The sequence below is a fragment of the Vulpes lagopus genome, chromosome 8 (genome assembly GCF_018345385.1).
Source record: "Vulpes lagopus strain Blue_001 chromosome 8, ASM1834538v1, whole genome shotgun sequence".
Lineage (NCBI taxonomy): Eukaryota > Metazoa > Chordata > Mammalia > Carnivora > Canidae > Vulpes > Vulpes lagopus.
This window is the reverse complement of record NC_054831.1, coordinates 1413124-1483995: the sequence shown is the minus strand read 5'-3', so window position 1 is coordinate 1483995 and position 70872 is coordinate 1413124. Positions and strand designations below refer to the sequence as shown.

The 70872-nt window shown below is 57.2% G+C and overlaps 1 protein-coding gene across 1 annotated transcript; it reads right to left on the bottom strand.

Moving 5' to 3' along the window:
- Positions 1 to 17189: 17189 nt before the first annotated feature.
- Positions 17190 to 65650, bottom strand: NDUFA10 (NADH:ubiquinone oxidoreductase subunit A10). The gene is made up of 10 exons (XM_041767223.1): positions 65505 to 65650; positions 62442 to 62610; positions 61517 to 61732; positions 58432 to 58518; positions 55472 to 55593; positions 53230 to 53309; positions 48845 to 48899; positions 47081 to 47166; positions 38475 to 38583; positions 17190 to 17605 (listed from the first exon to the last, which is right to left on the bottom strand). Exons 1-10 carry the CDS (start codon positions 65559 to 65561, stop codon positions 17537 to 17539), a joined length of 1050 nt encoding a protein of 349 aa, XP_041623157.1. The 5' UTR covers positions 65562 to 65650; the 3' UTR covers positions 17190 to 17536.
- Between the last annotated feature and the right edge of the window lie 5222 nt (positions 65651 to 70872).

Here is a 70872-nt window from a genome sequence, read left to right as displayed (position 1 = left end):
TGGGCGGCTCCGAGGCGGGGCAGGAAGTCAGTCTGGTGACTCACGAGGAACTTCACGTTCCTAAGGAGTAGGGTAGGCAGGGCCCAACGACGCGGGAGACCCGGCTTGCGCGGTCCCCAGCGGGGGCTGCTCCGGGAAGGGTCTGTGTCACGCACGTTTGCACGCGCACGCAGGGCAGGGCACTCCCTCGCTCTGTAAGGCCCTTGCCTCGCAGGGTCCAGTGAGCGGCTTCCCCAACCACAAGGCCACAGGGCCCCGGCCCGAGCCGGCTGCAGCGGGGGGCGGGGGGTGCTCCCTGGATCAGCATCGGGGGAGTCAGGCCTGCGGGGGCCCTGGGGGCAAGTCCCCGGGGCGAGCAGGATTCCCATGGGGGGGCTCTGGGGTCCCCTGATGCAGGCCTGATGGGACTTTATCCCAGAGTGAGACGGCACAGCCAGCATTTGGGGTGCAGCTCCCGTCACCCAAGCCGCAGCCTTGCAGCTCACGTGCCCGTTTTGTAAGCAGGGGACCTGAGGCCCGCAGTTGAGGGGTGGGGACCCCAGGGGCGGCTAGTTGGCCGAGCCAGGCCACTCCCGGTCTCCCGGAAGCTGCGGCGAGTTGCCCTGAGCTCGGCAGCCTGCTCTCCGGGCCACGAGCCGACCTAGGTGCCTCGCCGCGTGGTTTGCACGCAGAGCAGGGGCGCACCCGTGACACTTGGCCGGAGATGGCGGGGAAGGGAGCTGCCCCTCGGCCCACACGCCCTGCGACCGTCTGTGGCTGCCCCGGCTCTGGAGCCTTCCAGATCAGGACTCCTGATTGAAGGTGCGCTGCTCCCTTAGGCCCAGAAGCACATCCTTGACGAGGCCACACGGGGTGGTGGCGGCGCTTGACACGGGAAAGCGCGGGGATCAGGGCGTGTGGGGACGGGGCTTGGGAAGCCGCCCCGGGCTCTGTTCGGTTGGCAGCTACTGGGCACGACGGGTCGTGCTGTGGAGACAGGACCCCTGGGCCAGGAGCGGGCGGCCGGCTTCTTGGCATCGCCCTTCTGGGCAGGCCAGCGTCGCCTCCGGGCACACGGGAGAGGCCCCGGGTGTGGGGGGAGGGAGGCAGGGCCCCTCCAGCAAGACGGGCAGCTGGCCCTCAGGGCCGCAGGGCGGGGGCCACGGAGGGGCCACATGGAATGTTCCGGGGCCTGTTCCTCACGTCCTTAGGGAACTGTGTTCGTGCTTGGCTACCTGGGCCTGCTTGGCACTAGGGATCCTTGCCCCCCGGGGACGCGGGGGTCCCTGGGCTGCCACAGACCGTGGGCTCCAAGGCAGAGCCGACCGCGGGGGGCTCCCCGTCACCCCGGGGTACCTCCCACCGCGGCCATGGCTGTGCGGCCGCCTCACCGAGTCCCGGTGCTGTCTCTGTGACACGCACCAGAATGCCCTGGGGTGTCCGACGGCCGGAACCCCCACCCTGACCCAGGTGACCGGGCACCCCAGGCGGGGGCGGGGCCGGCCTTGCAGGCGAGCGTGGGGACGCCAGGACGGACTGCAGCGCAGGGCACACGGGGCTGCTCGCCACCCCCACCCCCTCTTTCCCTCCCTTTCTCCCTTTTCTCCTAACTTCCCCTCGGTTATACAGTCGCCCCGGATGGAGTTCGTCAGGCCCTGGCACTCGGAGGGTCGACCCAGGGGTCTGCAGGATGCACCTGGTTGTGAGCCGCAGGCAGCTGGACACCCCCACCTCCCAGGACGGCGGCGCAGACCTTGACTCCACACCTGGACACCTTTCTTAGGGTCCACGGTCCACCTGTCAGAGGACACCCTTGGACGCCAGGGGGTGGGAGCTGCTGCGGCCCCTCTAGCTGCTGAGGACCCCTGTGAGCCATACCCTCGACCTCCGCGGACCCTGGACCCCTTGTGAGCCCTGGACCCCCCGCAGACCCCGGAACCCCCACAAATCCTGGACCCTCGTGGACCCCCGGACCTCCTGTGAGCCCCGTGAACCCCGGACCTCTGTGAACCATAGACCCCCCACAGACCCCAGACACCCCCACAAATCCTAGATCCCCCACGGACCCCAGACCCTATGTGAACCCCAGACCCCCATGAACCCAGGACCCCCCATAGACCCTGGACCCCCCCATAAACCTGAGACCACTGCAAGCCCTGCATCCCCTGCAAACCCTGGACCCCTGTGAACCCCGGACCCCCATGAACCCTGGACCCTCAGAATGACATTTGAGATCCCCACCCCGTGAGCCCCACCAGCCACACCTCCAGAGCTTTATGCCCAGTCCCTGACCCCCCTGCACCCCCGGCGCCTCCCCCAGACAACAGAGTCAGGGGCCCCACCTGCCCCTGAGCCCTAGGACCTCCCCACCATGGGGTCAGGGGCCCCTCTGGCCAGCCCAGGGACCCCAGGCACGTCCCCACGAGGACCAGGTCAGGGCCCCTTCAGCCCCTGGACCCGGGGCACCTCCCCACCTCCACGCGCTCACCGGCTGCGGGGAGCTTTGGGGCCCGGGGCCCGGGCGTGCTGCGCCCTGGGTCTCCCGCTCCTCATAACCACGGAGGGAGGTGGTGTCTGACCATCCCGTCCCTGGAGCCAGCGGCATGGGGAGCGAGCAGGAGATGGGGCTGGGGGGCTGCATGGGGGAGGGGGCTGCAGGACGGCCCGACACCAGCTCCAGAGGCAGGGGCAGGGGATGGAGACGATGAAGGATGGACGCCGGGGCGGGGCGGGGCAAAGGTGACTCGGGAGACTTGGAGCCTGAAGGAGGGCACCTGGCCAGGTGCACTGGCCCTGCCCCCCCCCCCCCAGTCCCTGCGGAAGACGCAAAGCGTGAGCACGGACCCCAGGACCACACCACTGCTTGTCCGGAAACCCCACTTAAGCGGCTGATTTCCTTCTGTTAGGAGGTGCCCCTGGCTCCGAGCATCTGACCCCGACCCGCGGCCCGCAGGGTCGCTCGCTGTCCCCACAGGTCCCTGGAGCTCTCCGTGCCTGCCCCCCACCTGCAGGGCTCCTCCCCCGCTTCTGGAAGGCTCTCCCAGCCCTCCCCCGCCCCCGCCCCATGTCCCCCAGGGCACGTAGCAGGTGCTCGGCGCACTCCGACCGCAGCCCGTGTGCCTCCTCCTCCCTTGAGCTGGGCCTCAGCAGCCCTCCACCCGCACCCACCTGGGCAGCCGCATCCTGCTTCCACCGCCTGCCGACCTCGCGGAGGCCGCCCCTCAGGGCCACTGCCTGGACCCCCCCGGGCTGGCAGGGAGGGCGGCTGTGTTGTGTTCCCCCCCCCCAGGCAATGGGCACGCCCTCGGAGCCCACACCCGTCCTCTGTAGTGACGGGGGCCATGGACACAGGGGTCCCCTCCAGGACGCGCTGGTGGCTCCGCTGTGCCCTCTGTTTTCTCTCGGGTCCCCTCTTTCCAAAGCACCCCTGGGCTCCCTCCCCACCATCCCCCAGAGGGTCCAGGGCCCGGTGGGCACTGCCCCTGCAAGGCCCTCCGTGCCACCCGGCTCCTCACGGGGGCGTCTGGCCTCCCTCACCGGCCACTTGCCAGGGCCTGGGGCTCGCCTGTGTCCCTACCCAGTGCCGGAGGGGACTCGCTGACACACCTGCCTGGGCTGAAACCACCCCGGACTCCTTCCTGCAGGAGGAGCGGAGGCCCCGGGGGCCGAGGTCATCCCACTGGGTCGCCTGCAGCCTGGCCTCCCTCAGCCATATGGGGGGCCTGGCAGGGGTGTGGGGGGGCTGCTGGTCAGAGCCTCTGCTGGGATGTTTGCAGCTCCCAGAAGCTCCCTTGCTTCCCAGGACAGGCCAGCTCCCGGCTCAGTGCCGGGGACCCCGTGCAGGAGCCGACAGGCAGCTCAAGTGCCTGCCGGTCAGGCCGCTGCACCCACAGTTCGCCACACGCTGGTCTGGAAGGTGAGGCTAGCGCCCGCCGTCAACAACCTTACAAGAGATCCTGCTCCGTAACGTGGGTGGGCCGCACCCAATCAGTGGAAGGCCTTCAGGAGAAGGTGCCGGAGGAGGGAAGGCGCCCTCAAGACTGCGGCCTGGGTCCTGCCTGGCCTCCGGCCACCGGCCTGCCTCCCGATTCAGGGGGGCCGCCCCAGCGCCTTGCGACCCAAACCTCCCTCCCAGCAAGCCACGGCGGACGCCCTCGGCCGGCGGAACGTGAGCTGCTGCGCGGCCCCGCTGGGTCCCAGGGCGGCCACCCGTGTCCCAGGAGGAGGCGGGAGCACCGAGGAGCAGGCTGTGGTGGAGGAGACAAGGGGGGGCGGGCAGAGCCCAGGGGGCAGCGGCCTGTAACTGCAGCCCCCACGGGGCCTGTGGCTGGGGGCTGACGGGTGCGTGTTCGGGGGGTGGGGCAGCCTGTGGGGTCGGGGAGCACAGGGCGCGGACCAGCTCTGCTTGGTGGCACAGGTCTCCCTGAACGTCCGCTGCGCGGCTCCGGCACAGCCTCCCCTTCCGCACAGCATCCTTCTCCTCCTCACCGGCCTGTGCCCACCGCCCCCACCCTTGGGTGCTCCCCCCAGGGGCCAAGTGCCCAGCAGGAGCCAGAGCCATGCAGGTGATGCCCCTGAAAGAGCACCGTCCCCCACGTGGGGCTAACCAGTGGCACAGTGACGGAGCTGCCCTCGTGTCTCCCGAGTCCCTGGACGCCCCCCACCGCCGGCGAGGACCCCCCAGGGGCTGCCCTGCCCTCCGTCTGTCCGCCGTGTATCACCCGACCTGCTCCCAACTCCCCACGTGTGTCTCCATCAGTCAGGGTCACAGATGATGTCGCCCAGATGTCCTGCCGGCCCTGGCGACCCCCACCCCGAGGGACCCCTGAGATTCTCGGAAATGTCCGGTGTCACCGTAACTGGAAATTGGCCCGTGATCGGGGGAGTGTCAGCACCTGCTCGCTCCGGGCTCCTAGGAGCTGACGAGGCAGTGGGCTCACGCGGTTATTAAAGTGCTGACTGCGGATCCAGCCCTCGTTCTTCGGTTTGCTCCAGAGGATTCGGGAGACCGGGAGGAGGGGGAAGGGGAGGAGCGGAGGGGGAGGAGAGGGAGGGGAAAGGAGGGGTGGGGGAGAGGAGGGGGCACAGTGGGAGCGGGAGCAGCAGGATTCTGCGCCACAAGCCGCGGGGCGGGAGGTCTGCGATCCCGGCCGCGCCCGCCGCGTCTCCCCCGCTGACCTGGCTGCTGTGAGCATGTCCCGAGGCAGAGATGCGCCTCTCGTCCGCCTCCTCCTGGAACGCGATGGTTTTCCCGGGAGCCCGAGCAGTCAGCATCCCAGGGTGCCGGGGGATGGCTCTTGGCAGGCGGGCGGGCTGTGGCCGGCACACTCCGTCACCCGAGGGCCCCTGGTGCTCCGCGCCAGCCTCCGTCCCGCCCCGGCAGGGAGGGTCTGCAGGTGTCCAGCCCAGGGGCCCACGTGACGCGTGGTGTGCGTGGACCGGCTGCGTTCGCGGAGCGCCAGGCTGCCAGGCCCGTCCACACCGCGCTCCCGTCCTCTCTGTGGCTGCGTGACAATCCCCGGGCGGCCGCGCCACGTGTCGGATATCTGTCCCCCTGAGGACGGGCATTTGGGCTGTTCCCGCTTTTGCCCACCGTGGATGGCGCCGCCGTGAGGTGTGTGCGCACCTGTGGTGTGGACACGCGCTCCCGACACGCTGGGGCAGACACCCGGGCCTAGCACACTGTCACCTGCCACCCGGACCGGCCTTCGCGAGGACGCACACTGCCTGCCTCCAGGGCAGCCGCGCTGTGTGCACACCCGCCGGCAGTGCAGGGGGCCCGGCGTGTCCCCGCACACCCCGACACCTGGTCACCTGGTCCGAGTCATTCTGGTTTAAGCCCCTTCATGGTGACATAAGCACCGGGCTGTGACATGGCCGGAAGCCGCTCCCTGCAGCCGAGCGCCCACGGCCCCCTGAGCTGCCCCCGCAGCCTGGTCACCGCCCCACGTGCTCCCTGGGTCACTCCCTCCTTCACAGGGACGGGGACAGCGCAGAGCACCCACGTGTGCCCAGGTGCCCGCGGCCAGCAGCTCCCACCTTTGCTCGTGGGCCTGACCTTCCTCATCTAGAAAGTGGGCACAGAAACGGCTCAGCCCTCGAAGGCGGGTGTGCAGCGCACTGAGGGTGGGCCGGGTGGGCCGGGCGCCTGAGCCGGTGTGGCTGTCGCGGCCAAGAAGCACCTGTTCACCCAGGCGGCACCCAGCACCTGCTGCCCTTCGGCCGCCGAGGTGTCAGCACGCGGGGCTGTCGGGTCTCCAGGACCTGCTCCCCAGCTACGGCTTCCCGGCGGGTCAGAGGCCACGCGAGCAGCCGGGCGAGCATCCCCACATTCCCAGGACACGCGCCCGCCGTCCCCCTGGGCACACCAGGCGCCCCGGCTCCCACATGAGCAGAGCAGGGGTGGCCGGCGAGGCGCCCAGCCTTTCAGCTTAGGCGGGCCCAGGCCCCCCCAGCCCCCAGCCCCTCACCAAGCAGGGTGGGGGAGGCCCGGGCGTGGACTTGGGGTGACGAGGCGGAGCTGCGGGTCAACGCACATCAGCGCAGAGCACCGAGGGGGCGGCGCTGCCGCGTTCAACGCCTTCCCCGTGCGGCGCTGCACCCAGTGCTCCTGCGGCGCCGGACGCGTCTGTTCTTGCCGCGCTTCTGCTTGTGTATCTGTAAGAATAAAAGCCCGACTGCAGGAGTGTTCAAGGGGTAAAGATGTACGAGTTCATCATGAGGGACTAGAGGGGGCAGAAAAAGTCAAGAAATGGTCGAAGATACGTGAGAGTCCACCACTTCCGGAAGGGACAGGGACTTCTGCACGTCGACGACACAGGGACGGGCCTCTCCGCCAGATGCGGGCAAAACACGCAGCGGTGACGTGGGGAAGGAATCCCAGGGCTGAGGGCAGGACGCGAGGCCCCGGCTGCCGCACGCACAAAGCCAGGAATGAAGCCGGGCCACGCGGTCACGCCGGGCGGTCACGGAGCTGTGCTGAGGGGGGCCGGGGCCGGCGCGGGGCCGGGCACCTCCCGAAGGCGGCAGCTCCCGCTATGGCCCGTCTCTGTGCAGGGACCCGCAGGGCTCCGCGGGGTCAGGGCGGGGGTCGTGAGCCTCTGCGGTCCAGGCGAGGCGGGAGGCCCGTGGCCACATGGCCCCTCTGGCCGGTCGTCCAAGCCGCCCTTCAGGACAAGCAGCGCAGGTGGTGCCAGGCCCTGATCTACGCCGCAGCCCGTGCCCACGTGTAGGGACGGGGGACTGTGAGGCACAGCGATCTCACCCCCGGCTCCCCCGCGGCGGCCTGGACACGCCGAGTCTCCTGCACGCACAGTGGGGGGGTCGCGGTCCTGCCGCTGGCCGGGGCCTGGAGCCGGTCCTCCGGGTCGCGGGGGGCACTGAAGGCCAGCGCGTCGTTCTCGATTAGCTGCGGGCAGCGCAAGGAGACACATGTGCCCTGAGGGAGCAGCTCACCTTCAGGAAGGAAGAGGAACCAGGCTCTCAGGACACAGGACAGGACGCGTGGGAGTGGCTGCCGTCTGCTGGCAGCGGGTCATGCCGGCATTATGACCGCTCGAGGGGTCCAAGGAACAGGCAGCCCTGACGGGTGAGGGATATTGGAGGAGCACAGCGTGGAATGGTGGCAAACTGGCCTTTCCAGCCGGGGCACAGTGGCAGTGGGGGTCCCCCCAGGGACGGTGTCAGTGGGGGCCTCCCCAGGGATGGTGTCAGTCGGATCTTCCCCAGGGACAGTGACAGTCGGATCTTCCCCCAGGGACGGTGTCAGTGGGGGTCCCCCCGGGGACAGTGACAGTCAGGTGTCTCCCCGGGGACGGTGTCAGTGGGGGTCCCCCCGGGGACAGTGACAGTCGGGTGTCCCCCCGGGGACAGTGTCAGTGGGGGTCCCCCCAGGGACGGTGACAGTCGAGTGTCCCCCCAGGGACGGTGTCAGTGGGGGTCTCCCCAGGGACGGTGACAGTCGGGTGTCTCCCTGGGGACAGTGTCAGTGGAGATCCCCCCGGGGACGGTGACAGTCGGGTGTCTCCCTGGGGACAGTGTCCAGTGTCAGTGGGGGTCCCCCCGGGGACGGTGACAGTGGGGGTCCACCAGTGACAACAGGATGGGCATGTCCGGGAGAATCCTGTCGTGCTGCTGTGGGCTCCTGAGGCCTCGCAGCCCCGTGAGAGTTCAGAACCCAGTGACTGGGGGCGTACGGTGTAGACAGCAGTGTTCGAGGAGGAAGGCCACATGGTGCCCACACGGTGAGGGGTCTGCGTGTCCACACTGCAGGAGGGTGAGGCGCACGAGGCGGGGCGTCGGACCACACGAAGCCGTTGGACACGACCAAGCAGGTGCTGGGTCGGCACCACAGGGGCAGAGGAGGAGGCGGCACGTACTGCACTAAACACGCTGCGCGCGGGACGTCGGGTGGGAGCAGAGCGTGGCCCCCGGGGTGAGCACGGAGGGGCCCTCACACTCCACACACAGGAAAGGGGCGCCCAGAGCCCCGCGACCCCGCCACCCCCTCCCCGCGGGCGCCCCCTCCCTGCACACACCCCTCCCCCCACAGCACAAGCGACTGCACCTCACCTGGTTTTTCAGGGCTGACGCGAGCGACCGTAGGCACCTCGGTGGTGCACGTCGGGGCAGCTCCCTGGGACAAGGGCCCCTGTGGACGCTACTCTGAACCACGTCCCACGTCCCTCACCGGCAGCCCTGGCCCACGTGCACACGGAAGCGAGCGCGGTTTCCGAGCCTGAACGGTTTCTGCACAGCCGTCGGCACCTTTCACCTTGAATTCCCAAGAAATGACACAGACGCGTCAACCCTGAAGGGTCGCGGCACCTACACCGTCGTACGAGCATCACACGTCACACGTGCACTCCCATCACACACACCCCACACAGGTCCTACGGACACACTCGCACACGCACACCACACATGCACGCACATAGCCACACCCCACGCGCGTCCGCACATGCCCCGTGACACGTCCCGCAGGCACAGACCTGCTCCGCCGGGAGCTCCGCCTCCCAACGCCCGGGGGCTCGCTATTGACACATATTCTTAAATTAGAATTTATGTCTTATTCCTGAGGTTCTTAGATAAAAGCCCACTTGCTGAATCGGGGTGTCCCCGTCCCCGTCCCCGGCCCTGTCGGCGGCTCTGAGCGTCCTGCCTGAGGCCGGCCCGTGGCAGGCTCGCTCGCTCGCTCCCTGCGGCGGCCCCTCTCCAGGCGGGTTTACCGAATCCGGGTGCTTCTCGCGCTCCACGGTCGGGCGGAGGTCGGGAGACTTCTGGGCGCCGCTGTCGTCCTTGCCCTGCGGTCGCGGCGACGGGCCTTGAGCAGTGAGCCCTCGCGCTCTGGGGGTGGTTTGCATCAGACCTGCCCTGCCCCGGGCCTCCTGTCCCCTGCCCCTCCCCTGCCCTCCCCTCCCCCCGCCCCTGTCCTGCCGCCTGCAGGCCGGAGCCCGTCTGTCCGGGCACCCCGAGCCCCCACGGAGCAGCAGGCCCACAGCACCCAGCAGAGCCTGCGTCCTGGACGCCCTTCCCACCCTCGCAGGTGGTGCCAGGTGCTGCTGCCCGCCCCCATACTGCAGCACGAGCGAGGGTGCCCAGTGGCGCTGGGCCGGGCGACGGGCGGGTGACTGCACCCCACTCCGCGGCAGAGTGGCCCCTTCTTGCCCTGCCCCGTCTGCACAGTTTCCCACCTCGTCCGCGTCGTGCTGGATTCTGCGTCTAACTTTCCCTAACTTCACCCTGTCCGTTCTTTCTGGGACTGGGGGTGGGACAGCCCGAGGCTCCGCTTCCCTCTGCCGTCCGTGTCCCTTCTTCCGTGTTCCGCTGGGGACGGACCTTAGTCCCACAGGAACGTACCTGCCGGGGGGTGGGGTCAGCGTGACGTCACCAGGAGGGCACAGGCAGCTCCTCTACGACCGGCGCACAAGTCAGACCAAGAAAGGAAGATTAACCCGAAGACCGTGAAGTCCGTCTTCCCTCGGGCAGGCGCCGACCGGCCCGCACTCCGGACGATGGGACGTGGGCTCCTGAGGAAGGTCGGGGTGTCCCGGGGCCAGCCTGCCCCGCCCCGGCTGCGGGGCTTTCTCGTCCCAGGTGCCAGGACCGGGAGGGTGTCCTGGTGGGCTCCCCGTGTTCCCGAGCGGCCGCCCTCAGCTCTCGGGGGGTGGTGCAAACCCAGGCCTGGGGGGAGCCAGGGCTGCCCTCGGGGCTCCTGGACGCCAGGGCCTCCTCCAGGCGGCTGCTCGGGGACTCGACAGCTCCGTCCCTGCACCCCCAAGCCCTCCAGACAGGCTGCCCCCGGAGCTGCTGACCCCAACCGGCGTCGGCCCCCGGGGACCCAGCCTGCTGGAGGGGTGCACACGGAGCCGCCCCCCCGACAGCCAGACCCCGGCTCCCGAGGAGGAGGACAGCCGGCCTGGCCCTGCGGCCCTGCTCCGAGGGTCCCAATGCTGGACGGGAAGGACCCACGAGTGCCGGGAACCAGGCCCCCTCCCTGCAGCGGGTGGAGACCCCGGCCCCGCAGGCCTGGCAGTGCCCACCTGTCCTGGCCGAGGGCCACCGTGAGTGACCGTCAGGCCCGTGCTGTCGGCGGGCACCACTTTGGTCTGGGCCTGGCCTGGCGGGGGGTGCGGCCCCCACCACACCCGTTTCTGGGGGTTTCCTCAGCACAGCTGGCTGCTGGGGTCAAGGAGGAGGATTTGCAAGCCAACAAAGGCCCGGGGCTTCTGGAAGCAAGAAGGAGCCCTGGCGGCTCCACGGCCCCTGGCAGCCCGGGGCCACCGCGCGCCCCCGGGGCAGAGCTCCGTCCGTCTGTCCGTCCGCAGGCCCTCACGCCCGCCGGCCCGCTCCCCATGCCCGGGGCCACGCTGACTTTGAGGGATGCGTCCCCAGGCTGAGCTTGGCTACAGCTACGGGCTCCAGGGGCAGAGAGAGGAAAGGCCGGGCTCTCGGAGCACCCCATTCACCCCCTGGGGGGCCCACCGGCCCTGCTGTGCGTCGTCCAGGGCCTTCCTGTGAGTGCCCCCATGAGAATGGCTCTCCAGGACCCTGGCTAGGCCCGGAGACCACCCCCCCAACCCCAGGCTCTGTCCTTCTCTTTGGAGCGTGGCCTTGAGGACAGAATTTCATGGCCACGAAATTTCGTGGCCTCCCCACAAACCTAGGAGTCCCAGACCTCATGCGTCTTTGCGGCGTCTCTGGGCCCCTCCGGGAGGGGCAGAGGAGCCCGGGACCAAGGACCCGGCACTGTCCAGGGTGGAGGGGCCGCAGCAGGAGGCCACCCCTCGGACGGCCTCTCCGTCTCCCACGAACGCAGGCCAGAGGGTTTAGGGTGGGAATGGGCCACGGCCGCCCCGGAGCCTCACCAAGGCCTCCTCCATCCTGGCCACGCGGGGGGCCGCCTGGGTCCCCGTGCCCATTTGCAGGGCCGGGTCCACGCCCCTGACAAAGCAGGCGGGAGGCCCGAGGGGAGGGATGTGGCCAGGCGACCCCGGGAGCAGCCTGCGTGCAGTGCCGGAGCCGCCGGGAGGTCTGGGGGAAGTGGGGGCCAGGGCTCTCCCCGGCCGCGTGACAGGTGCAGGCGCTCCGACCGCAGGCTGCACCAGGGCCCGCAGGCCCCGGCTGCCCCTCCGCTCCCGCCACAGGCAGGGCGCCTGCACCGCGTCCTCCCCGGGAGCCCCGGGAGCCATCCCGGGAACCACCCTGGTGACACAGTACGCGCTCCGCCCCAGGGGCTGGGCGGGCCTGACGCACACCTGCGGACCACGGGGCGGTGGACGCCTCCACGCACAGCAGAGCACGGAGCCGGCTCTCCGGGGAGCCCTCCCGGCCAGGCCCCTCGGGAGGCGAGGCGGGAGGCGAGGCGGGAGGCGGCAGGACCGCCCCGTGGTTCCCCGAGGTGTCTCGGGGTCTGCAGCAGCGTGAGGGCCCCCCAGAGGCACTGACCGCGGGGACTGGCACCTCCACGACCTTGGGCGGCCGGGGGACGTCGCAGGTGTCAGGATGTTGGGGTGGGGACGGCCCTGACGCTGTGCAGCGCCGACGTCATTGCAGGGCCCTCAGCGGACAGAGGAGGACACGTGAGGACAGATGCAGCGCTCAGCTGGGGTGGGGGGTCTGGGAGCCCAGGGCGAGGCCGGGAAGCAGCACCACCCCCCCAGCCTCCCAAGGGCCCGCCAGCAGCACCGCGCCGTCAGCTCCGGGCAGGGGGTCCCAGCCCTCGGGGGCTGCCGGGGTCAGGGGCGGTGCTCCAGGCACAGGGGTCTGCCCGGCGGGGTCACCGGCCACGCGGCCACACGGACAGCACAGGTACCCGCTGGGCGAGCAGAGACCGGGGCTCCCCGGGGCAGGTGCAGCCGCGCCCTGACCGCCCAGGCGGCCCGTGGGCCCTGACGGCCTGAGCACCGGGGCGGCGGCGGACTCCGGAAGGGCCCCGAGCGCTGCTCAAACGGCTGCTTGGCCAGCTCCGTGCGGCGGGGTTTCTGGCCGGCTGGAGCCGGGGCTGCAGCTAGACGCCTCCTCTCAGCGAGGCTGGTTCCCCTTCGCAGGAGCGGCTCGTTTTCATTTCGGCTCTGGCCGGTGTCGAGCAGGCTCCTCCTGCTTCTCGTTTCAACAGAAATGAAGTGACTACGTTTCTGCAGCGAGAGGCAAGCTTCACGTCAAGTGTACAGACGCCAGACGGTGCAGCCACGCTCACCCCCGGCGCCGGGCGGGCAGGAGCCCACGTCCTGCACAGCGTGAAGGGCAGAGGGGGCAGCGGGGTCCCGGAGCGCCCGGGTGTGCGGACCGAGCCGCGGTGCAGGCGTCCAGGCCTCGGGGTGGCAGGGGCCACGGCAACGTGACCGGGAGCTCGCTGTCCCGCGGCCGGCACTAGGACTGAGGGCCGTCCTGAACGTGGCGCCCGTCACCCTCCTCGAGGCCCAGCCCCGGGGGCCTCTCCCAAAGGTGCCTGGGGCCCAGCAGCTGTGACAGGGAGGGGAGGGGCGGCGCGAGGCTCACCAGATGCCCGACGAGGCGAGGCCACCGCGGCAGGAGCACTAGCAGGCAGGTGCGCTGGGGTCGGCGGGGGGCAGGGGGGCACGAGCGGGGCCAGGGGACTGCATTCTCGGGGAGGGCGCAGTGGAGAGCTCCGAACCAGAGGCCGACGGGCAGCAGCCTCTGGCTGTGGACTCTGCTCAGCCCTGCGGACAGCGGCGACTCCTGACGGAAGGGTCTAGGGGTGGACACTGCAGGGTCCTCTGGTGTCACCCCGTGTGCGGGGCTGGGAGGGGAGGAGGGGGGCAAGCCGCGGAGAAGCAGCCAGGTCACAGGCCGGCGTCGGCACGACCCCACGGCAGGCACGCCGGTCCCTGGCCCCCAACACCCGCCCCACCCCAGGCCCCAGCTGCTGACTCCCTGCCCACCTGTGCCCCTGGGGACCCCTGACCACGCTCACAGGCCGATCTGTCACCCGCGGCACCGAGTCCCCTTCGGCGGGAGCCCTGGGCAGCCCGTGCTCATGGGGAGCCAGGCCAAGCGCAGCCCTGAGGTGAGACTAAACCCTGGCCGGCCTGCAGTAAGGGGACCCTGCAGGGCGTCCCCCAAGCTCCCCGGGTCCCCCGGAGGAGCCTGGGTCTCGGCCCAGCACTCACGCCAGGGCCTTCCTCGGCATACAAACCCCGAGCGCGGGCCGGCGGGCTGGCAGGGGGCGCACCCCAGGGGCCAGACGTGGGCTCCAACGCGGCACCCGGCCGCCCGTCCTTACACCCGTCATCGCGGTGCAAGGGCTGGGGCCCCTGTTTGCCTCGAGCGGCTGGAATGTGAAGATTGAAATGGTCCTCGGGCCTCCAGGCTTTTACGGAGGGTTCAGGCCGAGTACACTCCACTGCGACATTCAGGGGAACGTGGGTGGCCCCTTCGGGTGGAGGGACGAGGTGTCCACAGCGGTGACCTCCCCTCCAGGAGGGCTGCCCCACAGGACGGGGCTGGCGGGCAGCGGGGAGTGCCTGGCATCCTGCGGGCGGGGACTCCTGGGGGCCTGCACGTCCTGGAGGAAGCTCCTGGGGGAGGGACCCTGTGCTGTCCCTGCCGCAGCCCGCAGGGCGTCCACCCACCCCGACACGCTCCCTGAGGCCCTGTCACCGTCGGCCCCGTCCAGATCCACCAGGAGCAGCCACACGCCGCCCGAAGCCACTGCTCTTCTGCGTCACCCCCAGGGCCGGGCCGGACCCGCTCGGCCGACATGCTCGCCTCACTGCCGGGTCCCGGGGCCTCACAGCGATTTCCACTTTTGCACACGAGGGATCCGAGCCTGCGGCTGCGTGCGGTGCCAGGGACTCAGGAGGCTCCGGGAGCACCCACTGCGGGGGGCTTGCCGTGCGCCGCTGCGTCAATATGCAGAGGAAAACGCTTCCTGGATCTTCAGCAGACTCCTCGCACGGCCTCCCTGAAAGAGGTTAATTCCCTGCAAGTACACGGCACTGAACCGGGGTGGGGGGGCTTCCAGATGCGGGCGTCCCCAGGGAGCTGCCCGGCCTTCACTTAGGAAGTGTTGCTGATGAAAAACGGGGTACTACTCTGATTAGAACAATTCTTTAAGAATTTCAAGTCAGTAGCACGGACAAATGAAACGTATTGACAGGTTTAATGAGAAAAGTCACAGCGATTGCAGCACGGCGGCACCGAGCCGCGTGGACGACCACAGGCTACACGGGGAGAACTCAGGCTCTTTTGGGGGAGGAGTTTCTTTCCGTATAAAGATTTATTTCAGAGACAGAGAGCACGCGAGTGGGGGGGGAGCAGGAGGAGAGGGAGAAACCCAAGCAGCCTCGGTGCTGAGCCTGGAGCCCGAAGTGGGGCTCGACCCCGGGACCCTGAGATCACGACCTGGGCCGAAATCAAGAGTCAGATGCTTAGCCCATGGCGGCCCCGGGGCCCCTGGGGGAGTGGTTTCTAACGGGGTTCTGCAGCCTGGGGGCATCAGGGCGGGCGGGGGGGGCCTTTCCCAGAGGCTCCCCCGTTCAGGTTGGGGACACGTCCCTCCACGGGGCCCTCTCCCCCCCCGTGAAGTCCACGACGGTATGAAACAATCCCTCCCGATGGGGGTGGCCGCAGAGTCTCCGCCTCTGAGCGCTGGCGCGTGATCTTCCCAAAGCAAAGCCTCTGGTTCCCAGCTCTTATTTCTCTCCAGATATAAAACCTAGAATTACCCGGGCACATGCTTCATTCATCGAATCCTGACCAGCCAGGGGCTGCCGCCTACTCCTCTTTCCCTCTAAAAGCCCAAATGTATGACAGTGATTGTGGCTCTCTCTCCGCCCCTACTCTGCCAAGGCCCCAGAGCCTGCAGATCTGCGCCCAGGGTGGGCATGGACTGTGCCTTCCCCCAAGAGGCAGCTGCCGGCCTGCCTTTGTTCTGACATGTGCGCGGCGCAGAACCACCAAGCCAGAAATGGGTCACTGGAAAACAGGACACAGAAGATCCCAAGCCAGATGAGCGGCCAGCAGGCGGCTGGGGAAAAAAAAAATGGGCTTTGGAGAAACAGGATGGGTCCTGGCAAGCGTCCGCGGAGGTCCAGGGCCTGCAGGCTCCCCCGCCCCAGGGCAGAGCCTCCTCGCCTGCTGCTCTGGACACAGCCACCCGCCTGCGGGAGCTGTGCTGGCGGAGCGGGGCGGCCACAGGACACGGCGACCTGCTGGCCGAGGTGGACGGAGGAACGGTCTCTAACTCCCTTCAAGGGGCTAAATGTTCCTAACCTCTCTGGGCTACAAAATTTGCCGGAACAGAAAAGCTCCTTAGGGAAAAATGAGCACTTTCTCCGTGAGACGAGCCGGTGAGCAAGCCTGCGGGCGGGAGTGCGCGGCCGCAACAGCACAGCGCCCGGTCCTTGGCGCGCTGAGACCCCAACACGGCGGGTTTCAACACGCTCGGGTCCATTCAGCTCTGGGTGTTTAGGGGTTGTCGGCATTTCTGCGAAGCCAGCTGCTCTGAAGTACGGAGACCCTGGGGGGCGCCTCCCAAACACCCAGGTCTCCCTGGAGAGACGCCCTGGTCACTGTTTATTTGCTTTTCTCTGCCCGGCACTCACAGGCCGGCAGCACCGGGAAGTGAAAGAGCCTTTCTCAGCACACAAACCACCAGCGCGCCCCCCACGGGGTTAGGTCACCCGGCGCCCCACACAGGCTGGGAGGGACGCGTCCGCGGGTGGAGGGAGCCGGCTCCCACCCCGGCGGTCCTGACCGCACAGCAGAGCCGCCCCCCAGTGGGGACGCTGCCGCAGAGAGCGAGCTCATTACGGGCCGAGACATCGGGGACAGCCAAGATAATTAAAGAGGTTTTTCTTTTCCTTCCTCTTCTCCTTAATGGTTTGTGAGGCACTTAGTCCAGAAGACGCTGCACGGCTGGCCGGGTGCCGAGCGCACCTCCACGCAGCGGTGAGAGCAGGGTTTCTCAGGGAGGCCCAGAGCTTCCACCCTGAAGTTCCAGAGCTTCTACCCTGAAGTCGGCCTCCCATGCTGCTGCTGGGAAACTTTCTTTTCAATTGTAAAACACCCTTTCCCCAAAAGGGAAGGTGGGAAGGGGAAAGGAAGAAGTGGGAGGGGAGGGCAGGGGAGGCGGAGAGGGCTGGGGAGCAGGATGGCAGAGGGGTGGTCTGTGGCCTCCCCCACCTGTCTACCAGGGGGATGGCGCGCACCCCAGTGAGCAGCCCACAGGGCGAGGAGCGGAACCCTACACTGCATGTAGCTTCTATCACCCAGGTTTAAACGGGGCGGGTGGCCAGGGGCCTGTGTGTGGGGCAGGGCCAGCCTGGCTGGGGGCTCCCGTTCCAGGGACACAGCACCCACCTCTACAAGGGCCGGTTTCCCAGGTTTCAGTAAAGAGAGGAGCCTTTCCGCCATCCGTACTCATCACTGCACTTTCTGAGCTCGTGCTCCCCTCCCGGGGGGGTTTCAAGCCCGGATGGTGATGGGCATCGTGCATGTTTTCTGACGTTTCTTTGAAATGCACCGCACACCCGTGTCCCCCCACGGCGACTTCCTCCCTGTCCTGGCCTCCCCCTCCCGCTGCAGGTGTGCCGCCCAGCCAGGTGGAGTCAGCGCTTCAGAAGCCCCGAGTCCTGGCCTCTGTCTCAGTAAACCAGACCCACGACAGCGCACGGTGCTGAAGTGTAAGCAAACACGCATGTGCACACACGTGACGAGTGCAGGTGCAGATGTAGGATGCAGGGAGACACCGTGGAAGCAGTTTTATTTCTTGAAGTCAGAGGCCACCAAGTACAAGATGTGCAGGACACAGAGCACAGCTGTAATGAAAGGAGCTTCCCCTAGTCATCTGGCCTTTCACAGCAGGGTTTTCCTGAACAAAGCTACAAGCTGTGGAGCCTCAGGAGCCTCGTAATGCCGAGGCCCTCCCCGGGCTCAGCTACTCTACAGGCAGCCTGCTCTGGCCAGGCCGCGCCCCAGTCCGTTACCTTCCCCCCGCGTGTTAAAGCTACGTGGAGTCCACAGGACGCGGCAGGTGGCAGCCTCTTCGTCGTCGCCGCGATGCAGCCCGTGGGGGGCCGGGGGTTGAAGTCCGTCACTTTAGCCAGATCCACTTGTCACCCACGTCTGCGTTGTACCCGGGGCAGTACTTGCGGCCTGGCAGCTGTGGGAGGGAAAGCCATGGTCACAACGGTTGACGAGGCACACAAGCCCCACCCGCCCCGGTGGCCTCTATCACCCCGAGCACCCTGCGGGGACGGGGCTCCGCAGGCACCCACATGTGCAGGCGCCTGGGGGGCCTCGGTGTGAAAACGCAGTCGTGCTGAAGCCCCCACTCACACCCGCAGAGGGCACTGCTCTCCAGGGTCCTGGCTGCAACAGCACACTCGGGGGGACTCCGGTGGGTTTACCACGGACCCTCCACCCTCCCGGTCTACGCAGGCAGGTCACGGAGGTGGACTGGCCCCCGGCGGGCTGTGTCGGGGCAGCAGTGGGGCTGGGAGGACAGAGGTCTCCTGCCGGCCCTCCCACGGCCTGCAGCCAAAGCCCACTCCCACGGGCAGAGGCGTCTGCGGCAACACCAGGGACCGTGGGCTCTGGGTGGCCACAGAAGGCAGCACCGGCCGCAGCGCAGGGCGTCCCACAACGGCGCTGCACACGACTCACTCACGCTGGAGGGAAGGGCTGCGTGGGGCCGGGCAAACACTCGAGCATGGAGGCTTTGCCAAGTTACTAACTGGGAGCAAGACACTGAATTTATGTTTTCATGTTTTCAAATCAATGTGGACAGATTTGTACACACTACGTTCAAAAACCTTCCACGTTTTGCCCTTAGGTACTAAAGGATTTAAAAATAAATCAGTCCTTCATGTGTGGCCACAGCAAGGGGAGTCCTGATGGAGGCTGTGAAGGCCGCCGCCAGGCCGCACAGAGCTCTGCCGACTGGCAGGCCCCGAGGCCCCGGACCCGCACTCTCTCGCCACTACCTGCCCGGTGGCCCCGTGCGGGTCACACAGGTCTGCAGGGGGATTCTGGAGCCTGGGCGTGTCCAAGCAGGGAGCTGGACGTGGGCAGAGGAGGCAAGGGCAGGCTGGCTCTGCTACTCAGGCTGGGACACCCAGTGCCAGGGCGCTCGGAACCCAAAGGGAAAACACGAGACAAGACCCAGCTCCCTAGGAGGTCAGTCTTGGGGGGAGCCGGGAAGGGAGTGGACCCCACACACACACAGCCCAGGGCAGCACCACACAGAGCGGGGGACACTCTGGGGAGAGGCAGGCGCCCCGACTGCACACGGGCCATGGGTAGTGGCAGGACGAGGCCAGTTCTTCCGCTCTCTGGCCCTGACGAGCACCAGGGCACCAGTGGCTGCTGGGCCAGGCCAGCGGCAGGCAGCGCGCCCCGTGGGGGCCGCAGGAACTAACAGCCGTGTTGGGCTCCCTTGTGCGTTAGGAGCTCAGGAAGTCCCGAGTGAAGGAGGGGAGCAGGGAGGGCAGGCGGCGGCCTGGCGTGGACACTGCGTGGGGAAGGCGAGCGGCAGCTCCAAAGGTGGTCCGAGGCTCCAGACACGGAGCTGTGCTGGGATCCACAGGTGTGCGCCACCCCAACCGCTGTGGGTGCCCAGGGAAGAGCAAGGAGATGCCGTGGGGACCCTGACCCATGGACGCAGACGGCCTGGCGAGTGGGACTGAGGCAGCCTGGGGCAGTAGCCCCGGCTCCAAGCGGAGGCCCAGGGAAACCAAGGAAAGGGCAGAGGGGGCAGCTCAGGGAAGCTGGTACTACGAGGACGAGCACGGGCGTCCATGGAGTGCCTGCGTCAAGGAGGGGGACCGTGTCAGGTGGAACAACACCCCGACCCCCAGGTCCTGGACCTGCGGGAGCTCCCACGGCACAAGGAGCTTTGCAGATTGCCCTGGACTGTCCACGTGGGCCCAGGGTCGGCATAAGGGGCCCACGAGGTCGACGAGAGGAGGCGGCCAGACCACGGAGGCGGGCAGGAAGGAACACGCGCTGAGCTCACACCCCCGACCTCAGAGCTGAGACAACACAGGCCTGCTGCTTCCACAGCTCGCGTGAGGGCGCTCGTTGCGGCAGCCCCAGGGGACACACCCGAATGCTCTGCCTACAGGACACGCGGGGCACGTCTGAACAGTGAGGCAGGGCACCCGGATGGAGGCCCCGGCTGCGGAGACAGCAAGGACGAGGAGGGAGCGCAGGCCAGGGCGCCCCGGGCTCACCCCCCCCAACTGCCGTGTAGGCACGGCAGCCTCGGCAGCAGAGGCTCCACAGGGTCCAAGAGCGGGCCCACCAGAGAGGGACCCCTGTTCAGCTCTAGGAGCACCCGCAGCACCGGGTCCAGGGGCCAGAGCGTGCACCTGTCAGGGGAAGAGCTCCGGAAGGCTCTCCAACGTCACCCGTGTCCCCAGCAAGGAGCATGCGCTCCCTGCCACCGTCCGCCGGAGTCCGCCGCTGAGGAAGGGCTGGTGTGCGGCCGTGTGGGCCCGCCTGCATCCTTGCACGGCGAATTTGAAGCCACGGAGCAAAGTAAAGCTCGCACGCCATGAGAGGCGCTGAGCCCAGCCGGAAGCTACGCACGGCCTCACCAGCAGGCTCCCTGGGCCTCTCGGGGCGGCGCCCCTGGACTTCGATTCCAGATTCCCAGGTCCCTGCCCAGCGCGAGTCGGCCAACAGAGGCCCCAGGGAGGGTTTCCGTTCAGAACACTTCACGCTGAGGGAACAAAAATTAGCTGCTTCTTCCATGTTACTTCCTATGTGCATCTGCTCGTTGAAGCAAAGCTGCGAACGACCAAACTACCCCTGGAACGGTGCGCGCAGGAGAAACTTCCCGCAGGGCTGCCTCTCCGGGGCCCAGGAGCCAAGGAAGGGCGGTTCGTGCTGAGTGCCCCCCCTTCGTACTACTTTCTACCACACGCGCTTCTTTTTCTTTCCCCCTAAAAGAAAGGCTACATAGCTTGTCCAGGTCAACGGCCAGAATGTCCACGGAACTAGAATCCAAACCCGCGTCCTCTGGCTCTGAGTCCACTCCGGCCCGCTGGGCCTCCAGCTCCTCCGGCCCCGGCACCCCCTGAGCGGCCAGGCCCTACTCTGTCGAGCTTTCCTGATGAGAAATAACCCTCCGGTGCGCCCCTCCAGATTTATGTGCTTCCGACGAACTTCTAGAAGGGGAACTGCTTACTCAAGGAAAAAGTAAACAATGAGCAGATGCTGACACAGCAATCAGGATGGGTTTCAGTTCCCATGCAGAAGACTCTGGTCCAGATGATCACGCTGCTGCTCACACTGTGGGAGTCAGAGCTTCCAGCTCCCCTGGGAATTTACACCAGGCTGTTGGCCTTTTACTGCCTGGTGCCGGGTCGGCAAAACCCGGCCTGCAGACCAAATCCGGCCTGACGACCATTTTCCGTAAAAACAAGGTTCGCTGGAGCTTGGTCATGTGGTGTGCATGCTCTCCGCCCAGCAGGGGAACCACCTGAGCAGTTGTGGCAGAGGGGGCACAAAGCTTCAATTATTTATTCTCTGACTCTTCCTAAAAACAACGACATCAAAAAACCCCCCACAAAACCATGCTGCCCACTGCCCTAAGAGGAAGGACAGGACACTGAACCTGACTCTACTACTTGGTGAACAGTTCACCTATTCAACCAACACACTAAGAGCCACACGTGCCAGGTCCCATGTTTGGCAACGGGGCCACGGAGCTCCAGGTGAGGCTTCAGAGGCGGCTGAAACGGGCACCTTCTGAATGCAAAGTGATGCCACGGAGTTTGACTGTGACACTCTATTTTAAACTCCAGGATTGTAGAAAAAGGTCCCTGCCACTCAATGCTCCGAGCCAAGTCAGTTATTTGTGCCATGAGGTGACCAATGAGGTCGGGGGTCACACATGGAGGCTTCTCCCAGCCGCTTCCCTCACGCACACAGCGGGGACGCTCTGCTCTCCACACGGCTTCGGATGCCAGCAGCTTGGACACAACCCAGCTGAGAAGAAGTCACATATATTCACTGAATCTCCTGGGAAAAAACTCTGAACTCCATCTACATGTGAAGCACACTATGCCCCGGCAGTGTTTGAGGCGTGAATCAATCCCACTTTTTCTGACCTCATGAAATACTTTCCTCAGAAAGTGGAGGTGCCTGAGGCTGGAGAAACCCGGTCTGACCTACAGGAACAGAGGCTTCAGGTACAGACAGGACGTGCAGGTCAGCAGAGAGGAGGAACGGCTTAGGGGGCAGGACGGGGAGCGAGGGCGACAAGACTGTGCAGAGCACGCCCTGTAGGAGCAGCTGCAGTGACCGCAGCCCACCTGGACCCCCATACCCTGGCCAGCGCTGCAGCTCGGGACGGGCCACATGAGGGCCACCAGACCAACCCACCACGGACTTGCCCCTCAGCCGTCCGCATCCGGACACTGGACGAACAGGTCAGGGTGGCTAGCACCCGTGGGCAGAGCTGGGGGTGGGGGATGGGGTTGGCAGAAAAGGAGCCCTGATTGGGGGGTGTGTGTGTCCCTGCACGTGTGGGGTGACACTCCCAGAGACGGGCAGCGTGACCGAGGTCCCAGCAGCCGGGCTCACCGCACACTGGGGTACCGGGTTAGCCCTTCCCTCCAAGTCCAGCTACCTAAGACTCACCAAAAAGCTAAGACATCCAACTCAAACCCTCAGAGCGGAAGCTGATCTACGCCAGGCAGAGTAAGCATCCTACCGCTCTTCAAAGGGAGGGAACACGATCCAGTACTCAAAACCAGAGAACTCACCATGGACAGCAGTCACTGGAAGGCCTCTAGCCGTGTGAGGGGGAAAAGGTGACCCGTGTCCAGGGAAGAACACATCAAGCTGACTCAGAGGTAACGAAGAGGACGGATTAGGAAACAAGACCGTTAGAAACCTATTATAAAAATATTCCATATGCTCAGGGAATTAAGTGAAAAATGAAAGTCAATGAGAAAACTGGAAAACATAAAAAGAAACAAACTCCTAGGATTAAAAAAACAGATTTCTGAAATAAAAATCCACTGGATGGGTGTGGCTGCCACAAGAATGTGCCGCTCCGAGGTGCTCACGGTGCCAGCAGCTGCCCCTGCGATCCACCACCCTGGTCCTGCTGTGCCACGACCCCCCCGGAGGCGGTCACTCAGCCAGGCTGGGAGCAGCAGAGCATCTCAGCCCGCCTGCTCCGGGGGCCGTGGGGCTCCACTGACAGGGTCCACTGGCCCTGGGCCACCCTGCACCGCTGCTACGCCACACTGTGCGCTCCTCCTCTCCTGTCGCAGACGGCACAGGGCACCAGGAACTAAAGACCCCTCTGCCCCCCACACCACACGTCTTTCCCCTTTCCCCTTCCCAGGTGTTTCCCCAAGTCTCAACATCTGATCCTATCTTGACTTCTGTTTCTCGGAGGACCCAAACCAACCCAATGGAATTAAAGCATATCACATAGACACAAGGACACAGCTGTGAACTTGGAGACGGGACAAGAGAAACTATGCACGGTGAGGCATCAGAGAAAAAGGACAACAAACGGACAGAGTCTCTGTGACCTGTGGGTCACTGTCGAGAGTCCTCAGAAGGGGTTAAGAAAGACGTCTCGGGGGGATCATGACTAAACGTGTTACAAATGACAGGGAAACGATGGACGGCTCACATCCGAGGCGCTCCGTGAGCCCCAAGCAGGATGAACCCAAAGAAAGCCACCCAGAAGCACAAGGTCGCCAGGCGGCTGGGAAGCAGTGATAAGGACATGGAGAGTCTCAGAAGCAGCCAGAGAACATGGCCCTCGGGCCCAAGGACGGCACAGGGTGGGACCTCAGACTTGTCCACGAAGCCGAGCGGCCAGAGGTCTGGGGGGATCTCAGGGTGTCGGAGGAAACGAGCGGCCAATACAGGAATCTAGCTGGGTGACGTTATATATGAAAATGAAATGGAAGCACGAGTATCTTTCTTGAGCAAGAGCTACTGGGTCATGGCTGGCAGACCCATGCGGTGGGAACGGCCACTGCAGGAGGCGACTCCGTCCGGCCGCCCGAGAGCCGCCACAAGGAGGCCGGGGCCTGCACAGACAGCGCGCAGACAGGACAGCTACGCGCCAGGGTCAAGGGCCATGGAAACATCTTCGCTCCTTATAGACGTAACTGACCGCATAAGGCTACGTGAGGTTTATCACACGTGTGAAGTAAGCTGCACGAGGACAGCCTGGCCGAGGCCAGGGGCCCGGACGGAAGCCACCCGTCGTCGTGGGCTGGCCGGATGTGGCTGGCCCTGTGAGAGCAGCCGCTGGCGAGGGGCAGACGCGCACCCTATCAGCCCAGGGCAGCCGTGAACGGTGCAACAAGAGGTGCAGCAGCGGAAATGAAACGGCAGAGGACGATAATCAACTAAGCCAAAAGAAGCCAGGAAAAGAGCAAAGTAACTCTGAACCTCACTTGCTTCAGGGCTGAAGTGTAAGAGAGCAGGTCCCCGCTGGAGGAGACCTCGCCTCTACCTGGGAAGGGCCCCTCCCAGGGCCAGAGGGTGGTGGCAGGGGCATCGCGTCACCCGCTCACACCCGGCCCCCTCGTTCTTACCCCGACGGCCGCGGCTCTCGCAGCCCTGCACACCGGCCAGCGCCGGCCTCCCACAACGTGCGGCCAAAACCGCTGCTTTGTGAGCAACCTCCCTTGGGGAAGAGCAGGCGGGGAGCCCCGGGACACGAGGCACAGGCCCCACGACACGGCCTCCAGGTTCCTGAGAGGGCCGGTGACTGGTCTTGGCCCCCTGCTCTTCTGGGGAGGTTCCTGTGGCCGGCTCCCCCATGCAGCCCAGGCGCTGACAGGGCGACCGCGTCCCTCGTCTCTCCTCCTGGTCCTCGTCTCTGAGTGACGCCCAGTGCAGTCACCTGCCTAGTTGTCGATGCGAGTCCTGCTGCCGGCACCGCCTCATGCGCTGTGACGCCACAAGGGGCAGGCGGGCACCGTCTCTCCTGGGAGAGATGTCAAGTGACCTGCCGAGCCACCTGGCTGCAGGCGGCAGGCTGGACCCTCACGTCTCAAGTCCAGGAACATCTTCTGTGACACCGTGTACGCATTAGTTGAATTAAACAGCAACTCCTCGTGTGCGCTGTTGAAGATGATGCCGTAGCTTGTCTCTCTCACCCACACGCTGCCTTCATTGAGTTTTACCGAATTCTGTTCATTCCCCTCATGTTCCCGTCACCCGCCAGTCCGTATGCATAGAGCTCTGCTGCTCCAGTTTCTGGCCGAGAGGGACCTGGGCATGTGCCGGGGCCCGGCCCTTCCTGCCCACTGGCCTGGGGATGGACTCTCATGGTCTCCCACCCCTCAGGTTCACTGCAAAGTCCCGCCAGGGAATTTCTGGCTCCTGGCAGTCGTGTCGGGGGCGCTCATGGGCGCTCACAGTTCCTTAGCTGAGTTCTCCTGGAGAACTGTATACATGTGTCAAGTCCTTTGTTGTGTGACTGTCAAAAAGTGAATTTTTAAAGAAAGATTAAATGAATCTGTCTTGGATCTGCTTCACCCCACTGGGGGCAGGATGTGGGTTCTAACAGGTACGACGGATTCTGTTCTTTCCAGATGCTCTGAGGAGCTCAAATGGCTAAGTAAGTCTGGAGTGAGGAGGATTCCAACTTTCACTCTGTTATCCATTATTACACATAGAGGCTAATGAGCTCTAAGGACGTTTCTTTGATTTTAAAGAGCACTGAAGAAATTTAGTGATGTCACTTCTTTGATATACAATTTCCCCAATTTTCCATTACCGCTAAGCATAAATCAAATTGAAAAACTCTAAAATGAACTCCCCCCCAAAATCTTATTTTATCAAAGACAACTTTCAAAAGCCATCTTTTTAAGAGTGTCTTCTATTTTTAGCACAAACACCACAACCTGCTACAAATACATCCCTACTTAGCTGCCAAACCCACTGCCATAAGCATCACAGGATCATACACTTTAAATGACTCACATCAGCTGTGAGTGGAAAAGCTCCTAACTCAAACCCTTGTTTGAATACCTGAAACCAGTATTCTTTGTAGAAATTCTGAAACAGAAGTACTGGCCGAATACACTGCAAAGTCCGGGCACCTGGGGGTTTGTCAGGTTGAGTGCAAGGATGTTACCCTGTGACTGGACCTCAGCAGAGCCACAGACACCATGGAATACCCTGCAAGGACACTCAACCCAGAGGACCTGGTGCCAAGTCTCCCCAGGGGACACGTTATCTTCCACACGTAGAAATCTAAACAACGGGGCACACGGACCGCTGATGAGCATGAGCCTCAGCCACGCGCCCTGCATGGAGCTCGGAGGTGCAGCAGCAGCGCACATCTTAGCGCGTCTTCCAGCCCTGTGAGCAAAGGACAACTGAAGACTCCACGCGCTCTTGCGCTTAAATGAACTTCTAAATGGAAAATCTATAATTTAACACAAACAACCAGGTACCAGATTAAGTTCTAACTAAGGTCTGAACGTCGAGAAGACTCCAGGAAGCTAAACGTCAGCATGTTGAGGTCAACTGACCCTGAGGCTCCCCAAGTACCGAGAGTCTGTCCTTATCCAAGTGAACACAGAGGCAAGAGCACACGGTGTCAACACACTCCAGCTATGAAGCGTCGCTATTCTAGACAATGCTAACTTGGGGCTGAGACAAAAACAACTTGAGATAGTAAAGAAATAAAAATAGCAGGAGAGAAAGCAGAAGACTCTGTCGTCCTGGCAACTGTCTCGGACACAATCAGATTCGTGGAGGGAGCACCGTATCTTAATAGCATCTGGCCTCCCTAAATTGAAAAGACACTGAATCGGTAAAGCGGAAACCAATTCACAGCTTGTCTGCCCCAAGGAAGGACTGCACAGAAATAAAAAGTGACCCAATACAGTATTTGAAAAATGACTTTAAAACATGAGCAAGCTGCTATGCACACATCAGCACTCACGTGTGCGTGCACGGGTCCGTTCCAACAGCAGAATGGGGGCCGAGTGAATGGGAAACGTATGGGTATGTATTCCCAGACTCCAGATGCCGTGTCCCTCTGCAAATGACACTTCAGAAGAACCTAAAGATTGCTCAGGCAGTCCCCTGGAGTACCACGGGCGCCTGAGAGCCCCCCGGACTCCAGCCAGACCAGCAGCAGAGCTGAACAAACAGCCAGGTCACAGGATCAAGAAAACAAAACTAGAATTTAAAATCCTATTCAGGGCAGCCCGGGTGCCTCAGTGGTTTAGCCGCACCTTTGGCCCAGGGCATGATCCCGGAGACCCAGGATCAAGCCCCATATCGGGTTCCTGCATGGAGCCTGCTTCTCTCTCTGCCTCTCTCTTCTCTCTGTATATTCTCATGAATAAATAAAATCTTTAAGAAAAAATAAAGTCCTATTCATAAAGACTCTTAGATCCTCTCTGTCCTGAGGTCACCAACACAGCTAACCAGGAAACGCTCACCCCCATGTGTCACGCAAGGACCCCGGGCCCAGCTGTGCACGGGGTCACCCCAGCAGCCCCTGGCTGGCTGCTGTGCAGAAGGAGCTGCAACGGGGTGGAGCCCCCATATCCTCCACCTCAGCCAGCCTTTTAGCGCCTGGAGGCGCATTCACCCTTGGGAAGAGTAACAGCCCAGACGCCCTGTGGCAGCAGCATGGGGCCCTGGGCCCAGACCCTGGGAATTAGCCATCCTGGGGCCCTGCTTCCCCATCAGCCCTGCCTCTCTACTCTTGCCCCTGCCCCAGGTGCCCTTGTCCCATGCACCCCACTTCCATCCTAGCCATTCCTCCAGAGACCCTCTCCTTCTTACTACCAACCAGCACGAGGGCCGCAAGGCCCTCCAAGAACCTAGCCCGGGCTGTGTACCTGCCACTAGCCAACAGAAACCACTCACTGGCCATGACAGTGTCTTCCAAACCATCGCCCCAGCTTCAGTTCTCCACATCTTCCCTTGGTAGGGTGCTACCCTGAGCTGCCCCCAAGCCTCACGGTCTCCCTATCTCTAAAATTCGCCCGAGAGGGTTTCTGGCAGTCAACGGGCAATCCCGAATAAGGCGCACAGATCATCATACAGGACTGATGAACGTCCTTTCTACGTCTTCTCCTCTTCCTTCCTTCCTCAATACCTGAGCTGGTACCCCTAAGCCTGCCGCTCTGCCTCTAGCCTTCACTAACACCCAAGACTCCCGGCCCCTCTTGCACCTGGCAAACCTTCATCCCTCAAACCTCTTGAGATTCTTGAAACCTGACACCGATGAGCCTGGGAACTACGTCATGTCCTCTGCCTGTGTGTGTGTGTGTGTGTGTGTGTGTGTGTGTGTGTGTGTGTGGTTCCCAGCAGCCAGTGAGTCTCCAGGGCATGGCACCGGGCCTGTCCCTGCGTCCTTCGCACAGGACATGGAGCATGCAGGGAATGGGCACCAGAGGAACACTGGCACCGGAGAGCTCCCAGCGACCAGCGGCAAGGCCTCTTCGTTGCTCTGCGGGGCGAGAAGTGGCGCCACCACACCAACTCCATCCTCGGTGCAGAGCCTGAATGGGGCACCGCCTGCAGGCTGGCAGAGCAGCCGGGAGAAATAGGGTCGAACCCCGCGGCCCTGGGCCACTTCATGGCCTCAGACTGCTGTGCCCAAGTACAAATGCTGTACCTCAGACTACCAGCACGAGCATAAGTAAAAATCAGAAAACCCCAAGAGGCAAAATGAGCCGGCTGGACCCTGTGACTGGGACGCTGCGCAGACTTGGGCCCGCGTCACAGAGTCTGTCCAGCCATGGGAGGAAGCGGGACTCTTCACCCCAAGGGGTGCCTCAGCTCAGGGGGGCAGCGAGGCCCAGGTTGGGGGTGGGGGACACAGGACAGGCAGCCGGACAATGCTGTGGGGGCCCTGGCTGCAGGCCGCCACACACCCGCTCTCCTTAAGGTGACCCTGTGAACACATTCTGGCAGGCCGGCTAAGGGGCAGGGGTCCAGAGTCCACCGGGGGTCACCTCCACGGCCCGCACTGTCGCCGTCTGGGTGGGCCAGCACTGCTCTGGGGCTCAGGGTGGCAGTCTTCCCATCGTCCCCACCGGCGGGCTTGCGAGAAAGCCACACAGGTGACAGGACCCACAGGGACCACTGTGCAAAGGTGACACATAAACATTCAGTAGCTGGAGAACGTCACCTTTGACAGGTGGTCAAGACGTCTTCCGGGGAAACTCTATCCCCAGACACTCACCGGCTCTACGTCACGTGCAGACACGACGCTAAACACTAAAGTGCTGGTCTTATGCAGACGTAAATGCAGGAAGTCAAGCAGCTATCATCTACCCCCCAAGCCCGGCCCTGGAAGGAGCACCAGCGACGTCAACTAGGGAACAAGAGGCTTTGGTGCCCGCAGCTCCGTGCTGGGTGGCATGCGTGCCCGGCACCGAGCTGAGCTTGCTGCACCTCCCCCCCACCCCCTGCCTCCCTCCAGGCAGGTTCTCCACACGCCGGGCCAGTGGCCGACCAGTGGGAAGCGTCTCTGGCACCACAGGGGCCTGATCCACCCTGGTCTTACTGGGCAGGGCTCCACTCTCCCTCCAGGGGGCTCCTCCCATGGGAGCCCGGCCTGCCCTGTGGGAACGCTGTGGACCCCTCTGGGGTGGCCACACCCGCCCGGTGCGCTGGGGACCCCTTCTGTGCCTCCACAATCTCTGGTCCTCCTGCACCTTCTCCCTCACCTCACACGGGCTCTTGCCCCTTTGCCCATAAACAGACTGAGAACGTCTCAGCCTTTTGAAATAAAATAGGCCGATGAAATAGGGAAAGCCTATTTCTACCACTCCACCCAAATCTCTCCAGGCCCGGCAGCCTGCACCACCCTCGACCTTCCCCAGCAGGTAAACAAGCACCGTGCGGGCGCAGCAGGGCCTGCTGGCCCTGGGAGCGGCTCTGCTCCAGCTGCCCCACCCTCCCCTGCTGCCCACGCACAGGCTAACGGGCCCACCCGCCCGGCCCCAGGCCCCAGGCCAGCACACTGCAGGGAAAGGGGATGTTCCTCTGGTGGCCAGGGCACTTCTGCTCCCCACCAACCACCCCCCACCCCGTTGCAATGGGTCAGTGGTCGCTTCAACAGCTATGCCAATGACACCTGTCACCGTAACTGCAGAATCTACTTAAGTCCTGAAAACAGAGGAGTCTGAACCTGACAAGGAGGTGGCAGGTGCAGTAGCCCAGGGTCGGGGAGAGGGGACACGCCCCGTGTTCCCAGCGGTCACCATGCTCTACAAGCCTGGGACAGGCGCTGCCGTGAGTACCACTGACAAGGAGGACGGGGCCTGCACGCAGGTTAGACCACAGCACCAGTCCAGCATGCAGACAGAGGGGACAGGCTGTCCCCTGGAAAGTTCTCTAGTTAGTCAGGCCTTCTGGGTTCATCCAAGTTCATCGGGGAATTCAGTGAACATAAAGGTAACAGGTATCCGTGATTACATTGCCTGAGGCCCAAGGGAACCCAATGTCCAAGTAAGCAGCTTCCCTCTTACAACTCCCCCTGCCCCGCCCCCGCCGACCCAACAGCCCCGCTAGGACCCTACGACCCCTCCGCTTCAGAGGACAGCTCTCAGTGTGGTCTACACTCACTCCGGGGACCATGCCCCCCGCAGGTCCAGAAGGAAAGCAGTGAGACAAACACCATGCCCAGTGCCGGCCAAGGCGCCCACCCCTACCCTGAGGCCACGTCCCTCCCTTGAGCACCCTCCTGCGCTGGAACCCCTGGACAACAGCTTACTCAGCTGCAAACCTGACACAGAAGAACAAATTCCACTAATGGGAAAGAGCAACACTGCCACTGTAGACAGGGGCTCTTGGGTAAGGGAATGCAGCTTGCCCGGATGTCAGAGCCATGTCCCCACCATCTCTCACCCGTTTCTCTGCTCCCTTCCAGCAAACCCGAATCCAACATAGCAAGCAGAGCGATTGTTCCTACACATAATTCAGATGCTGTCACTCTCAAAACACAGCACTGGCTTAGTCTCATAAAAACGACAACCCAGTCTTCACGGCATTGCCTACGGCCCCTCTGGTCATGCCCTGCTACCTTCCAACCTCACCTCCAGCTCTGCCTGCCACCCCCAGCCCCTTCCTTTCACCACGGTGGGCTCTTCTCTCCCCAGACTGTGTCCAGCCTGCCTCCACCTCCCAACCCCTGCCTGTGGGTGAGGCTGGTACCCTCACCCACAACCCTCTGCAGGTACCCTCTATCCCTCTCTGCAACACACCTCCCACCCGAGACAACTTTATTTTTGCCCTGTAACACTTTGAAGAGCTACTATATATTTATCATCTGTCCCTCCTTCCCCTAAACCAGGACATACGTTCCTTGAGAGAAAGACTTTGTTTCAGTCCCTGATGTGGCCCCAATGCCCAGAACAGTGCCTGGAACAACAAATACTTGCCAAATGATAACTGAGTAAACGTAAAATGTTGGAGGTGACAGTTTTGGGGGAGTGGCAGCGGCAGTGTCAGGCTTAGCAGCAAGTGTTAGGGGTAGACTGTGACTCCTCGAAATATCTTAGTGCTCCCACGACATCTGAATATGTCCCCTGGACAGGGTTCTCTGATGGTAACAGGAGATACAAAGTCTTTCTTCAGGGGATTTCATGAATTCTCTGTCCTGGGGGTTCACTGAGCAAACACCTACTACTGAGCCTAGAGACACAGGGCTTCCAACTCAGCTCCTCTGCAGCATGGGCACAGGACGAAACAACACCAGAACTGGCTCTCAGAGCATAAACAGAGAGGCTTTCCATTTCCAGCAAAACAACAGCCCCCATGCCCTGAAAGAGCTCTTGATATAAAACCTCGAGAAATGCTTTTAAATGCATTGCTGAGCTCTGCAAGAAATCACAAGGGGCTAAAAATGAAGAGCAGGATGATAACCAGAGCAGTGAGCTGAAGGCTCTGCGGCCCTGGGGACACGGGAAGAGCTGCCCAGAGACAGAAGGCAAAGACGCTGGTCTGAGCAAGGTGGAGCATGGGCAGGGCCTTCCCTCCAGAGCAGCGCACCCCAGGAGGACAGCACCGTCAGAGGAAGGGAAGAGAGCTCCTCTGCCCTGCCAGGGGACCTCAGCTGCCATCTCGGGACCCACGGCCACAGTCTGTCCACACGGGGGTGGGGTTCCAATCTCATCACCTCTGGGGCCCGGAGTCCCTGCTCATCGTGAGTCTCAGGCCAGCAGCAAACAGTCCTCCAGGAGCGGGGCAGCCAGAGCTGGCAAACAATGTCGGATGCCCTGGCAAATGAAACGTTTGAGGCATGCTTACACCCAAACAGCACGGTTGCTTAATCTGAATTCAAAGTGAACCTGGCATCCTGGATTTAGGAGGGGCTCTCACTAAATGCCCATGGAGAGATGCCCACAAAGCATGAACTCGGTGTCCAATGTGTCCAAAGCACAGAAGGGAAGAAGCTGCCACGGGTAAGAATCAGAGGAAATGATAAATGACAAAGTCTGATGGTTCTCCAAACCCAGCGTCACCAGATACAGAACCCAAGAAAGAGAAGCCACTGAAAATATAAGAAAAAATATCCCATCAACGAGACCCAGAAAGCGCTGGTCTAAGTAGAAAAGAAATTTAAGCCCAGACCCAAAACAGCAAAAACATAAAGAGCAGAAAGATCCTAAAAGAGAAAGGAAGACTTGTAACACTTAATTAAAAACAAAAGGTCAGCGCGCTGCTCCTGCTTCCAAGAATCAGAAGTGCTATCCAATAATTCCTAACCACAAGTACCAGCAAGTTCAGTGTCTACTATAAAATATGCATAATACGTAATGGATGTGCTACAACGTGCAGAGCACCACCTCCTCTGTCCTAAGTGTCTCTGTAAGCGCGGTGCAAATACATTTCAAGTTCCTCATGAAATTACGAGGTGTGACTTTAGTAATTTTATCACCTTTATTGCGTGAGTTAGTTTATAGAAACTTCTCATGCTGTTGGTAGTTTGGCTAAAACACATTTTCAACATTACAAAAATTTTTCTTCCTACAAAATGACAGCCAAGCAGGGCAGTGAACTTCTGAGGGTCCCTGCCATAACGGCGCCCACCAACCCACTTGTTCCAGGAAATACGTGGCCACAACATGCCCTCTGCTCCAACACTGAACAACTCCTCCTCTTGAAGGAAACAATTCTGTGAAATGTCCCCACACTGCTTGCTCACTTGCCTCCCCCACAGCAAACCAACCAGTGTGTCAGGTGTCTCAGAGGCAGACCAGCCGCACCTGCTGCTCCCTCGAGCATTTCCAGAAGGAAGCTCTGCCGCCTGGCCGGGGACCCCCCTTCTGGGAGCTACAGCTCTCCCCAGCTCTGCAGCTGCTGCATGTGAAATCAGCATAACGGCTGCATCGCTCGTCCCCATGCCCCCTTCCAGGTGCTCTCCAGAGGGACACCTGGTAATAATGGCTGTGCACACCTGTGAATGAGAGCAAATGGTCACTATTATTTATGTTCTATCTAATTGTATCATTTTTTTAAATATCAAGCAACTGGATTTCCTTTAAAAACATCAGCGTTCCTCTAAATGTTGACACAGTTCCCACTCAGTGGACACGTGTAAAGCCTACCATACGCACGCTCACTTTCTGCAAAGGGAACGCGCACTTGCATGGCTGACACCAGCGGTGACATGTGTGTGGTCCGTGATGTGATGGGAACGGCACTTCACCTATGGGGGCTCCCTCCCCAAAAACATAAACCCAGGCTAAACTTCAGAAAAATGTCAGACAAACCCTACCTGGGGGACAGTCTACAAAGTACCTGACCTGCCCTCCTTAAAACTGACATAAGGATTAAACACAAGGAAATGTGATAGTCATGGCCAAATGGAGCTTTGGGAGACATCCCAAACTCGTTGTCATGTGGTCCCTGGATGGCGTCCTGGAACACAAACAGAGCATCAGGGAAACTAAGGAAATAAAATACAGTATGGACTCTAGCAAACTGTACTGTACGGATGCTGGTTCATCCCTGCAACGACACAGCGCACAGGTGTGCGGGGCGCACAGGAACTCTCCAGCAGCTTCACAGCTTCCCTGCAAATCTAATATTATTCTAAAAATACTTTTTAAAAATGCTTAAAAATTATAAAATTAAAAATTTCAGGATTTATAAACATTTAATTAAAATCCTAAGTCCAGAGGATCCCTGGGTGGCGCAGCGGTTTGGCGCCTGCCTTTGGCCCAGGGCGCGATCCTGGAGACCCGGGATCGAATCCCACATCAGGCTCCCGGTGCATGGAGCCTGCTTCTCCCTCTGCCTGTATCTCTGCCTCTCTCTCTCTCTGTGTGTGTGTGACTATCATAAATAAAAAAAAAAAAAAAAAAAAAAAAAATTAAAAAAAAAAAATAATAAAATCCTAAGTCCAACATAGTAGATTCTCTGAATACTCACAAACTAAAGATCAGACATTAACACACAGGACACAGTAATAATGGGAAACAACTGCCAAGTCCCTCCACCATGTCCGTGGTTCAAAAGGCTAACAGATCCAGGGCTCAGTGGACTGGTGCCAATGACACTCCCCACCTGAGCCACCAGGAGAGACGGGCACTATGTGGAAAACACCTGTGCAAAGGCACCAAGGCAGGGAGCTTCCAGGTCCCAGGGAGGAAAGCAGAAAAGACGAGCTGCCTGGTCCTCCCCCTCCTACAGGGGTAGCTGGGGGCCTGAGGAGCTGCAGGGGAGGGGCACACCTAACGCTGGCCTGTGAATGGACTCTGGTGACCAGCCAGGAAACAGCACCTGTGTCCTCCTCAGGTAAGAGAATGCCATCATAGCTTCCAGCTATCTTTACAACAACTGGCACTTAAAGGAAGGAAAACAAGGACTGAATCACCAGCCATGAAAGGACTGGGGCAAGTGGTCTAGGTGGAGCAGTCACCAGATAACTTTGTGACTAGTGTGCTCAAGAAATCGATTACAAACTAATCCCCACAAATAACTTGACATTAGAAAAAATGGAAATTCTAGAATCAAACAGGACTATGATTAAAATTAAACTGGGAAACAAGGAAAGGCAGGTCTGAGAGCAGATGAGAAAGAGCTGGGACGATGAGCTCCTTGGAAGCCACATGAGAAGAACATGCTGGCTGAAGCTCAGAGAACTCAGGATGAAAAACAGAGGGAAGTGCCCAAGGGCACAGAACATGCACAACCGTCCACGTGGCTGAGGAGGGCCCAGTAAGAGGAGCACACAGAGAGGGGGGCAGGCCACACTGAAGAGGTCCTAGCCAGTCTTTTCTGAAACTGCAACGAATGTCAGCCAAAGAACATCAGGAACCCCCAAGCAAAGTCGAGACAGAAGTCCAGATGCATGTGGTGGGGGCCCCTGCAGGGGCCAGGACACAGGTGCTCACTGCGGCCGACAAGTGTGTGTGCAACGGTCACACTCCGATCAACCCAGGATGCCCGTACCCCAAGGCCGTGGGAGCCAGGCCCCTCGCAATGTGAGGAGGTGCCCGGACCCTGCTGCACTACCGAGCCTAGAGTTGCCAGCACCCAGAGGCAGAAGTAAATACAGGTGTGTGGGCGTAAGAGTCCAAATAAGCGAATCTGCAGGGAGAAGAGAAAGCACTGGCTTACACTGAACAGTAAGCAATACTGGGGGAGGGACAGAAGTGGGATGGCGACAATTTGGTGACCATCATATTAACAACGGAGCCACAACAATCAGTGGATGCTCCAGCCACTGGCAGTCCAAGGAGGAAATGGACATTGACAAAGTCTCAAAGTACTTTCCCTGAAAAGATTAATTACAAGGAGTAAGAGAGTAACTGACAACGATGACACCACCTCCGCCTGATCACCTCCATGATCAGTCAGTTTGACCCGTGAGGGCCCCACGTGATGAGCTCCGGGAGGCTCCTTGGAAAAGGCAGACGGCTGAAGCCCAGTCCTGGGCAAAGAGCAAACAGAACCAAACTGAGGGACGTTCTGACACTGCCTGTCCTGTCATCCTCAGAAGTGTCATGGAATACCTGAGGAAAAGGCGCAAATTCCTTGATACATACAACTTTCCCAAGGAAATACAGGATACTGAATATTCCATATTTAGTAAAGAAACTGAATCTACACTGTAGAATGTTCCATCCTTGCACACACTGAAGGAAGCTCCATCCTTGCACACACTGAAGGAAGACGTAATGCTCATCTTATGCAAATTCTCAGGGAGCAAAAGTGACGGTCCCACCTCAACTCAGTGTTGGGTGTCCGCGTGATGTGGACAACATGTGTTGATGACTCCTGGGAGTGTGTCACAGCAAAGGGAAATCATCATCCAGTTTCTCAAGAATATAGGTACAAAAATCCTAAATTTAATACATGAACTGGGTCAGCTACATACAAAGAGGATACACAAAGTGGGACTCCATGAAATCAAGGCTGGCCTCACAGTATAACTGACCACATGAATAGAAAAAGGAGGGCAGCCCAGGTGGCTCCGCGGTTTAGCGCCGCCTTCAGCCCAGGGTCTGATCCTGGAGTCCTGGGATCGAGTCCCACGTCGGGCTCCCTGTATGGAGCCTGCTTCTCCTTCTGCCTGTGTCTCTGTCTCTGTCTCTCTCCTGCCTGCTTCTCCTTCTGCCTGTGTCTCTGTCTGTGTCTCTCTCATGAATAAATAAATAAAATCTTTAAAAAACAAAAAGGAGAAAAAAAATCATGTAGAGCAGACAAGTGATAAAAAAAATACCCAATTTTGTGACCAAAATTCAACTACTGAAAAAATGGAACTTCCTTAAGTTCTTAAAGAATATCTACATCAACCTAGAGCAAACATAACCCTAGTGGTGAATTACTGAGAACTTCCTCCATGAGAGCAGAAAGCAGACTGGGACAGCCACCTGCACCTCCTACTCACCCGTGAACTAGAGACCCACCAAGGCAGGGGAAGAAAAGGCAGTGTACAGATTAGAGAGAAACCAGCTGTCTACTTGCTAGCACGCATTTTTCTTTCTCTTTACATGCTGGGACTTTTAAACATCCACCTTCCATACAGAGGGAATTCTAACAGTCCCCACGTGTCCCACAATTGTCATTATGATGGCCAGGGCTGGGGGTCACCTGGGAGTTGACCGGTTCTGAGCAGGGCCACCCGGAGGGCCCACCCACCTCAAGAACACCCTCCGTGCTGTGGCAGGCTGTCCACCACAGACGAGCCCCCCCCCGAGCCTGTCTATGCTGTTGCACATGCCCTACCTGTGGTCGATAGTGGAGCTCGGCCACTCAACTCATCTGAGGCCCCCTCCCCACTGGGGTCATAGCTGCAAGCCAAATTCCTTGCTTACATTTAGAAAAACTAAGTAATTTAGAGAGGAAGCTTTGTATCAGTCACACAAATGGAAAGCCAGCACCGCTCATCAAACAGAGAGCATAAGAAAAAGTTACTCATCATTACCACCTATCAGTGACTCCACAATCCGAGCTTGCAGCCTACGGTTTCCTTGTCTAAAAGTGAGGTCATCAAAAATAAGAGGTGTTAAAGATCTATTATTAGTAAGTCAACACACTGACATAATCAGATAACTTTTTTTCTTTTTTTTAATTTAAAAGGGTAAAAATTTCTCACAAGGTAATTTACTATGTATCCCCTGTGTGCACACACCTCAAAGCCCAAAGCACTAGTGCTTTGGACCAACAAGCATGGGGGAGACGGAAGTGGCTGCCTTCGAGGCTGCGGCAAGGGAGGGGGCTCCCTGGAAGCCAGGACTCCCATGTCCCAGGGCCTGGCCGGGTTCCTGGGTAGTGGGAGCCACCGCTCAGGGCCACAGGGGTGGGCCTGGCACCATAGGCTGTGCACATAAGCATGAGGCTTTGGCAAGACAGTCTCATGGTGGCTGCTGGGACCAAGGTGGGAGTCATGAGGGCTTGTGCACCAGGCTCAGCAGGACCTTGGTGAGCATCCACTGCAGACCAGGAACCACCTGCAAGCACAGGGAGAGGCCAGCCCAGCCCCCAGATACTACCGCCGCTGCCACCCACGCTTACACGCCCACATCAGTCACAAAGAAGTAGTGTGCAAACATGCTAATGTGGGTACTGCTGAGTGATAGCCTCATGGTATTATGTACTTCCCCAAATTCCAACATCGTATACACTCACTTTCAAAACAACCAGAAGAACTTCTATTAAAGAACATGCCAAGTATCTCAAGTAAGAGAGCAAGCAACGGGATATACTCGGACATCCAATCAGTGCTTCAAGCAATTTGCAAGCATCACAGAATTATAGCAATGCAAAAATATTTAAGATTTAAACTTATCTAAATGTTGGCTGCTCAGCTTGGCGATCTAATTTAAATATAATCTTTTCACACATCTGCCAATAACAACCCCCCAACCACAGCTGATGCAGAAATGGATCGTGTCCTTAGTCTTCCACTGACATCAGGATTCCTGGAGAAGTCTCTCCCTCATCTGCCGGCTTCCACAACATAACTCACGAGTATCCCCTCAGTTCATGGAATTTTGCCTAAAATGACCCTCCACAAATGATCCTGGAAACCAATAATTCACTAAAAAGGTATGGAAACCAGAGAAGACGATCAATAACACAGTCGGAGCCTCCTGAGCTCTGCCTCACCCTGGCCCAGCTGCGCGCCCCACCCCTGCACTCTCCCACCTGCTCTGCCGACCCTCTGTAGGAACGCTCGCCTTCATCCTTTATGGATGGACGTAGCGTAAGGAGTAAGGCAATACCCGAGGTACAATTTGACACTGAAGACAACTGACAAGAGCTAAAGAGCAGATGGTATGTTGTGATCAAGATAACATGCTGACGGAGAAGGCTGCCTGTGACACGCCTCCCCAGGGCAGCCCACTACATGCCACCCTGCGGAGGGAGAAGCTGTACCAGCTTTAGACATGACCGTGAGGGGAAGAAAGAATTACTTCAATGAAAAGGAATCTCCTTCACTGAAACAAACAGGCAAAAAACCACAAAAGCTACTTTTCAGAGCCGTGACCTAGGTGCCATTCACGGGGGCCCACAGCAGACAGCTTCACCTGGCTTCAGAATCCCACCTGTGTGAATTTATGGAAGATGCGGTCACTCTGGTGCGCTCCGATTGTGACTTCTGGGAGATAGATAGGAATGGTTGTGTAATTCAGCACCTCCAGCTTATTCTGAACCCTACAAAATAAGACAAATAGAGATCTCATTAAACCATCAAAATAAATATAACAAAATAAGCTGTAAGGGTAATTAGAAAAAAAAAAAATCATACATCCAACTAAATAACATTCACCCCCAGGGCAGTCCTCTAGAAGCAAACCTTCATCCCAAAGACCGTGAGGTCTGTGTGCAGCTGCTTTTCTGAAGCGACCTTCAGAACCTGAGGAGAGTTTTCCAAAAGCCTCAGCAGACAGAGAGGATCACCTTTTGGGAATGGGTGAGGTTTGGAAGAATAAAAAAGGAGCCACGCTGCGTTTTAAACACAGGAATGGCACAAATAAAACACTAAACCCAAAGCCATCCACAACAGTGTCATGCACATAGTGCGCCCTCATTACAAACATGCAAAATTTATGTATCTCCAGGGAAAGGCAGCAAGCGACTCTGGTCCCTCCAGATTTACCATGCAGCTTCTTGCTGTCCTGCCTGAAAGATTCCAGGAGGAGAAGGGCCACCGGGAAGTCAGGAGCATAGGGTGGGGCAGGCCCACACAGGACGGCCGGGCGCACCCGCGCCTGTAAAGGTCTAACTCTCTGCCTTGTTTGGCACTGACAAATACAAATCATAGGATATGCTCCTTGTTTCACCACTTTATTTTGCTCAACTCTAAAATATTTATACTGTGTTACAACTGCTTATTTCAAATTAAGTTTAGTCTGAATATGACCACTATACTTGAAGATGAAAAACATTTTTGGGGCTTTTAGAAAGAAACACTTAAAGTCTCCTTTCTTTAGGGTTCAAAACAAAGCAAATAATTATTTTAAATGACCACTTTCCCATTAATGAGTTATAATGGCAGAAGATGTTTCTGTTTACAATGGCCCAAATGGAAGTTCTTTAAAAGCATCTGGCTTTCAGCTACTTTGATGATTAAGAGTCCAAACCCACGTAAACCCCAAGCTAGTGCCCACTGGCACCCGGAGCTGACTGCCGTGGTCAGAACATCCCATCCCATCGGGGCCTGGGCTCCTGGGGCCCTCTCCTATTGAGAACCTGCGGCAGGCCCAACAGGAGCAATGGGCAGGAAAAGGTACATCCTGAGTGTCACCAGTACGAACTGTCACTCACACATGGACTAATACTTTGGTAACAAGTATCACCCAAGGAAATGCAAAGGGCTGTCTTCCCAAGTGTATCTATGTGGGCACCCAAGGGGCTACAACATATCGACTCCAAGAGGAGGACTCTTTCTCAGCCCTCCTAGTAAGTTGTTTACACTAGATCCTTGTAGGCTACTGTAGATAATGCACAAATACACATCTCTTTATTTTTAACAAATTATTCTTACTGTTTTGTAAAGATGATTTTTCAAGTGATCTCACAATAAACAATTTCCACTAAAATGAAATTAATGTATTTGAACGTTAACAAATACCAAGGTGGAGGATTCGGTTTTCTCAGTAGTGTGAAAAACCCACAGAATTCTGGAAAATCTGAAAGGCATTGTTGGCCTAGGAGCTGGTCCACAATATGCAGAGCAACAGTGCCATCTATGCCTCATCCGGCTGAAGTACGGTCTACACGAAACCTCCCCCCAAAACAGTGCATCTTTCAACAAATATGTTTCCAACTGTTTTCGAACATCAAAAAAAAATAAAAAATAAATTAAAAAAAATCTGCAACTGTCTATAACTTATTTAAACCTGGCTAAACTGTTCCGTCAATTTGTCACCATGAACTTAAGCAGTGACTATCAGGATGAGCCTACGGTGTCATGTCTCCCGTAAATCCCAAAAGTCATAACCTCCCATCAACGAGATTTACTCTAGATTGACGATAAGTAAGGAACAGAGACGATGGGAAGCACTTTATGACCCAGGGAGCAAAAAGCGGAGAAAGAAAACATTCCGTTCACAAAGCACTTAGTCTAATTGAGAAGAATTCAGAAACTGGCTGAGGATAATATATCCTCTTAACATCATAAGCCAAAGTGCCCAAAGAAGATGATGAAGAGTAGTGCAGCTTGATTTACAACACAAGGCGGTGTGCCACATATTCTAAAAGAATGAGGCAGGAAAAGACAGAAAAAATACCTAGTAAATTATGTTTTAAGGCTCACACTGGTTCCCAAGTAACAGAATGTCTATCCCTGCTCTAAACCATGTCCACAGTCTATCTGTTGGCTTGTCCTGAACTGCAAAGCTCTGTCTGAACCCTACACTCTGATGCTAGATTCATATCCCACCGGCTTGGCACTACTGGGATTTCCTACTACAAGGACCCTGTGTCCCCGAGTCACAGGAAGCAGAAGTGTCTGTGATGAAGCAAACGGGGTGAGCAGGAGGGCGGCCCAGGCTCTGGGGAAGCAGGAGGAAGGGGCTCAGAGTCCTGCACGCGTGGAGCCCTGCCTCGGGACCACAGTCCCCAACACAGGAATGGAGGTGAGCATGGCGGGCGCCAGCCAGTAAGTCATGGGGTATGCATATGGACACAAAATGCTACCAGCTTGACAAATACAGTTACTGTCTCCTAGCATAAGCGCACACACACTTAATTATACACCGGCATACGTAACTGAGATGGAACAAAAATGCGCTAAACCAGTAATTTGGTCAGGTTCTAGACAAAATGAGTATAACTAGTAAATGGGATGTTTACAGCAATTATCTTAGAAAATTGGTCATAATTTTCATGTGAGTCCCCAAATTAAGAAATGACACTCACATGAAAATAAACACAATTACCGTTCCACACTGTTATGAAATATCCGGGGGGCAGGGGAGCAAGAGATGGGGAGAAAGAGTGATAGGCCATTTATAGCAAAATAAATCAAAACAGTGAATTGGATGCTGTCATCTGTAAACTTCAAGGGAATTACTGAATCTTTCTCCAGACAAAAAAGCAACTAAGTAATTACCAAAATCATGATCTGAAGACACCATTTTGGACACAGTCTGGAATCAAATGAACACGACCCTGATATTGGTGGAATAAGTCACCAGGCCCTGGCCCAGCACCTGGCCTCAGTGGGACAGCAGGGCATGAAGCCAGCCACCTCCTCACATGCTGCCTCACGTCTGTGTCCAGCCGTCGCTGATGCCAACCAGAATTGCAGATAAAGCGGGGCGAAGTTAAGACAAGGTATTCAGGGGGGGAAAGGCTTAGATATGAACTAGGATTTTTAGGTAATTACCAGGCAGGTAGAGGAGGTAACAGATTCAAGAGGTAGAACCAGATGATCAGGATTCTGAACTACTCAGAAATGAAATTTGGATTCACGACTAAATGAAGGCAGGCCACGGAAGGATCCAGAGTGAAGGGAAAACAGGGCCACTGTGACATTTTTATGAAAATTAACCTGGTGGGTGTGTGCACACAGGACGAAAAGGAGTAAGAAATAATAGATGGCAGGAATAAAGATCAAGAATGAGGGGACCAGGGGCACGTGGGTGGCTCAGTCGGTTGGGCATCTGCCCTCTGCTCAGGTCATGATCCCCGGGTCCTGAGATCGAGCCCCACACTGGGCTCCCTGCTCAGCAGGGAGCCTGATTCTCCCTCTGCCTCTACTTGCTGCTCCCCCTGCTTGTGTGCACACATACATGCTCTGTCGAATTAAAAAAAAAAAAAAAGTTAAAAAAAAAAAAGAATGAAAGGATTAAACCCCAAGGCCAGCAAAAGTCATGAAAGAAAAGGAGAAGGTGTGAAATCACCAGGGACAAGCACACAGACCTTAGTGTGTCACTTAGGGTGTGTGGTAAGGGGGCCGTCAGGCAAAAGGAGGGTCCTGGCAGCATGACAGCTGAAGGGGGAGAGGACAACCCGCCAGGATCCTAGCCTGAGCCACCGAGAGGAGGGGAGGCGGCATGGTTTGTGCTCAGGACCGCAGGGAGGCTCATGTTGGCTGCTCCCCACCCCTGGCAGGTCCGCGCTCCTGAGCCATGGCTTCCACACCTGTAAAGTGAGGGAAGCCCCCACCAGGAAGCAGTGCTGTGGCCTCAGGAAAACGTTTCTGTAACAGCTTCTGGGTCCAGTGCTGACACCGTAACTTGATTCAGGCTAACACCTCGAGGCTTCAGACCTAGAGGAAGATGCTACACAGCAGCTAAAACAAAGGACACAGGGTTTTCAGCAAGGTTTAGAATGAGACGATGCATACTCTGTTTAGGTAAGTTCACAAAAACATTTACACATACAGGCATCTAAACAAAAAACGTTTACCAGTTTTTAAAAACAGACTTCCAGTTTCAGCTCCAACAAGAGCTTGAAGCCATCACTCCTATCCTTACAACAACAAAATATCCCTGAAAATCAATTACTTGTCCCGGAAGAAGAGCGGCGACGCATTGGCAGATGATGGCACCTGGATGGAAGGGAGGAAGCGGGAACGCTCTGCTCTGCTCACCTCGTGAGGCAGCAGGGCCATCGGAAAGCGGATGGAGACAAGCTGCAAATGTACCCCGGGGGCCCCAGAGCTACGACAACACGAGGCAGGCACCTGGTCTGCTAGGAGGGGAGAGAAAACGGAATAACACTGAATGCTCCGTTACAACAGAGAAGGCAGAAAAAAGGAGCAGGAGAAGAAAACAAAGCACAAACGCAACAAACGGAAAAGAGTGACAGACACCGTAAACGTTAACCCACATGCATCAACGTTCTTTTTAAAAGTGAACCGTCCAAACGTAGCAATTAAAAGAGAGAGGCTGTTAGAACAGATAAAAACATGAGACCCGGATCAACACTGGCTACAAGGAACCCACGGTAAACAAGACTCTGGTCGAAGGAAAGGGGTGGAGGAAGACGCCTACACCAACCAAAGCTGGAAGAGAGGCAAGTGTGCAGACACAGGGACTGCAGAATGAGAACAATCACTGGGCACGAAGCAGGGCATGCCGCAGCGAGAAAACGGTCAGTCCTCCACAACGACACAACTGCTGCAAACACCTGAGAGCAGAGCATCAAACTATAGGAGGCAAAAACAGGAGCCGGCACGCAGAGGGGCTGACGTGCTGCTGTGGCTGGAGAGCTCGCTGCCCCCTCCCCGGTGGACAGACCCCTGTGAGCAGAGAAGCCGGGGAGACACGGATGAGCTGACACCCCCATCACGCAGCCTGGTGCCCCCGACACTGACACCTCCTCGTTCCACTCAACAGCAGGACGCACGTTTTTCCTAAGTTCAACTGGATCACGAATCTGCACGGAACACACTCCCAGCCACGTAAAGCCCCCACACCAGTGCAAATGAGCAGAAATCACACGCTGCTTGTACTCAGATCACAACTGGGATTAGACTGGAGGGTGGCCGACAGCACTGGGTGCACGCATGAGGACCTGAAATTGAGCATCAAGGCCTCTACCCTAGAGAGCAAGGAAGGAAGATGAATGAAGCCTAAAGGAAGCAGGTTAGTAAAATAAGAAGAACTAGAACAGAAATCAGGTAGACTGAAAACAGAAAAATAGAGAAGTCCAATAAAACAAAAAGCTGGTTTTTAAAAAAGGTCAATAAATATAAATACAAAATTCACAAATGAAAAATAAGCAAAAAAATATAAACTGAAGTTCATGTTTATAGAATGCAAAGTAAAGCAAACACTTATCTTTTGTGTCAAAATCACAAAATTCCCATTAGCTTTTTGTTTGCACTACACAGTTGGTCTATGACATCCAAAGGATGGTCAAGCTCGCAGGCTGGTGTGCGTTTTCCGGAGAACAGTTCTCCAACACACGGAGGGCTGTACAGTGTGTTCATACGACCGCACCCAGCTCACCCCGCTTTTACTCCCAACGGGGAGCAAGACCACGTGCAATGTGCTGGAAGCACAGGTGACCAGACCTGATCCTGGACCTGTGTGAGTGGGCGTGACTCCCACCTCTCATGCACTGAGCTCAACCACCTTTTCTGTGTTCTCCACCTAGCCTCACCCACATTCAATCTCTCACCATCACACTCATTCGCTTTTGTATGGTTCTCCGCTCTCCTGCCCTCTCCTACCCGCTGATCCTCTTCAAATGCACAGCTCTGCCCACTGCCTGAGGGCACTGGGGCAGCAGAGGGCGGGAAGGGGTGCTCCCTCCACTGGACATCAGGACCACTGCCCTGCCCTGCTATCCACAGCACACTTCCAGGCTGGTCCTCCCCACGCCGAGGCCCAGACATTTCGTACCTGTCCTCCTCCAAAATGGCCTCCTCAAACCTCCAATACGCCCTTCCCCACCCCCACTGCCCCTCGTGGATCATGACCCACTTTCCATCACCATGAAGACAGAGGCGGCCATCAGAGAAGTCCCACACGCCTAAGGTATATCCCCCTCACCCAGCCCCTGGTCACACCCCTCCTCCACCCTGTCAGAAGCATGGACGGCCACGGAGCACGAGGCCACACCTTCAGAGGCCACTCACAGCCTTCCCCCAGGAACCCTCCTTCCCTTTCTGCATCAACTCCCACCCTACAACCATAGGATCCTTCCCATGAAATATCCTATTTCTTCCATCTCAAGCATAAACCAAAAACTGCTAAAAATAAGTAAAATTTTAGGTCTTACTTTTAAAAACTAAAGCAATAGGTTCAACATGAGAAATTATTCCATCTCAAGCACAGGGTATGGCTTCTACATATGCTGACATTAGGGTGCATCGAATACAGAAAAACAAGTGCAGTAGTTATCAAGAGAAAAGCTGTGAGCTAGCAAAATATCCAGTGCACAGAGGAAGGTGGCACTTGGGGCCCAGCTCTGCCAGAGATCACCCATGGGCTCGACACCCAGACTGGTGCTCCTCAAAACGGATGTGGCCCGGCCACTGTGTGCCCAGCATGGCAAGGGCAGAGGCCAATGCTGAGCCTCCAGCACAGCTTATCTTTGGAGACAAAGGGGGGAAGTCAGTACCATGGGTCCCACCCTTCATGGAGGGGCAGACACGGACCCTCACAGGATGCTTACATTTCCTGGGTCTAGATTCGCCTTCCTGCCCGAGACATTTCTGCCAGAGGCCCAGCTCACATGCACACCGAAGGCCTTTCCACTGTCCTAAACAGAGCAGGCCTGAGACCGCGGTCCCCCTGGGCTGGTGTCTACTAAACACTGCCCTAAGGCGAGGGCACTGCACACCGGGCACCAGGGTATAGTGGGATTCATGGGGGTCAGGAACGTGCGTAGCTGCTAAAGCAAAAGGTGCCAGCATGACTAGCACTCAAGAGAAACTCTGGGTGCTGAGCATCTGATGGGCTCTGTGGGCAGAAATACCGCCCATGCCCATGTGTTCAGCACTGCTTTTCTCGTGAACAAAGCAGCTCATTTGGCATGTCCCTCATGGAGGGAGGGAGCATCGTGGTCCGCGTGTGGACTGCTCCACATTTGCCGTGTCCTTCTCCTTATGGACCAGCTATGAATCCTTGCTGATCCCCTGCGCCATGAGCACAGCTATACGCTGTGATTTCCGAGTCCTTCCTGTGACTTCTCAAGTGTGGGGTTGGGTTCAGGGACCTCAAAACACGGTGTACTGAGTAGTGTCCCCCCAAAGTTCATGTGCACTTGGAACCTGTGACCGTGACCTTACTTGGAAACAGGGCCTTTGCAGAGAGAAGTTAAAATGTGATCACAGGGGACTGGCGTGAGTCCTAATCCTGTGACTACTGAATTTATAGGAAGAGAGGAATGTAGACAGAGACACAGTCACACAGGGGAGAAGGCCATGTGAGGACAGAGGCAGAGTGGGAGTGACATAGCCACGCGCCGAGGAACGCGGAGGATCACCAGCAGCCACAGGAAGCTGGAAGAGGCAGGAAGGACTCTTCCTAGAACCTGAAGAGCAGGGTGGCCCTGCCAACACCTTCATTTTGGGCTTCTGGACTCCAGAGCCAGGAGAATAAACTTCCATTGTTTTTAGCACCCCTGGTGTGTGGCTACTAGTCATGGCAGCCCGAGGGCACTCATACACACGGTCATCAGCATAGCGTGGCCCTGACCAAGGGACGCGTTTCATGGCATGGGAAGCGTCACGATGGCTCCAAGCACGTGACATTCACCGTCTTGACACAGCTGGCCCAACAGAACAGCGAATGTCCCTGGGAGGATGTCAGGCACTAGCTGGAGAGAGCACTTCGTTGTGTGCTTACGAGAGGCGGGGTGCTGTCCGACCAGCTAACCAGCAGCAGGATTTAGAGCCCTCTCTCCACCACCCTGGGCCTGGAGGCTGGTGGACAAAGTGCCCAGAGAAGAGGAAAGTGGAAGTTTTATTGGACTCTAAATCCTCTAAATCTGGAACACTGCTTGGTGTGTGGTGGACACACTTACCTGTTGAATTAATATTGGCAATCAATTAATTAGTGGTCAGACCACAGAATGCAAGAGACTGAAGGGAACAGGAGATACACCCCATTATTGGTGGCACTGTTAACATCTAACTTGAAAACGAATTCCTTCAAACTTCTGTAAGTTTCTACAGCAGGCCAGGGCCTGTGCTCAAAAACCCAGCCCCTCGTCCCATCTGCGCGGCTCCCAACAGCACGGAACTTACAGCATCCGCAGATGGTGAAAAGTCCGGTCGTCCTGATCGAGCCACGGCCCTTTGTCATACTTGAGGTATTCGATATCCTCTATTATCTAAGACAGAGACAATTCCAGTTTTAATGCAGAGTCCCACTTTGGAAATTTAAATGAGACAGCATTTTAATACATCATAAGCCACAAATATATAGCAGGAAGAATCACCGCAGAAATCAAAAAGAAAAATTAGACAGATGGGCTTCAGTGAGAAATGGGACAGAGCGCTCACTCCCTGTGGGTGCTGGGCCCCCGGTGACACCGGGGTCGGGGGGTGGCACTGATCCTCAGCTTGGGAACCCAGCTCAGGTGATCCCCGGTGTGGGTGCCAGGCCCCAGGTGACCCTGGGGTTGGGGGTGGCAATGACCCCCAGGGTGGGAGCCTGGCCCAGATGACCCCCAGTGTGGCCCAGTTAACACACAAGTGGTGCAGAAACTACACGTGAGGCTGGGAGACGCAGCGCAGGACAAAAGAAGAATCAAGAAGGGGGGCGCCAGTGTCAGTGACAAACTGCTCAATTCCTGCCCAGGGACTTCATTCTAGAACACAAGACCTAGCCACTGAAGGCAACAGAACAACAAGAAAATTGATACACTTCCTAGAGAGATCTAATAACCTGTTTCCACCCCCCCACCCCGCACCCTGCAGTCCTCCCAGAGGGGCTGCCCCCAAACATGCCAAACTCAGGATCCTCTCTTAGGTTTCAAGCATCTGATACACTCAGTTATGAACTCAAAACACAGCATGGTCTTAGAGAGGGAATGTGTTCCTCTACTCAGACGCATGGCATGTGAACAGTCTGTCCAGGTGTAAAATAGTGTAAACACACACACATTCACGTCACAGCAACAAAAGCATGTGGAATAGTGTCATCCAAGCACAACAGGCCGGGTGCGGTCCTCAGTGCTGTCCCAAAGCCGCACCGGGACACGGCCCTAAGGGAGGGCGCTACTCTGTGGAGAAGACCTTCCTCGCAACATTCACCCCTCCCGCGCCCGGAGCTGACCGCCGCAGGTGTGCACCGCAGCAGTCACCTCTTCAGTCCTGCTCATACCACCACATAGGCCTCGACCCCAGATCATAAAACCAGTATTTTCTTCTAGATTTTTATACCTTTTGTTTTGCATTTTAGTAATTTATGATTAATATATATAAAAATGGGACTTTTTTTTTGCCTAATGGATGATCCATTGCCCCCATGACATTTAAGAAATAATTTTCTTCTACTTCGTTATTATCCTTCAAAGCACTGCCTTTACCAGAGTCAAGACACACACACACTTGCACACACGTGTGCTGACACATGCACCTGTTTCCCCACTCTCTGATCCGTTCCATTAAGCTATTTATTAATTCCTGTGTTAATATCATAGCACTTTCATTACCATGATTTTGGACTATGTTTCTGTACTGGGAAAGGCAAATGTTCCTTTCTTTTTCAAATTTTTTGGCTGTTATTCATTAAGTTCTCCTGAAAATTGCACTGAGATTGACTTGAATTTTACAAATGCACTTAATAATGTATCTTCTACAATTTTAGGATCTTAGAAACTGAATTATTTAAATGAAAATGAAAATCTCATGACGGGAGTGCAACAGGTTGGCTTAGTACCTCTTTTAGCTTATGAAATACAAACATTTCTAAGACCTGTAGGAGCAGAACCGGTTACATGATTTACCAGAACCTTACATACAAATTAAATTTAAGAACTATTAACTCTCCCACCAATTTCTTACCTTTTCTGCATCTTGAGCTTCCCTTGCACTATACTGTAAAACCTCACATTTCTCACTGTAAGAAAACACGAGAATTTAATGTAAATTTTGCAAGCTTAACGTACAAAAGAACACGACGTTAAAGTCTACCCCTATAAACATTAAGACTGCGTTCTGAGGCTAGAACAATGTGCTGGACACATGCTGGCTCGTGTGGCCAGAATGGCTGAGGAGCACCTGCCAGCAGCAGAAACGTGGTGAGCAGGAGACCAGCGGCCAAGGGGGACACGGGGCACAGAGAGCAGTCAAGGGGGGCTGGAGGACCACCGCGGGTGACTTGAGCTGCTGGAATCCAGGAGACAAACCAACTGTGTCATGGTGACCTGCTTCAACCCAACTCTGCAGCAGAAAGGCAGCAGCTCAGTGTCCTCAGTCCTTGGCCCTTAGTCTGGACACTGAAAAATCACAGGTAGGTCCCAAAAAGAAGGGGGCAGCAGGCTGCCATTTCCAGCATGCCTGCCCATTTCCCCCACCACGTGTACCACCATTCGGATGGTAGACTGCCCCCCCCGGGAGAGGACTGGAAGCCAACAGATTGCTAAGTCTGTACCCGACAAATGAAGCAGGCTGCCTCTGCCACCACCTGCAGACCAGCCAGTGGGAGATCCCAGGCCACAACCCTGACCAGAGAGGCCGGCAAGGTTGCCCAGACCGGAGTCCCACTGGAAAGCCCATCACCGCAGAAATGTCTGACCCCCTTCCCACAGAGGGGACAGCGGAATGTCAAGGACAGACGTCCCACAGACCATCTGCATGGCATAAACAAGGACGCTCCCTCTTTTAGGTGTCCTTACCACAGCACCTCCCTACTGATGGGCATCAGTCTAGAGTCCAAGGCTTCACAAGCTGGGCTCAACCTAAACTCCCCATCTGCCCTCTGCAATGGTATCCAGCTTCAGCAGCCGGGAACCACCTGCAGCCAGCCCCCGGGTTAATGAACTCGGTACGGCTGAAGTACCTGTAGTGGTATCCTTACCACCTACTCCTACTAAGCCCAAACTTCTCAGGAGCCGTGACTGTAGATAAGCCTATGTTCTACAAAGGAAGCCGTCCGACTAGGGAACCGTTTCTCACTGCAGCGGAGTCACTGCAACTCTGCATCAGTAAAGATACGTGAAAATGGTCGGAAACCATAAGCAGAATGACGATGGATCCATAAGGCCGGAAACGTGCGCTCACTGCACCCGCCTTCGAGCTGGAGTAAAAGCTACCCCTCATTAGGGAACTCAGTGTATTTGCTCCTCAAGGGCCTGCGGCCTCCCATCATCACTATGAGGAGAAAGGCACAAAGTTGATCTCCCTCTAAAGCCACACACGTCAGGATTAAACCAAGTGTGCAGAGGGCAGAGGTTGGGGACACTCCTTGACAATCCAGGGAGGGCAGCTGGCATGGAAACGTTATTGTCTATCACACAGCAATGGAGATGCCCAGAATCGATGTGGCTCCCTGGCATAGCGGTCACAGGTCAGGAAAGCAGTGACGGGTACCTCCAGCACAGCGATCGGCACATTTCCGAAGCCCCCACCAGGCGCTGCATGGGGTGGATAAGGGGACGAAGATGGGGCTTCTGCTGACAGAATTTGAGATTCCAGACCATCGACTGCAAACCTACAGAGCCAATTTCAAAGCCTAATGTTTCCATCTTCCGTGTGACTCAATTCAATGAACTTTTATTTTCTGAGTGCTTATAATGAGCAGCATCCCATGCCAAATGTCCCAGTAACAAACCGACAGAGGACACAGGACAAAGCAAATCCTCCTGTTGGGTCGCGCTCGCCTCTTGCTCCTACTGGTTTGTGAAGGAGGCCGGAACAAAGAGGGTGGCCAACAAGGGTCTCAGATTTGGGGACATCGGCCTAAGGAGCAACTCAAAACCGACTAACGCCCCAGCCCACCTGTCCCAGGAACCACCAGGTCTCTGGGAACCGCGGTACTGATGGCGACATTTACAGACAGAGTAAACGTCTTCATGAGTGATGCACCGATGTCTGCTAAACCGAGCTATCGCTCAAACTTATTTACAACACATTCAGAATCAGGTAATGAGGATAAAAACATGTTCTCCAACAATTTTAAGCGTCAATGTTGACATGGCCCAAAAATACCAGAAAATTCCTCTGGTAGGTCACTCTGCCTCCTGCCTCCTGAAATCTCACCAATGCTGACTTCGGCTAAAGCCGCACCGTTCTTCATGTGCTCACAAACGTCACGTAAAAAGACAATGATGCATTGCCGTGTGTCCCGGTCATGAAAGAAGAGCTCACACAGGTGAGGCCAGCTCAGGAGCAGACAGGCATCCAGAGCCTCCCAGACGGTGGCCACCAATCGTGTCCAGTAAATCCGCTCTACTTCAAATACTAACGTTCAAGCTAAAAACACTTCTCTTATTCAAAACAGAGGTCTGTTTTCTCTGTAAGTCTAAACCTCCTGACCCATGGTGGCATGAACACCTGGACCTGAGAAACATCCAAACATCCTGGGAAGGAAGGAGGGGAGCTCTCTGCCCCAAAGTGTGAGCCTCTGCTTCTCATCCGAGCGGGAGGCACTGTACTACCAGGACTCAGCACAGGCCGTGAGGCCCCATGTGAACTCACAAGAACACAAAGCTCCACAGCAGAGCACTGCACATCCTCGGCACTGCCTGCCAACAAGGGCTCTGAACGCCGAGGGGGGCCTCTCAGGATGCAAGAGAACCCTGGCCTATATGATCAGGGCCTGAGGCCAGGACTGTGGGGAAGGACTGGAAATCACCTCCCAAGCTAAGAGCATTTGTGACACTGTGCTGAAACTCATCAGGCTCAGTACGCTGAACCAGGATGGGTGCGCTGAGCGCACAGTGGCCGTCCCACCCACAGGAACGGTCATGTCAGGCACTGCCAAGCAATGATGCCCAAACTCTGTGCATGATCCATTAGGTCCACACCGGAAGAAACACAAAGCACACATCGCCTGCCCTGACTTGTAAGGATCTGAACACTGCTCTGCTCCGCTTCATGCAGGGATCAGTGTCGCCAAACATGCTAGGCTGGGCCAGCCGGCCAGCACGATGGACACCAGCACCGCTCTGGGCCTTGGGAGAGGCATACGGGAGCCGGGGCACACAGCACGTGAGGCTGCAGGGCGAACTCCCACTGCAAGTCAAGTCTTGGCAACCAAATGATGCAAGGGATGCTTAGGACGGCTGCTAAACACACTCTGTTACCAGGAAACCCTTGAGTTCTTGAAAATAACTGCAAAGTAAAAGAAAACCTCACCCTGACTGGCAAGTTGAACTCAGGCATTATTAGCTAGAAATTCTATTTGAGAATTTTTCAGTTGATGTTTTTGTAGTCAGAAGATCTCCAAGAGTTTTTGGAACCCACACGAGGGTCAATGAAAGCTGTTTCTTCTGCTTTTTCATGTATCTCTAGACATTCCCCTTAGCACAGATTTTAAAAAACTGATTTTTCCTGCACCTCTGGTCTTAAAAACAAAGCGGTACATCGGGAAGACGGGCCTGCAGCGCCCTGCCCGTACTGCCGCTAGGTAACAGCTTATCACAAGAGAGAGGCAGTAATGTAAGCATCAATGCTTATGCTTAAAAAAACTTAGTTTTCAACTTACAAATCAAACTTTTCTTCCAAAATTACTACAATGTACTTTGTTTTTATTCACAATTTCATATGTTGAAATCTTAAACTATGGAATGAAAATTTTAGGTATCAAGAGGCTTTGGTTTAAAAGAACTTAAGAAAAGCTGGTAGAGACCTTCTAGTGGGACTCAAGCGACAGTGGCCGCTACCTCCCTCACACGCGGGCAGCCACGGACCACAGGATGACGAGCAGAGCGCAGAACATTTCCCTTTGTGCTTTCAGTAAGGAAACAATGACAGCAGGAGGAAGGAAACAAACAGGAGAATCTGTGGGATCTCACTGTATCCAAACAACCTCTAAGAATAATTTTTAAAAGTATCTACAGGGATTGCTTGTCTTTTATGGATTCTCCACGTGGATTCGAGCAGGCCTTCCAGGTAAGCAGGAATGTTCAGCTGCCACCTCAGGTCAAAATACAGAGTTCTCCGATGCCAACACCATCAGAGAGCTTCACCACTGTGAGATACAGCACGGGTTTACTCCCAGCTTCAAATGATGCTGGAAATACAACAGAGGTATGGACAAAATATGCAAACTGAAAACCCCCACCAGTCAAGCTGAAATGTGTCCTGTCATTCTCGCTCATACACGTCAGGTTAAAACAGCACAGACGTGCACTGTAGTCATGAGAGTGGACTCCCAGGCTGCTGGGCAGAGGGGGCCGTCTGTACAGACGTTCCAGTCACAGAAACCAAGCATGCGCTTGGCTCACCTCATCTCAGGCAGGAAGGTCTTCTTATAGGCGTTCTCGATGTCCTGCAGGTAGGCGGATGTGACCTTCATCTCATGGGGCTAAACAGAAGAAAACAAGTGATACGTTTAGACTTTTGTTTTCACTTGGGCATCTATACGAGGGGAAAACAAGCAACAGACACGGTTGTCTTGGAACAAGTCGTGGTAGCTGCAGGGACGACAGAGAATGGGCCTCGGCACTGGTCAGGATCATCCTCATTCTCCCACAGTGAAGCCCACATCTAACCAGGGGTTCCCACAGCATGACCTCTCACGGGCTTTAAGACACGTGCTTAGAATGGGATCAGAAGGGATCCCTGGGTGGCGCAGCAGTTTGGCGCCTGCCTTTGGCCTAGGGCGCGATCCTGGAGACCCAGGATCGAGTCCCGCGTCGGGTTCCCTGCATGGAGCCTGCTTCTCCCTCTGCCTGTGTCTCTGCCTCTCTCTCTCTCTCACTGTGTGACTATCATGAATAAATAAATAAAAATCTTTAAAAAAAAAAAAAAAAAAAAGAATGGGATCAGAAGAGCCCCTTTTTACAGTACACATGGCACGGAGCACAGGTGTGCACATATACACACGGCACGGAGCACACGTGCACATGTATACACACATACATGTATACACACATACATCATGGAGCACACACATGTATATACACATACAGCACGGAGCACATGTGTGCACGTATACACCAGCATGGAGCATGTGGTATACGGTACACACAGAGCACATGTGTGCAAATATATACACACACAGAGCTCGGAGCATATGGTATGCAGGGCACATACAGCACAGAGCATATGGTATACAGGGCACACATGCACAGCACACACGCACACACATACACCTAAAGCATATGTACACAGAGAATACACGTACGTATGTATACACACATACAGGAGTATATACGTATGGCACACATACAGCACACACACGCACACATACACACATGCAGCATGGAACATATGGCATTCAGTACATAGCACACACGCACAGCACGTGCACATATATGCACAGCGTGGAGCATATGGTATACAGTACATACAGCGCACACGTGTACACATACACACAGCACAGAGCACATGGTATATGGTACGTGCACAGCGCACACGCATACACATACAGCAAAGAGCATATGGTACAGAGAATACGTGTACGTACGTATACACACAGACAGCAGAATATACACGTATGGCACACATACAGCACACGTGCACACATACAGAGCCTGGCAGCAGACCACTGACGACAGGGGCACTGGCCCACCTCTCCCCCTACCCTCACACACTGCCTTCCCCCCTCACACCCCAACTACCTCTCCCACTTTCTCCACTGCTCGCCTCCCTTATCGCCTGACGTGTGCTAAGCCAAATTCAGAAGCTGAAAACTCCTATTCTGAGGGGCAAGTTTCAGTCTAAAACCTCCTACAGCTGAGCAAGGCACATTATCCCCATCTCATGATCCCCCGGGGCACTGACCTCGCCTGACACATTCCTCGTCTCCCTGTTTGCTGCTGACCTCTCCCACACATGACTGTACACTTCATCCCAGCATCAGGGAGAAACCCATATTCTGCCCCAGGAAGAACCACTCTAAGTGGGAATGGTATTTTCTTTTTTTGGGGGGGGGAGGGAGTGGTATTTCCAAACAAGAACCCGCCCGAGGGGCAGTGACGGTCTTCGTGACCCGTCTCCTGCATCGTGCCCGCAGAGCCAGTGAGCTGCTCCAACCGCAACTTCGGTGCCCTGATCCAGGCTCACCCAACGCCACCCGTGTGGAGACGGCTGCCCGGCTGTTCGAGAGTCTCCATGCACGGAAGAGAGAGGGGCTCAATCTGGGTTAGGCAGGAGGGAAGAACTGAAGGATATTAGAAATCACAATCTGCAGGAGAAAAATAGGGCGTGGAAACCCCACTAGAGAACAGAAAGGTGCAGGGCAGAGCTGGTCTCCCAGGACACTGACCCATCCTCACAGGGTGGCTCGGGGGACAGGGGACAGGGCATGACAGTGGGCTGGCGCTGGGGGCTGCAGAGCACTGCTGGAGAGCAGGGCTGACCAGGGCCCGCTCTCGGGGGCCCCACTGCGTGCCGCCCATCCCTGTGAAGGCCGGCGGTGCCCAACAGTGAACTGCCGGCAACGTCACCAGTAAGTGCCGATCTACGTCAAAATAATGAGGACACGTGAAAAGAGCGTGGTCTTCAACTGAAAAGCTGAATTACATCTCCTTTCTTCTGAATGCGACTCTGGATCTCTGGAACAGGCACGTCGATGTAGATCACCACGTGAGGAGGCAGGTATTCGCAGATGGTGACCTTCTTCACCTCGTTGTAGTGGTCCACACCTGGCACACACGAGACAGGCACATCCGTCACGTACAGGCCACCACATGCGTCCACAACACGCGTCCTTTTGAATAAAAGTGCAAAGGTCTAGGCAATTCCACATGTCAATCTGAATCCAGAATGCACCACTGTCGGCACTGGCCGCACACACATGACCAGTGACCTGCTGCAGGTGCCAGGGTGCGCCACTCCCACAGCCCCGCACCCCAGTGCCGCTCGGCCCTGTCAGACCCCAAGCAGGGGGCCCAGAGACAGCACGTCACATCCAGGGTGGAACGATGAGACTTAAACACTGGCCTTAGGAACATTCGAAAGGTCATATTCTAAGGGCATCCGACCACAATGCAGCAATACGTCTACTTCTAGGCAAGGGGAGGGCACAGGAGCGTCCGCCCTGGCAGCCCGTGGCTGGAACGCATCATGCACCCCTGCTGTGTACAGCAGGAGAGAACAGTCTCGTGTTCTCCAGGAGTACAGACGTTTGTTATGCACTTTATTTTTCAAAGAACTCAACAATGTGAAACTACTTTTTCCTGGTTCCAACGTATTTCAATAAATTTAACCAGCTACACAGAACTACCTAGTGAAGCAGGTTTAGTAATAAGAAATAAAAGAGCAATTAAGGCAGAGAGAGAACTGTCATCGAGTTAGCACTGCGCAGAACAGGCCACAGACCGCAGCCCCGTAACTTGTGACACTAAGCACATCCGTGCTGTTCCGAGGAGCACTCTGCCCCTGGACGGCCTCCGCGTACAGCGACGGTACCAGAGCCAGCTCTGCAGATTTCCACAGGGTGGAAACTTCCAGAAGCGACAAACTCCGGGAATCACACAAAGAGCTACAGAGAGACAATTCTGCTCTAAAGGAAACATTCAGGTGACCACGGCTGGCAATTGCGGCTCTAGCAGCAATTCAGGACAGACCCAAAGGTCGGCAAGGCTCTGCGATGCACGCGTGGGGAGGGGACAGCGAGTGCCCGAGGCTCACCTGGGGGTACTGTCCTCCTGTCGGGCAGAAAACACTCGGCCTGATACCGGCTTCCTACCTGGTCAGCCCGGAACCAGCCCAGCCTCGCCCACCCTCAGGCAAGACGCGCATCCTTCTGCCCCCTTCTCCGTGCTCCTGGGAGCTTCCCACTTCTGAGGCCATCTTCCACCTCGTGCTGCGCCAGCCAGTCTCAAGTCAGTGTTCTCCCCCAGCCCCACCCGGAAAGGACTCTGGCTGAAGTCATGGCCTCCCCAAGGGCACCTCTCAGCTGCTGTCCCAGGAGATCCTGCACACTCCTGCGACCACTGTGCCCGTGTCACCCTCACTGACCTGATTCAGCTTCAATTCCGCAGCAGGCTTCCCTGCCCAGAATCCCAGAAGGCCCAAGGACCCCAGCCACCGTGCGTACATCTCAGGTGGGGCTTTCCTGTCTGCCGAGCCCCCCGAGCCACGTCTGTGACACATGACCACCAGCCAGAACGTGCACCTGACCATCTCAAGGGGATCTGGACTCGGCACGCCTGTGAGCGACACCTCCTTCCCGGCCCGCTGCCGCTTCCCACCCTCTTTGCAGGGGAGCAAGCCTGGTGAATCTGTGTGACTCCCCCATCTCCCCCTGCAAAGCTGAGTACCTAGCGTGGCCGTCATCCTAAGTAAGACACGCCATCCCACGCTGACTTCTCCCCCTCAGGCCTCCTTTCCTTTGATTTCCCCTCACACGAATGAACTCAACCCGACCACATCCTTCCACACCCAACACCTTCAGCAGCTCCTCGGTACTTTCAGGAAGAAGCCAAGCATCCTCGCCGGGGCGCAGGCCTCTCCCGTGCCGTCCCTGCCATCACGGGCCCTCCCCGCCTCAACAGCACAGGCTCCTCCGGCCGTGCCTCACCTAGCTCCCCGGCACCCTGCTGCCAGCCTGCCCGGGCCCACTGCTCAGGGATGCTGTCGAGGGCAGCCCCGGGTCTCCCAGCCAGTTAGAGCTCTCCTGTGTGTGCCCACAGCACCCTGGAGGAACGGGCATTGACGCTGCTGTCATGCCTGCCCCAGAAACCCCTACTGCTGCTCCGAATGCCCAGAGAGGGCCGATGCCCGGGCCAGAAGCAAGGGCTCTGGCGGCGCTCTCTGCGAGCCCAGGCACCACCCTAACAGCAGAACGTGTAAGCAGAGGATCCCTCATGGTCTCCTGGCTTGCTCCGCTGCCCATTCATGAACCAGCCCCTGGTCCTCTGCCCTCCAGGGTGAGCCACCCGCCAGCTCCAGCCGGCTGAGCTCTCAGGTGAAATGTCCTCCTGGCCCCTCCCTGACCTGTCTCTGTGACTCCTCTGTCAGGCCCCCTTTGACCAGTCCTTATCCTTGTCCATGTGCCACCTGTCGCACTTTCAACTCCCCCCACACGCTGTGGCTGTCCCTAGAAGCATCAGGACAGCACCATATCAGACAGAAAGAGAAGACGATGATCATGCTGTCATGCAGGTGCCGGCACAAGGAAAACAGACCTCCTAATGACACACAAAATCACACACTAGAAATTGGTCAGTTCAGCGAAAACTAAACCAGATCAGAGGAAGTGGGCTTGGGTATTTTGCAAGGTTGAAGAGAGATGGGGACGGGGGTGTGGTTTTGGGGAAGGTTAGATGGAACCTCTGCTTTCACCAGGAGATATGAACTTAGGAGAAAAAGAGGGTGGAGGGAACCCTCTTTTTTCCTATGTTAATGTAACAGGTAATGGCATCTAGTCCTGTGTTTAATAGACGCACAGAGGGCACCCTAAGCGCAAGGGGAATCTACAGAACCTTTACAAAGCAACACAACACGCCCAAGAAGGCCTGATTGCAGCCCCGACTCACACTGCTTTCGGATGAATTGCTGGTTGTACATCGCCTCCAAGAAAACAAAGTCACTGAAGATGGAGCGTTCCAATACGACACCTTGTCCTGTATAAAAACAGGGAAAAAAAAATCAGAAATCAGGTAAAAATCAAGCCAGTGGAAACAAGTAACTTCATTTTAGAAAGTCAAGTTATTGATAACACCTTTCGCATACTAAACATTTCCAAAAACTAGTAGAACACCCCTGGTCTTGGTGATGTAACACTGTCTGTAACACTGTCTCCTCCTGCCAGCTACCCAGTTAAGAGGGAAGTATTTCTGTCTGAAACCACAGCTTTCCCACCCCAATCCCGCCCCCGTCTGACTGCTTGGCCAGTCCCCAGCAGCATGCATGACTCTCCCCCCATGCCCCGTGCCCAAGTCTCAGTGAACCACCAACTTTCCCCTAACCACGTCTTGAACCCAACCGTTCTACACAGCTTCCACAGCCACCTCCCCCCAAGGAAGACCTCCTCACTGCTGGCAAGGTCCCAGCCTCAGTGCCAAGTAGGGCCTGTCTCTGCCTTTGCTCCCAGCCGCTCTCCCAGACACAGATGGGCCCTCTCAAAACTGTGCTCAAGCCTCCAATGGCTTCCTCTCTCCCCCAGAGGGAAAGCATCTTGCCCAGGCCAAACTTCTCGGTCTCATTCAGTCCCAGCCCACTCGTGGCACTTATGTGACAGTGGCCTCCTGTGACCACAGCTGCCCTGAGCACGGTCCCTCCTGGCTCCTGCCCCCTCAGGATCCCTGCACTCAGCCCTGCTGTGCCAGCACTGAGGCCTCCCCCACCTTCCCACCTGGAAGAACAGCCCCAGCCCCACTGCAAACCCCTTCTGAGCATCTCACGTTTACTCTTTATCTCCCTACCACAGTGTAAGCTCCAGGAGGCTGCAGGCTTCGCTTCCTCCACCCTGGCTTCTAGAACACACCTGGCACCTGGCACACAGCAGGCACTCACACAGTGTTCAATGATTAATAAAACAAGAATAAATAAATTTTCATTTAAAATGCTCCTTTTTGACTTTAATAGGAAATCCTAACATAGGGCTAAAATATGCTTCTAAAAGAATCTGAGGTAAGCCCAGTAGCAGTATGTATTCTGAGTCACCACACAGTTGCTGTGAGCCGGGTCCTGGAACAGGTATCACAAGGGACACCACATTTCTTCTCAGGAGCAGCACTAACGAAAATCATGATTACCTTCATATGAGGAAAAGTATCACTAAGAAAATTTTGGAAAAACAAGACAATAACCTGACTCCTCTATAACCGTTTAACCGAAGAGTGAATCCTGCATCTCATGGCATATACTGTATCCTTGGAGACTGCCAGAGCATGTACCATATATGTGGAGCCCCCTGGAGCATGTACACATACGTGGAACCCCGCTAGAGCACGTACACATACGTGGAGCCCCGCTGGAACACGTACCATATACGATATACGTGCAGCCCCGCTGGAGCATGTACCATATACCATATACGTGCAGCCCCGCTGGAGCATGTACCATATACCATATACGTGCAGCCCCGCTGGAGCATGTACCATATACCATATACGTGCAGCCCCGCTGGAGCATGTACCATATACCATATACGTGCAGCCCCGCTGGAGCATGTACCATATACCATATACGTGCAGCCCCGCTGGAGCATGTACCATATACGTGGAGTCCCGCTGGAGCATGTACCATATACCATATACGTGCAGCCCCGCTGGAGCATGTACCATATACCATATATGTGCAGCCCCGCTGGAGCATGTACCATATACGTGGAGTCCCGCTGGAGCATGTACCATATACCATATACGTGCAGCCCCGCTGGAGCATGTACCATATACCATATACGTGCAGCCCCGCTGGAGCATGTACTATATACCATATACGTGCAGCCCCGCTGGAGCATGTACCATATACCATATACATGCAGCCCTGCTGGAGCATGTACCATACACTTGCAGCCCCACCGGAGCATGTACCATATGGTGAAGCCCACCAGTGCATGTACCGTACATTTGCAGAGGCCCCCCCGGAGCAGGTGCTGTGTATGTGCAGCCCCGCCGGGACATGTACTGCACAGCAGAGCCTGCTAGAACCAAATGCAGGTTTGTGAACCAGTTCCTCAGCCACCTGGGGCCCTTGTCAAAATACCTTCTTGCTCTCACACCACGACCCTCTGGGTGGCAGCTAAGCGGTCTGTAAATGAGCTCACCAGGTAACTGGACAGCTGACTCGGAGTGACAACCACTGCCGTACGGGGTGGACACGCAGCTCATACAATCTGCATCTCCTTCTCTCACGAGCTTTGGCCCAGGACAGCAGTGTCTGCTACACCAGCACATTCTGGGGTAGGAGCCACGTTCAACCCCACACTGCTGGTCCCCAGGATGATGCAGTCCCTTCTGGACTGGACCCTTCTCTGCACTAACTTTACGTCCTGACCTCTGCTCCCCATCTCCCAAACAGTGCCTGACACAATATATGGCCCTTGTCCATTTCTTGCCGGCTTCCAAAGACTCCAGAAGTACACCCCCTTCCACTGTATGGGCCCATGGGGCTCTGTGTGCTCTACCCACCCCGCCAATCCCCCCGGTCTCTGCACTTTCTCCAGGTTTAGCTGCTACCCAGGGGTGGAGAAGGTGAATCCCAGCCCACCCTGGGCCCTCAGACACAAGCCTACTTTGTGTGCCACATCTCTGCGTGACTCACGGCTTGGCTCCACTGCACGTGTGACTCCCCTTCATCACAGTCATTTATAGGCTCTCTCTTTCCTGTATCTGTGGATACATCCCACCTAGGAGCCTAGAGCAGCGGCATGGAAATTCCATATAACCCATGAACCTCACTCCAGTACAGAAAGGAAATAACACTAAGTAAATTGTATTCTAAGCAGGAATAATGTGGATCTCGGGGAATTTATGATCTTCTTAAAAAGAGAGGACTTGCCTCATCAAATACTCTCAAAGAAAAGCTCTACTTCATGGCAATCTAAAATGGCTCGACTCCAGAACAGGGTTCGAGTGCTGAGCACGCCCCACAGCTACCAGGTCACGGGTACTGCACCTGTGCTCAGCAAGTGCTCCAAGGCGTCCGCGTACTGCAGGAGGCGGTTGGCATACAGCCAGGACTGCAGGCGGTAGCTGTTGCCGTCGTTACTCCTCGGGTCGTCGTAGAACTTCTCCATGCTGCAGCTGCCACTGAGCTCCATGTCCAACGGCCTGCCGTCTCCTGTAGTGCTGTCGGCGTAATGTATCCCTGCTTCAGGGAAGTGCCTCAAGCCTGAGAGAAGAAATGCGACACGAGTGCCTCATCTGCCCTCGCGGGCAGCACGGACTCCAGGAACAAAGCCCCATCTAGACACATCGCTGAGGCTGAGCCACCCTCACACCCGTGTTTACACGAGACACTGAAGACGTTATCTAGAACACGTGTGCAACAGAAGCACATCAGCGAGAGGGCTGTGCTGCCAGGGGTCCCCAATGCTCCCATGGGAAGTTCCTTCCCAAAAGGAAAGGACCCGGGACTGTGGGAGCCCCCCCATGTACAAGTGGGCACCAGCCAAATACTACAGAAAAGGATGATGGACAAACACCTTCACCAGGAGTCAGGACCCAGGGTTCAAATCCTGGCTTTGTACGAATCAGCCGCCGTGTGACAGCAGCTTCTTACGGAGTGTACCCACGTGTGAGTGACAGCAGTAAGCGGGGCTCTACTTCTGAGGACTGTCACAAAGCTCAAATAAGACCACTCATGTGAAAGTGCTCTGCTGACATCATCAAGAAAAACTTCCAATTCAAATTGACGACCAGCACGAATTTTTAAATTTTTCATTAAATGCAATCATTAAAAACACATTTTAATGTATTTTAAAAATGTAAAATGCCTACCTTGGGCCCAATTGTACCTAGTCAATGCTACAGTAATACCAAACTCAGAGAAGCAGTTGTGCACCTGCGAGGAAAGTGCTCCACGAGACAGAAGTCCGTACCTAATTTCTCTGCTATTTCTTTCGCAACCTTGCTTTTTCCAGAACATATATTGCCATCTACAGTTATCACTTTGCTGCGTTCCGTGAACTTTTTGGTTGTTCTTTCGCCGAGTATGTATGCCAAAGGGCCATACTGTAGCTTACACTGTGCACTTGTATGGATTCCTCCCTGAAAAACACAACAGCACCACGTGAGCATTCTGGTTACTGCAGGCACCAGCAGCCATTAGGGAAAAGGGCCGAGAAGACCCCTGGTGATAAAAATGCCAATACCTACATTTTAATTACCTACTTACTTAACTACTGGTCTCCCTGCCCCACCCCTAATGTAAGTTCATAGGGGCAGAGAGACTATCTGCTTTGTTTACTGCTAAATCCTCACGGTCTGGAATAGAATATGCATACCGTGTTCTATAAAGGGTGGATGGATGGATGGATGGAAGACAGAGAGGAAGGAAACGGAAGTTAGAGAGGAGAGGAACAGAGCATTTTTCTAGTCCAGACTTCATCCTGAGCTCCAGACTCGATGGTTACCTGCTTTTAAACAGCTCCATCTGGAGGTCCTGAAAATATCTGAAAGCTAACACGCTTAGAACTGAAATTTAACATCCCCACCCTAACCCCCGAATCTGCTCTCCCCCCAAGCTCCCTATCTGCTATCCATCAACCAAAACCGAGCACACATGAGAATCACCTTGGATATCCTACTCCTTCCTTCAACCGTATCATTCACAAAATCCTACTGACCTTAACTCTGGAACAAACTGTCTCCTCCCTATCCCTGCCACGATTGTGCAGACATCTTCACGTCTCTCATCTATGATGCAATGCCCGCTTCATCTCCTGTCTCCAACATCCCCAACCTATTCTCTGCTCAAAAGGCCAAATGACCTACCCCTCACCAACACACATAACAAAACACACATGACATAAAGAGACACGATCAAAAGGCAAACAGCTAAGAAAATCCCTAGTGTATATAAAGGTTATACGGATCAATAAGGAATATCGATAGAATATGGAAAAATAGGAACGCGTAGCTCATTTTGAAAGTATTAAAACTAGCCAAAAACCATATAAAGAAACGTTCACTCACTTATTCATTCAACAAGTATCTATCAGGAGCCTACACAACGCAAAGCACTTTCTCTAGACAATGTGGATACAGAAACGAGCCAATGGATTCAACGGGACAACAAAATAAAAAAAGTCGTTACAGTTGAGCCTTGAACAATGCAGGAGCTGGGATGCTGCCCTCCCCTCCCCTGTGCGGTTAAAAATCCACGTATAACTTTTGAGTCCCCGAGAAGTTAACTACTAATAGCCTCCTGTGCGCTGAGGCCTTGCTGATAATATAAAAAGTCGATTAGCGTGTATTTTGTATGTTATACACATCATACACTGTTTTCTTACAATAAAGCTAGAGGAAACTTTATGACTTTAAGAAACTCATAAAGAAGAGAAACTACATTTACAATACTGTACTTATTTTTTTAAAACAAAAATCAGCAAATAAGTGGACCTGCACAGTTCAAACCTGTGTTGTCCACTGCATATAAAATAAGTGCTGGGGAAGGCAGCACGGCGTATGGGCCAGGTATGCTATGCTGGGGGAGAAGGTGACGTGTGGACAAAGACGTGAAGGCGCCCAGGGGACTGGCCAGCTGGACATCTGCAAGAGGGTCTTTCAGGGAGAGTGGAGGCAAGAGCACTGCAACATCAGCAAGGCCAGTGTAGCTCATGCCAAGTGGACTGGGGAGCAGCAGAGGAGGTAAGGGGGTGCCGGTCACGCTGCACCTTGCACCCTGGAAACTAAGCTCTCTGCCCCTGGCTACCCAGGAGCCCGGTGCAAACGCTCTCCATCCGTGCCCACAGCCTGACCGCGGCACACATGGGGCTCGCAGCAGGTGCCCGGGAACGTGTGACCAGGCCACAGCCAACTACCGACTGAAATCTTTACAGAGTGCTTTTTCACAGTCATGGCACAATTCTCCATGATTCCGCGCTCTCCATCGTGTCTTACTGCTCTCCAGAACCACACGGGGCAGCTGACCTGTCGCGACACATTCCCAATTCCTTCAATTACCCGGGTAACAGGGCCGTCTACCCTCTCCATCCTTCTGGAGACTGGCTGAAGCTCACCCACACCCCCTGCAGAGGGTACCAGCAGCAAGTGAGCTCGCTGTGATGGAGGGGGGGGGGGGTCCGCCTACTGCTGGCACCTGCAGCCCCGCGCACCTCCTCCATTCTGGGACCACTAAGCGATTTGCAGGACCCTGCACGTTATAAAGGTGACCGCTATTCCTAGGTTTCTTCTCTTTGGCGACCTCAGTCGTGTCCTGGAAACATGCAGGTGGCTTTTTAGTAAGACTACTGCACTGGGGACGCCCGGGGGGCGGGGGGGTTGGAGGTGGGCTCGGCGGTTGAGCCTCTGCCTTGGGCCCAGGGCGTGACCCCGGGGTCCCGGGATCCAGTCCCATGTCGGGGTCCCCGCAGGGGGCCTCCTTCTCCCTCTGTGTCTCTCATTAATAAATAAATAAATAATGTTTAAAAAAAAAGAGAAAAAAAAAAAAGACTGCACTGGGGACCGGCGGTTGAGCATCAGCGGTTGAGCCTCAGCCTTGGGCCCAGGGCGTGATCCTGGAGTCCCGGGATCGAGTCCCGCATCGGGCTCCCTGCACGGAGCCTGCTTCCCCCTCTGCCTGGGTCTCTGCCTCGGTCTCTCCCAGGAATAACTAAAGGCTTTTTTCTTTTTTTAAGGCCACCGCGCCGTCCTCTTGCGAACCCTCCGGCGGGCATCCTCAGCGGGGAGCTCAGGCAGGGCCCTCCGCGGCCCGACCCCCACGCGCGGCGAGGCGCCTGCAGGCCGAGGCACCCCGCGACCCGGTTCCTATAAACACAAACAAAAGCCGGTTCCCAGCGTCCCCTGCGGCCGCCCGCGGCCCGTGTCCTCCGGCTCGCCCCTCCCCCCGCCCCCACCGGGTCGCCCCCCGGCCTCTCCCACCATCGGGCCGGCGCCGGGAGGACGGCCCAGCAGCACCCCGCCGCCCGCTCCCCCCTCACCGCGCGGAGGGCGGCCGCCGCGGACGCAGGGAGCGCTCTCAGCAGCCTCGACGCCATGGCTCCGCGCTCGGCACCGGCTCAAGGACCCGAGGGGACGCGGGCGCGACGGGGGCCTCTTCCGCGGCCGGCGCGCCGCGTGACGTCACGGCCGGGGTGCCCGCGGCGCCTGCCGGGAGCTGCCGCGGGGGGCGGGGCGGCGCATGCGCCCAGAGCGGGTCCGGCCGCCCGACCCGGCCCCCGGGCTGCGACCGAGAGCGCGTCTGCGGGGATTCGGGGGTGCGGGGCGCGGAGCCGAGGCCGCCCCCCCGCGTCCCCGGGGCTGCCGGGGGCGCAGCTGAACATCCGCCCCAGGGCGCAGGGCAGGGCTCCCCGACCTCATCCTCCCGGCCGGGATGGGGGCCCCGGGGGGTGCACGCGGACCTCCCCGCCCCAGGGCACAGGGCAGGGCTCCCCGACCCCGACCCCATCCTCCCGGCCGGGATGGGGGCCCCGGGGGGTGCACGCGGACCTCCCCGCCCCAGGGCACAGGGCAGGGCTCCCCGACCCCATCCTCCCGGCCGGGATGGGGGTCGGGGGGTGCACGCGGACCTCGCCGCCCCAGGGCACAGGGCAGGGCTCCCCGACCCCATCCTCCCGGCCGGGATGGGGGTCGGGGGGTGCACGCGGACCTCGCCGCCCCAGGGCGCAGGGCAGGGCTCCCCGACCCCATCCTCCCGGCCGGGATGGGGGTCGGGGGGTGCACGCGGACCTCGCCGCCCCAGGGCACAGGGCAGGGCTCCCCAACGCCATCCTCCCGGCCGGGATGGGGGTCGGGGGGTGCACGCGGACCTCGCCGCCCCAGGGCGCAGGGCAGGGCTCCCCGACCCCATCCTCCCGGCCGGGATGGGGGCCCCGGGGGGTGCACGCGGACCTCCCCGCCCCAGGGCACAGGGCAGGGCTCCCCGACCCCATCCTCCCGGCCGGGATGGGGGTCGGGGGGTGCACGCGGACCTCGCCGCCCCAGGGCGCAGGGCAGGGCTCCCCAACGCCATCCTCCCGGCCGGGATGGGGGTCGGGGGGTGCACGCGGACCTCGCCGCCCCAGGGCACAGGGCAGGGCTCCCCGACCCCATCCTCCCGGCCGGGATGGGGGCCCCGGGGGGTGCACGCGGACCTCCCCGCCCCAGGGCACAGGGCAGGGCTCCCCAACGCCATCCTCCCGGCCGGGATGGGGGCCCCGGGGGGTGCACGCGCCGCCCCAGGGCACAGGGCAGAGCTCCCCGACCCCGACCCCATCCTCCCGGCCGGGATGGGGGCCCCGGGGGTGCACGCGGACCTCCCCGCCCCAGGGCACAGGGCAGGGCTCCCCAACGCCATCCTCCCGGCCGGGATGGGGGTCGGGGGGTGCACGCGGACCTCGCCGCCCCAGGGCGCAGGGCAGGGCTCCCCGACCCCATCCTCCCGGCCGGGATGGGGGCCCCGGGGGGTGCACGCGGACCTCCCCGCCCCAGGGCACAGGACAGGGCTCCCCGACCCCATCCTCCCGGCCGGGATGGGGGCCCCGGGGGGTGCACGCGGACCTCCCCGCCCCAGGGCGCAGGGCAGGGCTCCCCAACGCCATCCTCCCGGCCGGGATGGGGGCCCCGGGGGGTGCACGCGGACCTCCCCGCCCCAGGGCGCAGGGCAGGGCTCCCCGACCCCGACCTCATCCTCCCGGCCGGGATGGGGGCCCCGGGGTGGACGCGGACCTCTCGGCCCAGGGCACATGCAGGACAGGGCTCCCCGCCCCGTGTCCGTCCTCCCGGCCGGGATGGGGGGCCTCGGGCCGGCAGCGCCCCTACCTCCTCGGACAGCGTCGCCCCCGACCCCCGAGCCCTGAGCGCTCCCCGGAACTGCGCCCTCCCAGGGGTCGCTCAGCAGGGTTTCTCCTCTGGCCGCTGCTCTGAAGGGCTGGACTTGCGCTCGGTATCGGCCTTGGGGATGCTCACGGAGTTGGGGGCCAGCGTGGGAACGCGGGGCTGGAAACCAAGGTCTTCCAGGGAATGTTTGTCTACTTGAAAGCTGGTGCTGGTCGGGATGCGGGGCCCCAGTGGGCGGATCCAGGGCAACTAGGAGATGGCGGGTGGGCCCTGAAACCTGGGGCAGTGGTCCCCATTGAGGGGCACCCTTGCTAAACCCACCTTCGCTTCCTACCCCGCCAAGTCCCAGCCCCAAGCAAAGCTCCTCCACGTTGCAGGTGCACCTCCAGCCCCGTGGGGTCACCTCCTGCCCAAGACCTCATCCCCGCTCACCTCTGTCTCCAGGGAGCCCAGCGCCCCTTCCAGGCTGGCGGTGGGGGGCACCCTCTGTTGTCTGTTCTCATCTTGCCCCATTATCCATCCCACTCACATCTTGCCTCTAGCGCTGCTCGTTTTCTTTCCCAGCTTTGCCCCCGATGGAGACCCATGTAGCCGGCTGCAACCAGCGTGTCCTTCCCTGTCCAGAAACACTGGGGCGGGAAAACCACGCGCTCAGGGAATTCACTTCCAGATGAGCTCGGTTTATAAATACCCTGCAGGCCGTGCTTCTGTCCAGCTCCAGCCTGACTCCTTATATGATCACTACAGCACTGAAGCCAAGTGAGGGAAAACTCAATATCGGTTCATAAGAAAAAGTGGATGTTTCTGGATGAATGGCAGATGCTTGCTCTATCCCGAGGTCACACGACTTGTGAGACGGTACTAAGATTCACATTGATGTAGTGTTTGCTTGTAAAACGCCATCCCCAGATCATAATCTCTCCAGTCTCCACGTGGCATGGTGTGTAGCACCCGACACGTCCACGCTGGCTAGCGATGTAAAGCACGTGATGGAAACCTCACAGGAACCCACACGCCTCGTGCGTGCGCGCATGCACGTGGCGGCATGTACAGCTTGACCTAGATCCCAAGCACTTGACTAGACCTAGATCCCAAGCACTATTGTTGACCTAGATCCCAAGCACTATTGTTGTGTCACCTCTGACTTCTTCCCCGAGAACTTGTGTCCCCACAAACCTGTGCATGGGCGTCTGTGGCAGCTGTATTATAACAGCCAGACCCTGGAGTAACCAGGCGGGGTGTGCTTCAAAGGGGAGCGGTAAGCGGACCGGTGCACACCACGGAGTGCGGCCAGCACGGACGTGGAAAAGAACAAGGAATCGCACTCTGAGAAAATGACTTCTGAGAAGGCACGACGACTCCGTTGACGCAATTTTGAAATGACGTTTTGGAGACCGAGGCCACATTAAGGAATAGCCGCAGGGTTAGCAGTGGGGGGAAGTTTGCAGGAATGAGAGTAACGTGGTGCACTTACAAGACCAGCATGAGGAATCCGCGTGGTGTTGGGCAGTTCGGTGTCTTGGGGGTGGGGGTGTGGACCCAAAACCTACACAGATGAAAACGTTTTGTAAAACTTAGGACACGCACAGTGACGCAGACACAAATAAGCACAGGAAACGCGCGAAGTCTGAAGGAGGTGAGTGGACGATCAGCATCCACGTCCCGGTGGTGACGCTGCTAGAGTTACGCGAATGTTGTCTTTGGGAGAAACTGGGCGAAGTTTACAAAGGGTCTCCGGGTTACTTCCTATAACTGCGTGTGAATCTGCCGTTACTTGAGTAAAGTTTTGAATCACAGAAGCCGCCAGTAGTTCTGTGGGGCTTCCCTGGTCTGTCCCACCATCAGTGTCACAACAATACCCTCGATGACTGTAGTTGTAGAGGGAGTCTCAAGGCCAGTAGACTAATTCCTCCAACTTTATTCTCCTTCCAAACTGTTAGCCGTTCTACTTCTGCCTTTTCATATAAATTTTAGGGTCGTCTTCCCTGTACGTATGGAAACTCTTGCTGCGATTCTGATAGTGATTGCGATAAACATGCATAACAGTTTGGGGAGGATTAGCCTCTTTGCTGTGCTGACTCCTACCCCCCATGCCCAGCAGATTTCCCCCTCCCCCTCCTCACCCTCCCCCCCCCATTTATCTGCCACCAGCACCGCACACTTTCCAGCATGGAAGTTCTGCAGTTTGGGTAGAGTACACCTAAACACTTAAAAAATGTTTAGTGTCTTCAAATGGTATTTTATTTTTTTATTTTTATTTATTTTTATTTTTTTTCTTTTTGATTTGAAAATTTATTTATTTATTCACTCATTTTTAAGTATTTTTTTTATTGGAATTCAATTTGCCAACATATAGCATATCACCCAGTGGTTATCCCGTCAAGTACCCCTCTCAGTGCCTGTCACCCCGTCACCCCAATCCGCCGCCCAACTCCCTTTCCATCACCCCTTGTTCATTTCCCAGAGGTAGGAGTCTCTCACGTTCTGTCTCCCTCACTGATATTTTCCACTCATTTTCTCTCCTTTCCCCTTTATTCCCTTTCACTGTTTTTAATATTCCCCAAATGAATGAGACCATATAATGTTTGTCCTTCTCTGATTGACTTACTTCACTCAGCATAATACCCTCCAGTTCCATCCACGGAGAAGCATATGGTGAGTATTCGCAGTTTTTAATCACTGAGGAATATTCCATTGTATACATAGACCACAGCTTCTTTATCCATCATCTTTCGATGGACACTGAGGCTCCTTCCACAGTTTGGCTCTTGTGGACATTGCTGCTAGAAACATCGGGGTGCAGGTGTCCCAGCATCTCACTGCCTCTGTGTCTTTTGGGTACATCTGCAGCAGTGCAATTGCTGGGTCATAGGGCACGTCTATTTAAACTCTGAGGAACCTCCACACAGTTTTCCAGAGTGGCTGCACCAGTTCACATTCCCACCCACAGTGCAGGAGGGTTCCCCTTTCTCCACATCCTCTCCAACATTTGTGGTTTCCTGCCTTGTTAATTTTCCCCATTCTCACTGGTGTGAGGTGGGATCTCATTGTGGTTTGGATTTGTATTTCCCTGATGACCAGTGATGCGGAGCATTTTCTCATGTGCATGTTGGCCATGTCCATGTCTTCCTCTGTGAGATTTCTGCTCATGTCTTTTGCCCATTTCATGATTGGATTGTTTGTTTCTTTGCTGTTGAGGTTAATAGGTTCTTTATAGATCTTGGAAACTAGCCCTTTATCTGATACGTCATTTGCCAATATCTTCTCCCATTCTGTAGGTTGTCTTTGAGTTTTGTTGACTGTATCCTTTGCTGTGCAGAAGCTTCTTATCTTGGTGAAGTCCCAATAGTTCATGTTTGCTTTTGTTTCTCTTGCCTTCATGGATGTTTCTTGCAAGAAGTTACTGTGGCTGAGTTCAAAAAGGTGTTGCCTGTGTTCTCCTCTAGGATTTTGATGGAATCTTGTCTCACATTTAGATCTTTCATCCGTTTTGAGTTTATCTTTGTGTCTGGTGCAAGGGAGTGGTCCAGT

Coding starts and splice junctions, on each gene's coding strand:
- NDUFA10 (XM_041767223.1), bottom strand. CDS start 65,561: ATGGCGTCGAGGCTGCTGAGAGCGCTCCCTGCGTCCGCGGCGGCCGCC. Junction 53,310..55,471: donor GCATTCAGAAGAAAGGAGAT/GTAATTCAGCTT, acceptor TCTTCTGTTTAG/CCCCATGAGATGAAGGTCAC. Junction 47,167..48,844: donor AAGCTCAAGATGCAGAAAAG/GTAAGAAATTGG, acceptor TCTCTGTCTTAG/ATAATAGAGGATATCGAATA.